Here is a 72,089-nt window from a genome sequence, read left to right on the forward strand (position 1 = left end):
AAACATGAGGATTGTTGGTTTTATTGAGTTTTCTTTCAATTTTCGAAAGTGACAAATTTAAGAAAAAAAAATGAAGCCTTAAGCTGGAGCAAAATTGAAACTAGCCAATGAGGTAATTCATTATAGTATTTAGATGCATGAATTAGTATTTTTATTTAAATGGATGCTGAAATTTTGATAAAAGATTGTTTGCAAAACATTATTACCATTTTAATTTCCTCCAATATCATATATATCCTGGTAAATTGATATTTGCAGCAGTGTTTTAGAATCATATATAATTGTTATTTCATATGCATAAGATGATGTATATATATACACACACAATGATAAGTGCATCCCATAAATATGATCAGTAGTTTAGTCACAAAAAACAAACGACCTTGCAATCTATGATGAGGAATTCATGACAATTATTTTTAGTGCCAAAAGGTGCCAACATTTCTTATTGTAAGAGCAGCAAAATTAAAAAAACTAGATGTGCTTTTTATAGTAATTCCGTAGCTAAGATTTTGATTTCATTTTAGTCCGAAATTTTTAAAATACCATAATAAAAAAAAACTTGGTATAATAATTGCAAAACTTACCTAATCAGTAATAAGATATGCATATTTTTGCATTTTTATAAATCAAACGACAATTTCTGACCTAGACTATAATATAAGCAAAGAGGTGCCTTGAGAGATAATGGATAGACATGTTTATTAGATGAGATGTTATCATTTTGCGTGAAACATGAAATCAACATATCCAACATGGAGGATAATTTTGTTCTTCAAGGTAAATCAGCCCGTAAGACTCCTCATGTTACTCATCTTCATCGGTCCGAGTAGATATATTTTGTGCCATTATAGATACACAACTAAAAGAGCTTAATAATATATTTGACGAGATAAATTCAAAACTTCTTTGTGTGGCTTGTTTGAATCCTAGAGATTCATTTCGGGCTTTTGACAACAAAAAATTGGTACTGAAGTTAGCCTCATTCTATTCTAGAGAATTTTCCAATATGGGTCTTCTAGCTCTTTCCAGTCAGCTAGAGAACTTCATTGTTGATGTGTGCATAATGGATAAATTCTCAAATTTGAATGTGTTAAGTGACTAGCTAGTGTTATGGTACAAACCAACAAGCATAGAGCACATCCTCAAGTTTTTTTTTTTTTTTTGCTAAAGTTGGCTTTGATTTTACCGGTAGCTATAGTTGTGTAGATAGTATTTTTCACAATGAAATTTATTAAAGACAAATTGTGGAATAAAATGTGTGATGAATGGATGAATAATTGCTTAATAACTTCTGTTGAGAAAGGGTTGAAGCTCATGTTGAGATTTTTTTTTTTTTTTTTTTTGAGATGGGACATTTTTGGATTATTAAAGCTTTTTTTGTCAAGTATATAAATATTAAAATTGTTAATCGTGTTTGGTTGATAAAATTATATCAGAGGTGAAGGGTACAGGAGATGAAAGGTTTAACATTTTATAATTATAATTTATAAAATCGGTTTCCCTCCCAATTGGGGTGTAACGGATGGAAAAAAAAATTCATTACAAATATTTTTAGAAAAAATGATACAAATACCTAACCATATATCTTACATACATAATTCTCATACAAGATTTTTTTTCTCAAACCTACAATAGTCACCGAATTTCTCATTAACCTCCTAAATTTTAATTAACCAAATAAGAAATAAGACGGAAAAGAAAGTTAAATTTATTTTCTCTCATTAATTATCCAAATACGAAGTGGTTAAATATGTTAATCTTTCTTTCTGTTCCATTCCATTCTCTTCTATTCTTTACTTCCCATTCCTTCCTCTACTCTCCATCCAAACAGGGTGTAAGTCTTTTTTTTCGCTGTTAGAGAAAGACCTTTTCAATTTTATTCATATATTCAAGAAGGATAATTAATTACTTAATTTACCTCGTTTAAACGATGTATTTCTAACAAGGCAATTGTAGTGGGTTTGTGTTAGATACAAATATCCTTTATTAATTTCTTCTGCTAAGAGATTGGTAATACTAATAATAGGAATTTAATTGGATAACTGACATATGCCGTGCTGCAAGAAATATATAACAATTCAGGTTTCGCATTTTCCAACTTTTTTCTAGAAAGATATAGAATTATTATAGCTTTAGAAGACTTTAAACTGTTCAAAAATAATAATTTTTTATCTATCTAAAAAATAATAATTTTTTTTTTCAAAACATATAAAATTTGAACGAAGGCTTCTTTGATCATCCTCAACAGTTCATGGTTTCTGAGGCAGTAGAAATGACATCACAAGAAATATAATAATTGAAGACAATTGCGGCCAGCACAGCATTCCGGCCGGCATCCAACGGCCAACGCCAGTGTCAAGATCCTCGCAATGGTGCTCGAGCTGACAGCTCTCAGGGAACGACCGAGAACCTGAAACCCAAATGAAATTGTTATTAATTACAATCTCATACAAAATGTTAATTGTTAGTTTATCCGGTATATACCATATATAACCAGGTTTTATTGAGCTTTCTTTCAACTTTTCGGAAGTGACAAATTTAAGGAAAAAAAAATGAAGCCTTAATTAAGCTGGAGCAAAATTGAAATTAGCCAATGAGGTTCATTATAGTATTTAGTGTTTTTATTTAAATGGATGCATGAATTTTTGATAAAGGATTGTTAATTTGCAAAACATTATTACGTACCATTTTAATTTCCTCCAATATCATATCCTGGTAAATTTTATATTTGAAGCAGTGTTTTAGAATCATATATAATTGTTATTTCATATGAATAAGATGGTATATATATATATATATATATATAGACACAATGATAAGTGCATCCCATAAATGTGATCAGTAGTTTAGTCACAAAAAAACAAACGACCATGCAATTTATGATGAGGGATTCATGACAATTATTTTTAGTGCCAAAAGATGCCAACATTAATTTATGATTTTTATTTAGAAGTAGTAAATTTAAATTATTAGATGTGATTTATAGTAATTTCATAGCTATTCATGTAGATTTTGATTTCATTTTAATAGACAGCAGGAGACGAAAAGAAAATTGACACATTTTCGTCCATTCATTCCGTTAACATGATATATATATTTTTTTTTGTAAAATAAAAAATCACTTTTTGATCCAGTGACAAAGATAATACTTATTGTATAAGAGGTCACAGGTTTAAAATTCATATGAGAGAATACTTTATGAATATTAAATAATTAAATGGCTTGAACTCCAATTTTTATTAAATAAAACTTATAAAATAAGATAATTGATGTAGAATCAATTTTATGGCATGCCTCTTTATCTAAAATAAAACTATTTTTTAACAACAAAATCTCTTCTAGCCGTATGACATGGAAATATTCAATAGTATTATTATTATTTTCGTTAAAAATAATGCAGAATTTAAAGTTCACTGGATAAACTAACATTAGCCAACTCGTGTAGTAAGATATGGGATAAACAATTACATGAAAAATGTTCCAAAATTTTAACCTCACTTAATGCAATATGTGGCCGTTCAAATTTAAGAATAGTACATTTAAGTCAAGCTTCAAATAAATTGTTGACTCGAAACTTATCTGATTTTGATAACATTGTTCAGACCACATCATTAAATTTTGTTTGTTGCTGGCTTAGGATTGATAAAAAAGCTCGTAGCTTGTGGATCGATTGAAACTTACATATGACTCGTTCCTTAAGAGCTCATTTGTTACTTGCCTAAGCTATTAATGAGTTAGCTCGCCACTAGTTCGGTTCAAAATTAACGAGTTTGAGCAGAACCTAACTCGCTCGTGATGTAGATTATTACAATACAAGTAATAAATCCTAATTTACGCTCAATTCGGTTGCAAGTGTACAACCTTGTCGAGTAGTACTTAGGGATCGTCTCCACAGGAACAAGTTGGAATATCAAATATAACCTAACAATTTAATTTAGTAAAAGAAAGTAAAAAGGTTTTTGTTTGTTCAAAGGTTGGTTTGGTTTTGATTAAAATGAATTAAACTAAAGTCTTAAAGCAAAATCTGAATTTTTAACAAGTATGAGAAATTATGGTTTCTTAGGGTTCCTATCCACTAGTGTTATGACTAATTGGTTTATTAAATTTGTTCTTTTAGTTATGAAGGCACAGTTGGGTGTTGTAGGTACAAAGGGATATCTCTATATTAATACCATATTTAAATTAGAATAAACGTCACCTCTCGGTACTTGGCTACTCTAAGTCAAGCTTCAAATAAATTGTTGACTCGAAACTTATCTGATTTTGATAACATTGTTCAGACCACATCATTAAATTTTGTTTGTTGCTGGCTTAGGATTGATAAAAAAAGCTCGTAGCTTGTGGATCGATCGAAACTTACATATGACTTGTTCCTTAAGAGCTCATTTGTTACTTGCCTAAGCTACTAACGAGTCAGCTCGTCACTAATTCGGTTCAAAATTAACGAGTTTGAGCAGGACCTAGCTCGCTCGTGAGCTAGTGAGCCAATTCGATTCAGGTATGAATTTGTGAGTTTGTATTAATTTGTGTGAATTTTATGCTGTCAGCTCAGTTTAGTTATAAATTTGTATTTTTTTATAAATTTATGTGACTTTTTGTCATCATGTGAAGAATTTAACTTAATTAGTGTGAATTTGTATGTTTAGATATGTAAAGTTTATCTCCATTCTATTATTAAGCACGTTGGGTGTCTGATTCATCAACGGTTATGATTGAAAGATAAAATTTCATATTTAATCTCAGTCCTCCAATCAAATAATTTGTCTTCTTTTGATTAGATATATCTTTTTTTACTTGTAAAAAATCTAAATATAGTTAAAAATATACTCACCACACATATGACCACACAATATGTTACAATTAAAATTAAATACACTACATTTTAGTGACTTGTTATTAGTTTTCTTGTTTTCTTATTTCGCCTTCTTTGTATAAAATCAAACTTTTCTTTTTTCCTTATTTCTCTTTATTTGTTTCTATACAAATCCCTACGGCATAATGGAAAAAATTAAGACCTCCAAAAAACGAATCAACTCTCTTTCATGATATCACTTGGTAAGGAAATTAAGTTATATTACAGGGGGGTCTATGTCCAGCCAAATTGTACGTTTACTATTAGAGTGAGTCTATGGTACTATGCATATCACGGGTTATTACCGTGCTACGGCTCTATATTCGAGTTTTCAAATCCTAACGGTCAATCCGAACCGTTCATCTTGTTCTCCATATAAATATGTGTTTGGAGACCAAATTTTACATTTTTTGAAATTTGTTTACTATTTTTTTAGATATTTAGAAAATCACTTGATCTAAAAATTCTGGACCATCCAAAAACAGTGATTTTCAATAAATGTAAAATTTGGTTCGGATCGACCGTTAGGATTTGAAAACTCGAATATAGAGTCGTAGCACGGTGCCAAATCGTAATATGCATAGTACCATAGACTCACTCTTTACTATTATGTTCAAACTCAATTCATATAGGTTATGACTATAGTTACATATTAGCATCATTTATCAAAACTTATTTACATAAATTTCTAATGCTCATACAAACCTGCTCCTTCGTGATCTTTGCACAAGTCACATAAATCAACATCAACATTTATCATCCATCCGAATATGGTAAATTAAGTGTATTTTTAAAAAATTTCTTGAGACTTATTGTATTTCAAAATTAAAAACATAAAATGTTGAAAACATAAAATCTAAAGCCTAACCAGATTATCAGAACCATACTGGCCAATTGTGGTTCCAACATTCAAAATATCTTGATTGAAAATCTCAAAATGCAACAAAATAATATGAAGAAAGTGATAGAATTTACTATAGTTTCACTCATCTTATTTATTAAGTTAGTTTTATAAATAAATAAGAATATGTTTTTTTACAATTAGTGTTGAATGAAGAAATAAAATAATTATTTGTTCCTTCTTCGAATTTAGTATACATGGATTATTTGTGCTGAAAAATAAATTGTGTATGCTATCTTCTACTGCTATTTATTATTTATATATCTATATGTTCAATTTTGAAGTTCAATCTTATAATATAACTCCGTTGCAACGCACTGGCACGATACTAGTGTTAAATTAATTATTATGTTATATAAAACATTTTTTTTATCTAGATGAGGGATCAAGTTACAACATTTTTTGAGTTACAACAAGTTACAACAAGCATTATTTACATTTTCAAAGTCCAAATCGTCGATCCAAACCGTTAGATGTGATCTTTACAATAAAATGTGATTGGAGACCAAATTTTACATTTTTTGGAATTTTTTTACTATTTATTAAGATGGGTACAAAATTCAATGGTATGAATTTGACTAGTTTTTGTACCCACCTTAATAAATAGTGAAAAAATTCCAAAAAATGTAAAATTTGGTCTCCAAGCACATTTTATTGTAGAGATCACATCTAACGGTTTGGATCAACGATTTGGACTTTGAAAATGTAAATAATGCTTGTTGTAACTTGTTGTAACTAAAAAAATGTTGTAACTTGATCCCTCCTCTTTTATCTATTTGATTATTTGAATTATGTAAATGCTTAATAGACTTCATTATTATTATTTTTAAATTTATATGAAAATAGCTCAATAAAATCTAACGAGCTAACTAGTTAGTTCAATCTAACTCGTAATGATTATAAGTTAGGTCCAACTCACTCGGCTAACTAGATTGTCGTGGTAAACCGATCACGAATTAGACCCAGTTCGTTGTCACCCCTATACTAACTTGCTACAGGAATTCATATCCTTTGCATTAACTCAAAATTGAATCTTTTGAGTTAATGAATCTTGATTATCTGATCTGTTTTAAGATTCGTGCGGACTAGATCCGCACTAATATTAAAGAGTTCCTATATCATAGACACGAATCGAATTGATTCCGTTTAAAATCAGACGGTTGAGATTCATTAACTTAAAAAAAATTTCCTTATTGAGTTAATGCAGAGGATACGCATTCCTTGCTACAGAGCCCACAATCCATGTCATCCGCAATGACAAAAAAAAAAGGGGGAATTTCACGTATACCCCTCAAAAACTTCAAAATTACGTATTTCCCCCTCTAAATTTGAAAATTACGTATTTCCCCCTCTAAAGTTCAAAAACTCACATATTTACCCATTTCATTGTCTTTTATATTAAAACTCATTCTAAATATATAAAATACCTATTTTACCCTTCATTAAAAGTATAAAATGCCCCATCGAACTCAAATTTGAATCTGAAGGGTTTCTCTACCGTCCGATCCGCACGTATTGCAATAAGATTATTGCGTATTTGCTTCAAGATTCGTGCTAATCTAGCCCGCATGAATCTCAAATCAATTTTGATATGTGTGCATCGCATTAAGATCTGTGTAAATTGCATCAATTTCAGTGTTTGTTCACTTCAAGATTCGTGCTGATCTAGCGCGCACGGATCTCAAAGTAATTCAGACGGTAGAGGAACCTTTAGATTCAAATTGGAGTCAGATGGGTGTTTTATGTTTTTTAATAAAAGGGTAAAATAGGTATTTTATAAATTTAGAATGTATTTTAATAGAAAAGACAATAAAATGGATAAATATGTGAGTTTTTGAAGTTTAGAGGGGGAAATATGTAATTTTAAATTTTAGAGGGGGAAATACGTAATTTTGAAGTTTTTGAGGGGTATACGTGAAATTCCCCCAAAAAAAAATTACATGTCAGTAACTCGCCACAAAGATAGCGCCGCCTATGCCGTTGGATTTAGATTCATAGAGAGATTTTGATGACTGAAATCTTGATTCAACACGAATCTTGATCAAAGTTGCCCAAAGTACCTTAAATTTTGCTTTTGGGTATCGACCGTCCGATTTTATTGGCACGAATATTAATACGATCCCGTACATTCACCTCAAACCGGATTGGCCCAGATTCTGATCGAACGGACTGGATCTAATCTCAAAATTTGAGTTACTTCAATGCATTCTGAGTTTCTGACTCGCTGTTCAGGAGCTCAATCAGAGAACTTGTGAAGTGCCAAGCGATCTTAATTCTTCGCTACCATTTGGTATCAATCCGCCATTAATGTCGAGCCCCTTTCTCCGAGCTCTCCTTACACGAGCTCGCAAAACCCTTCTTGTCCCCTTAACCTCATTCAACATCTCTAAAACCCTGTCGACAACCTTGCTTCCTTTAAACCCTCTAAAACCCTCTCCTACTTTTAACCCCTTTAGTTCTCGCGTCCCTTCCTCATGGCACACAGCCTTGTTATCTACTGAAGCTCCTCTTTCTGGGTCTTCTTCTCCTTCTTTGACTGCAGATAAGCCCAAGGGAAAGAAGAAGTCTCTGAAGAAATCGAGGTTTGATTTCACCAAGGTAGATGCAAAGCTTCTTCCCACTATTATACTTGTTGGCAGGCCAAATGTGGGGAAGTCGGCATTATTCAATCGGTGAGGCTTAAACACTCATAATCAGCTCAAAAAAGAAGTTTAACAGTGTGTAGAAGTAGAACCCTCCTTTTTCTTAATTTATTTTGATGATAATCCTGTTGGAAATATAGAAGCCCCTTTCTGTTATGTTTAAGGATTGTTTCAATTAACTATATTGTTCTTGTGCTGATCAACAGTTAGTAGTATCTCATAATATGTTATTGAGGCATTTTCACAAACAGCTTATGGGCTTTTCGCGCCCCTACTATCCGTGATATTCAGCAGTAATTTGTTATATAACATGATATCAGAGGGCCTCACAATGAAAGCTTCAATTTTGCACCTAGTTGTATATGTATATTACAAATTTCAGAACTGACCATTCTTTTATTAAGTGTAGGTTGATAAGGAGGAGGGAGGCGCTTGTGTATAACACACCTGGTGACCATGTGACACGTGACGTAAGAGAAGGAATTGCAAAATTGGGAGATTTGCGGTTTCGGGTTTTGGATTCTGCTGGGCTTGAAACCGCTGCCACATCAGGTACCATCCTTAGTCGGACAGCTGAGATGACAGGAAATGTTCTCTCCAGGTCTCAATTTGCCATTTTCTTGATAGATGTCAGGTTAAGTACTTGTCTATTCTTATAAATTTGATTATTTATTTGTGAAGTGTATTCCGTACTTGCAAACTGTTATGCCAATCCATTGCTTTGCTTTTCAAGTGGCAAAGGTTTCCCATTCTTTATCTCTTATATAAGATGAAGATTGTAGATCAATGGCCAAATTGAACCTCTTGAAGCAAAACTGTGAAGGAAAAATGGTCCTGAGAATTTCCTTTTATTATGTACACAAGAAAAGCTTCTTTTGATGAAAGGAGCCAAAATGACATGTTTAAGTTATGTGTTATTATAGGGATGGATTACAACCTCTTGATCTTGAGGTGGGCCAATGGTTAAGGAAGCATGCACCCGGCATCCGTACTATTGTTGTCATGAACAAATCTGAGTCATTGGATGAACAGGGTCTTCTGTCAGTAGCTGCTGGTGAGGCCCATAAACTAGGCTTTGGTGACCCTGTTGCGATATCGGCTGAGACTGGGCTTGGGATGGCCGAGCTTTATGAGATCCTTCGGCCGATATTGGAGGATTACATGATTCAACTCCCAACTGGTACTTTTTAAGATTTTTTGCTGTTGTTGTTTCTTTCTTACATAGTTCCTCTTTGCACATTATAAACAGTGCGATAGTATATAAGCAAGTTAAACCTGATCGTTAATGTATTGTACAAGTAAACATTTTTTTTTTCCTTGTTAAGTACCTACACATCAGATACAGCAATGAATTGAACTCTGTCCACTGCTGACAATTTGTTTGTGTAATCTGCACAATTTTTCATTTGTAAGCCTAATGTTCAGTAAAGATGAGGTTGGATGAATTTTCCTGTTGGTTTTAAATTTGTAAGATTCAGTTATGTAGCGACAACTAGGTTGGGTAAATATGGATAGGTGGGGCCTGATTCAGCACTTTTGGTGGATATGATTTTTATATTCCACTTTTGGTCATCTGATTTATTTGCAAATAACAGAAAATTGTTAGTGTTTAGTTATAAGATCGGCAATGTTGGTTCTCAAACACAAATATGAAAATTTTAACTTTAGGTTTTTGTGATGCATAATAGAGGAGAAAAATGAAGACGGTGTTGATTGTGAGATGGAGAGTGGAGATGAGAATGTGCCATTGCAACTTGCCATTGTTGGACGTCCCAATGTCGGCAAATCTACCCTATTAAACACTCTTTTGCAAGAGAAAAGGGTTCTGGTGGGCCCTGAGGCTGGCCTGACAAGAGATTCCATTCGGGCCCAGTTTCAGTTTGACAACCGAACCATCTTTTTGGTATCTTATAATCCATTTTGTGAACTTTATAAAAGATTTTTGTTTACTGCTTTGATCCTCAAAGTTTAGAAATCTAATTTTTATATGCAAATATTGTAGCCAATTTTTTTGGCCATAATATGGATGAAATAAAATTAATCAGTTTGATTTGGAGCAAGTTGTGTTTGCTGAAAGTTCTTTTTTTTTTCCTTTCTGACGAAAAATGTGGATCGGTGTTGACTGGGGCTAACTATCATATTTTCACGATAGATGATAATAAAGATAAAAAATTTATGAATATTGAATTTTAGGTGCCAAAACAGAAGTTAGAAACTTAGCGACCAAATAACAAACTGGATAAACAAATCAGGGTTCATGTTAGTATTTTTTTATTTTTTCTAATCCAAAACTTTTCTAATTTCTTCTTTTCTTTAATTTAAGGTGGACACTGCTGGATGGTTGGAACGCTCCGGGAGAGAAAAGGGGCCATCATCACTAAGTATAATACAATCTAGAAAGAATCTTATGAGAGCTCATATAGTTGCTTTAGTGCTTGATGGAGAAGAGGTATACATTCTCAATTATAACCTTAACTTAGTTAATAATATTGAAACAAAACAAAGGTCTTGTAACCATGTGCCTTGCATTTTCAAGAAGCAACCAACATTAGAGGTCTTGAAGAGACTGAACAATACACGCCTGTTTAATATTAATAATTTTGCTCTTACTCCACCAAAGTATAGGTTGAAATAAAACTAAGTAATACCCAAATTATGAATTAGTCTTGAAGAGTTGATGGGTTTAGTTTTTAGTACTTTTGATGCCTTTGATTCCAAATTTTCCTTCAGTTGGCAAAACATTATAATTTAGTATTACCATATTATTTGAAAATACTTACCAATATAAGAATTGTTTGTTGATAAGACATATTTGTAATTATAAGAAATATAGGGTGTATATTGCTGAGATACATAAAACAAAGTGAGGAGGAATGAGTATGTATTGCTTACAATATTATATTTAATTTAACGTAATCTCTTTTGCTGTTTTGTTTGTGATGGGAAGATTGCAAAAAAGAAGAATAGCATGAATCATGCTGAGGTGGTCATAGCTCGACAAGCCATAGAAGAAGGCCGTGGTCTAGTGGTGATAGTCAACAAAATGGATTTATTAAGAGGCAATAAAAATTCCTTGCTTGACAAAGTCTTGGAGGCCGTCCCTCAAGAAATCCAAACTGTTATTCCACAGGTTTGCTTTATTTTGAAGCTAATTACACATATTGTCCCTGGTGCATAATCCACATGCTGTTGGGTGTTAGTTGTGACTTAGGAAGTTGTAATTTTGGTCCATATTTAATCCAATTTATCAATATTTTTGGTTATAAGAGAGAAATTTTTCCTTGTATTTCCATCCATTTTGGAACTGAAAGATAATGGAGCACAACCAGAATGATACATCTAAATATGTGGGACCAAAATGGAGACATTTAAGTTTTCCGCGGACCAAATGGGAAGTGAATGGTAAAACCATTCTGTGTTTTCTTCCTATTTATTAATTTTATTTTCTATGGAGGGACATTTAAAATTAGATTGCCAGATTCCAGTAGTACAACTTGTTCAAACTCAGATAAGATAATTTATTCTTTATGAAATAAATACTTTATAGTGTTTTTCTGAACAATTCTAGTTCTCATTACTGATCTATACTTGGGGTTAAAGTTATACAAGTACTAATTAATACTAATTAATGGATTGAAAATATGACAGGTTACTGGGATACCAGTTGTCTTTATTTCTGCACTGGAAGGAAAGGGACGTGCTGCGGTGATGCATCAGGTTTTAGACACTTATCAGAAATGGTGCCTCCGGTTGCCTACTGCTCGTCTGAACCGTTGGTTACGCAAGGTAAATTTGTTAGGGTTTTTTTGTAAATTTTGCGCATTATCGCTTTCTGAACTGAACTTCACACATTGGGGGTTTTGTGATTCTAAACTTTTAAGATATATATGTTTTTATAAACTCGATGCTGATTCTAATGACATCTCAAGAGTAATTTTGCAAGTAAGATTAAAATTTGTAGTACATTTTTGTGAAATCTTAAACTTCCAACTATTTTCCCTTGAGAAATCTCTCAATACATCTAAATTTTTTTTTTGGTAGCAGAATACGTACAAACAAGAGAAGTCATTAGCTGACTTTGTTGGTTTGCTAATCACTTGTCAGCATTAACAGTGGTGTTAGATTTTATAATATTTTTTCTCCTTAGGTCATGAGTAGGCATTCATGGAAAGATCTAGCAACCCAACCAAAAATTAAGTACTTCACACAAGTAAAAGCCCGGCCCCCGACTTTTGTTGCATTTCTCAGTGGAAAGGCACAACTCTCTGATACAGATCTCAGGTTCTTAACCAAGTCATTGAAAGAAGATTTTGATTTGGGTGGAATCCCAATTCGTATCACTCAGCGGTGTATACAGAGAAAAGCACCAGATGCTAAAACTAGTAAAACTAAATCTAGGAGTTTGCCCAGGATTGGGCTAAGAGGTGGATCTGACAAACGGTCCCACTCATCTGATACGTCTCCTTGTTGAATTGCACTCGTTGATGTAATGAGACATTGATTGATTTTGTTCTTTGTTCTTTGTTCTTTTTTTTTTCTTTTTGATGTATGCATTCAAAAAATATTTACACTAGAAAAGAAAATGTATTGCTGACAAAAAAATATTTACACTATATATCCTCACATGACCTCAAGATAATATATTTTCTTCTTCAAAACACTAATATCATATGTGCTTTAAAACTACATAATTTTGTCACATTGAAAGTACTCTTAAATGACTTGTCATATTTCTACAAAATAAAAAATTAAAGAAAATAAAAGATAAAAAAAAGAAGTTTCTTATAATATTTGAAAACACTGCTTGCATAACATCGGGCAATTTAATTTCCATTTATGACATTAATTATCAGTTTTAATATATTTTTATTAGCTTTTAACTTATAGATTTTATAGCAACTTTGGTGATTATGCTTTGATATTGTATGCATGCAAAATTGTAGTTATTGTAACAATATTTTATTGTGAGACTTCTCTGACTTTTATGAAAGATTTTGATCAATGGTTACATCTGTGAGGTTTCGGATCGGTAAATACACTTTTCACATTTTGTGAAAGATTAGTTTGTTTTTCAAACAAAATAGATTATAGTAATTTTTTTAAGAAAAAAAAAGTGGTAGAGTTTTGTATAGAGTGAAATTGTTTTCAACATATTAGTTTCCTCAAATATCTCATATTTTAATAACATAGGAACACATTCTTTTTTTTATGTGGAGATTTGTGTATTAATTCATTCAAAGGTTATAAAGAGATCTTATTTGCATATATATAGAGTAAGGCTATCGTACATTGCAATGCATAGTTATTTTTGTGCATTTTACTATAAATCACCGGATTCAAAGTTCAAATAACCGATCCAAACTGTTCATCTTGTTCTCCATATTATGTAGTTGGAGACCAAATTTTACATTTTTTTGAAATTTTTTTTACTATTTATTAAGCCACTTTGAAAATCGCTAATCCAACAGTAACAGTAAAATCAAAAAGCACCGTTGGATCAGCAATTTTCAAAGTGGCTTAATAAATAGTAAAAAAATTTCAAAAAATGTAAAATTTGGTCTCCAATCACATATTAATATAGAGAACAAGATAAACGGTTTGGATCGGTCATTTGGACTTTGAATCCGGTAATTATAGTCCAATGCAAAAAATGTCTTTGTATTGCAATGTATGGTAGCCTTACTCATATATATATAATGCATTTACTAATGCAAATAGCCATTTGAATTTTATTTTGGTATAAGGTGATGAACTCTTCTTTTACTTAAAAAAAATTTAACTCTATTAATTATGAATACTTCATTGCGAAAATAACAACATAACACAACACATAAAAGAAATATTTTATTGCAATAATTAAATTAATTTACAGAGAAGATCGAATAGAGATGAATTCACTGGAATACAATAAAATTTCAAAAACTTCAAAATTTTAATCAACAACATAACAAATCTAAGGACAAATTCAAGGACTACTCTTATACTGTGCCAACAAAAAAAGTAACAAAAATAAATAAAACCATTCAGTGTAATTGTCCTCCCATTAATTACTTATTTCGTTTATAATTTGTTTATTTTGTTCACGTGTTGTTCTAATGTTGTCTCCCTCATAATCGTATTGAAATATATGGTGGCACAAAAATACAATTAGTATATTTTACAGTATTTTACAATAACTAAATAGTTATGTGAGTTAGTTTTCTCAAATATCTCACTTTTTAACATGCAACACATATTTGTTTTTCTCCGGGGAAATCTTATTTAGCATATATACGAAAAGCAAAAACATGTAAGAAATACAAACTCTATTATATAATCCACAAATGGATCATTGTTATGTTTATATTTTTATCTGACACAAAAAACACCTATTTGATGATGAGGATCATATAAAACTTGTGCAAGTTTCTTGCATTGTGTTTATCTCAAAAAAGAAAAGATTTTTTTTTATTGTACGTTTTATATCATTCGATCTGGCAAGCTAGTCATGATTTTTCAAGTTGAGATTCACATAGAAGTTACAAAATGCTTGTAGTTAGCATGATGTAATATATATATAGAGAGAGATGGGCTACGGTGAGCAATAGAGTAAAATGAGTTGGTACTCCATAGCACTGTATTTTTATTTTGAAAATTCAAACGACCGATCCGAACTGCTCAACATGATCTCCATATTGAAATGTGCTTGGAGACCAAATTTTATATTTTTTGGAATTTTTTTACTATTTATTAAGCAATTTTGAAAATTGCTGATCCGATGGTTCAGAAATTTTTATTGTTTTTACTGTTCACAGCAAAACAATAATTTTTAAAATTGCTTAATAAATAGTAAAAAATTTTCAAAAAATGTAAAATTTGGTCTCCAAACACATTTCAATATGGAGATCACATCTAACGGTTCGGATCGATCGTTTGGACTTTCAAAATGAAAATACGACGTGGAGTACAAACGCGTTTTACTCCATAATTCACTGTAGCTCATCTCTCTCTCTCTCTCTCTCTCTATATATATATATATATAGATGGGCTACGGTGAGTTGCGAAGTAAAGCGACTATTTTACTTCACGCTCATATTTTGTGATTTTAAAATTCAAAACGCCGATCCGAACCGCTCGACATGATCTCCATATTGAAATGTGCTTGGAGACCAAATTTTATATTTTTTAGAATTTTTTACTATTTATTAAGCCACTTTGAAAATCGCCAATCCGGTGGTCCAGAAATTTGTACTGTTTTTACTGTTTTTACTGTTCAATATGGCTTCATTTTCAGATTTTCAAAGTGGCTTAATAAATAGTATAAAATTTCCAAAAAATGTAAGCACATTTCAATATGGAGATCACATCTAACAGTTCGGATTGACGTTTTGAACTTTGAAAATGAAGATATTGCGTGCAATAGAAACACGTTTTACTTCGCAACTCACTGTAGCCCATCTCTCTCTCTCTATATATATATACACACGGCGCAAAATTAGAGTGTGATTTGCTCATCAATAAAGATTGGTGAGCACAACTTAAAATTTGATTGGATTGTTTTCAAACAATGAATCCATATCAGTGAAATCTATCTATTTTATAAGTCAAAAAAAGGAAATAAAAAAATAAGTAGAAGATAGAAATGATTCAAAATGAATATGATATCTCCATATTATGACTTATTTACAGTCTTAATTTGCACCAATACCTATGTTTTAAAGCCTATAAATGTGGACTTTTTACTTGTATTTCGATGAAATGTGGTACTGCTATGTTTTGTTTGGTATTTTGCAGAAAAAAGGGCAAAAAACTGCATCTGACAACATTTCATACGGCCCGTATGATATTCCATATGGGCCGTACAAGATTAGCCCAACCACACAGAAGGTTTCCACAACAGAGGCATGAAGTCTCCAAGACAAAACACAAGCATACGGCCCGTACGGGGTCCCATACGGCCCGTAGGGCGCTAATTCGAAAAATCCAGCTGGAATCTTAAATGAGCATAATTTAAGGAGGCCGAAAAGGAAGCCCCTGGGGGCGCGATCTGGAGCATTAAATGAGATATTTCCTCACCAAAAAAGGGGGATTCACCACTGGAACTTGGACAAGCTTTCTTGGGAGCAAAAGACAAGAGGAGGAGAAGAGGAAGAGAAGTGAAAAACGCGAGTTTGCAACGGATCTTCGGATTTCTCTACTGTTTTGTCATGAACTCTTTCATCTCTTATTATTTGTGTTATCTTATGAACATGAGTAGCTAATTTACTTTGTTTCTAGGGTTAGGATGTAGTTTCTAGTTTGGTTTTGTTTGCATGCTACTTGGATTTTGTGTTGAATGCTTTGTTTTTACCTTGTTGAGTAGTATTTTGATTGCTTTATTTGTGCTTGCTTGCATCGATTAGTCATCCCGTTAGATGAATGCGCACATCTAAGTGTTAGGAGCCAAGTCTATGACATTTAATCCAACCGAATAAAGTATATGAAGTAGGGTGAAACCAAGGAGTACCCGAAAGGTGAAACTTTCCTTGAGGCGAAAGTCCTTGGATACTTTTAGTAAACCAACAAGTAACTTAGATAAATTAGGCCAAAATGCGAAAGTTGAGGTTTAACGCATCTAAGAGGGAAGTATTTGAGTCCGGTAATCGGGTACTAGGCCAAAATGCAAAAGTTGAGGTTAGGTATCTAGATCTGGTCGATAGAAACCCTAAACATTAGTATCAACACAGAAAACAGTAGCTGCAGCATTAACTCGGGTCCCCTACGGGCCGTACGGGAATCCGTACGGGCCGTATGCCTCGGGGCTGAACAGAAATGAAATCTGAACCCTGGAAACGCCTTTCTATCAATTGAAAACAACTTTAATTCTCCTTTATTGCTTTTTAAACTTGTCATAAATCAGTAGAATTATTAGAATTAAATCAAACCAATTTCTCTCACTTCTAGAATCTCAAGTAATTTTAGAATAAGTCCGGTCATTTTCTTCCGTCCCTGTGGATCGATACCTGAGCATACTCATCGATAGGATAGTGCACTTGCTATCTGATTTGACAGAGTATAACAAAGGTTTAAAAGGTATAGCTTGCTATACTGAAACTTTGTAGCATATATTCTGTGCGAACAGAATAAATTGAAACTCATAATTGAGCAATTTTGTCTTTTTTCATTCTGAATTATTGTATTGATTCTGACCTCAATACTTAAGAAATTGGGTAAACTAAACCCAACCGATAATATGGGATTCTATCCCGTCTGAGTTCTGATAAGAAATCATCTTATATTGTATATTGGAATTCACTTTGTCTTATTTTCTAATAAAAAAAAAGGAGACTTATATGGCACTCATGTGTAATCTAGCGTATGTAGTTGACCAAATCGACGAACGTACATTCCAGGCGCGCTTCTGCGGGACTGATGAGATAGATAGCATACATGTACGTACAAAATATGGAAAGTTTTGAATTCATTTAATACAAAGTCAAGCAGTAAAACAAATGAACCTTTTACAAAATATTTTACAAGTTGTTTTATGTATTTATTTTTTTACCACTTGATCTTGTACTAAATAAATTTGGGACTTTTAAAATTTTATATGTGTATACATCACTCATGAAGTAGATAAATTTTAATAATTTAGATTTATCGTTAAAAATATAATAAAATTTTGAAGTTATACTCACTAACTCCTAGTGACCAGATCACACCTCATATTTGTCACAACTCACAACAAACTAAAAGCTATCATAAGAGATAAGGGAATTAAGCATATATTACTTCACGTGTTTGAACTATAATAAATAGAGATGTTCATATAGTAGAATTAATATCAATGAGTGAGTTATTTTAATGGACAAATATTAGCATATCATGCATGTTATCGATATGCTAACTTCCTTAATCAAGCTTCTCAATAGGATTCTAAAAATTAGAATACACGAATTGTGGCTAGTGAGAATTAAATTCAAAACTCTTTATAATCAATACATAAGCTCTTATCACTAGATTATAAGTGAAAATGTGATAATTTATAAAGGGGTTAGACTATATAAAATGTTTCAAAAAAATAAAAAAAATATTAATATATATAACTAAAATTTTAAAATTATAGAGTTTTGAATGACTTTAGAGGTAATTGGTATATTATCATAGACAAGAAACTAAAAGAAAAGAGATAAGGGAAGCATATATTATTAAATCGCGTTTGAATTATAAATCAAGCATTATATATTTGATTAGTCAATTCAAATCACTAAATAACATGATTATATCAAAAAAAATTATAGAGCTCATTCAACAAGAGTGGAATAGAGTAAAAAATATATTATATTTCCGTCAAACAAGAGAAGAAGCGAGTGAAATTTGAGAATTGAGAATAATGAAATTAGGTTTGAACTTTTGCAATCAAACTTCTATTTTTTGCATTTTGATCCCTTCTCTATTCCTCTGTGAGTCAATTCTCTATTCAATGAGAAAGGTGGAATAGAGTAATTGACTTTCTTTTTCAATAGAAAGATTTAGCTCATTTATCAATGCTCTTCCATTTTTTTAACTATTTCACTCTTCTACTGTTAACCGAATACAACTGAAATAGTGAAGAATTGAAACCTATTACACTTTTCCTCATCTAACCGGGTTTGATTTATAAATCAAGCTTTATATATTCAATTAGTGGATTCAAATTGCTAAATAAAATAATTATATAAAATATAGATTATGTATTATATTTATATATCTGTACCTGCCACATAAACATTTGTAATAATTACTACACCAAAACGGCTCTTTGCAGGATATATACAAGGCAAAAGGTGTCCATCTTGTTTGTGTAAACAAGATACTTTGGTTTCTTGTTTTGAGGGAAGTAACACATAATATTTAAGTTGTACGAGGATACCCAAGAAATTTTGCCAAAAGAAAGAAACTAAAGAAGCTACTTGTCCAATCGACCAAGCAAAGCTTAGCAAATCATGGATTCTCACAACAGCTCTTCTATGGCTATGGCTACGGCGCCTTCTTCCCCCAGTTCGCTAAAGTCGGAACCTCTACTTCTACCTCTACCTCACCTCAATTTCCTTTCTTCTCTCACCTCCACGCTTCTTTCGCGCCTCCCTTTCAGTCCCAAACCCGTACATGCTCCAGTACCAGTTTGTTCTCCTTCAGTCACGGTGCCTTTTCAACTTCCCATATCGGATTTCTTGACTGCGCAGCCTCAGTCGAGGAGCGTTTCACCGGGGGTGAGACTAGACGGTCTCGGCTCGATGAAGGGTGGAGGTGGGCCCGCTTTCGTCGGACAGGTTTATACGATGCTCGATCCGTCTGGTAATGGCCTCATGGCAGTGACCAGACACTTGAACCTTCCATTTCTCACTAAAAGGTTGAGCCTTTTGCTCTCAGTTTTTGATATGTCTGAAAATGTGCCTGTGAGATGTAATTTCATTAATATGCTGGTATAACTGACAGAATATTTTTATTGCGCCTGTTTATATGTTGAGAATGAAGGGAATAAAACATTATACTTGGTTATTTATAGCATGTCCTTTTGTATTAATTTGTCAGAAGATAAAATCTCAATTGCGAAAGTTAATTAATAGTAGAGAAATTTAGATTTATGCCCACCATAAGGTCCATAACTTCTAAATTTAGATATTTCCCCATCAAAACTTTAATATTAGTTATTTCCTCATCTAAACTCACTTAATTTATCAAAATCCCCATTTCTTAAATTAATCACTTAATAATGAATACTTAATATTAATAAAATATTAGGAGGACAATTTTACTCTTCTTCATTATCATAGCCTTTGACAGAAGAATAAAACAATAACCGAGACACAGGCTTCAAACGAAGGCCTTCGGAGTAGTTCTTATTAGGTTTGTTGCATGTCACAATGTTCAAATCCTGAAACAAGAAAGGGTCTTGTATCAGTGCTTCTTAGACATGCACAACGGATTGGGATGCTATCAGTGCTCTTGGGATTAGTTCAGCTTCAATGAAATTTTTGTTGCCCAGCATGAATTTGAACATATTATGTATTTTACAGGGCGCCGCAATGGTTAAAAAAGTTCATAGCGGATGTTACCAATAGCGACACTGATGGACCTGTATTCCGGTTTTTCATGGATCTGAATGATGCAGGTACATCCATTTATAAGTTCCAATTTTCAGTCCGAGGTAAAAAATGATAAGACTTAAGAGCATAAATTAAACTTCTAGGTTGACTCAGCCTAAATTACGCAGCTTCATATGTGAAAGAGCTGAAGATACCCGCTGGGATGGTAGGAGCTTGCCGGCTTGATCTCGCATATGAGAATTTCAGGGTATGCTATCTTATGATTTTATAATCATTTTCAGCTATAGCTGATGTTCTTAACAGATACCTCAAATCCGAAAATTCTAGTCACTTGAGTTGTAAAATTCAACTTTTCATTTATGTTTACGAGTTATCTCTAACTGATTCTTCTTATCATATATTATCATTTCTTCGCACCTCATTTAGTAAGTACCCAAGTGGAAACATCATATGGGTCAATGGGTGGAACTAAAGTTGTAAAATCATTTCTTATTAGAATATCCCTGAGGTTTTGGTGTCCTCTATTTTGCAGGAAAAGCCTCAGATGTTTCAGTTTGTTCCAAATGAAAAGCAGGTATAAAGTAATTCTTTATAGCTAGCAACACATAAATTTTTCTTCTTCGATATAATTTAAGTGATTCTCTTTTACATTCAAACATATGCAGGTAAAGGCAGCTAAAAAGTTGTTGAAAACAGCCCCACAAAGGGGTAGGAGGAGAAAGCTTCATGGTGTACCGGTATTTACTGCTCAGAATTTGAACATTGCTATAGCTACAAACGATGGTATTAGATGGTATGTATTGTATCATCCAATTATTAAGGAGTCTGGCCACGCTCCTAAAATTAGGATTTCAGTGAAAGTCCTAACGGCCCAAAACCTATAGGATAGGCTTCAAACAAAAAATCCAAACCGATCTCCTTCACAAGTGGTTTGTTTACATTTAAAAATTTAAAATTTTCGAATTTATTTAGTATCAAGTCAAGCGGTAAAAAATGATGAAAAATAGAAGGTTTTCAGTTAATTTTAATGCATTCATTTTTCATCATTTTTGACCGCTTGACTTGATACCAAATGAATTCGAAAATTTATAAATTTTGTATTTAAATGCATCACTCGTGAAGTAGATCAGTTTGAACGGTTTGGATCCTTCTTTTGAGGCTTATTCGATAGGTTTTGGAGGCCGTTAGGACTAACGTTGAAATCCTAATATTAGGAGGTGGACTCAGTATTAAGATAATCTGTTTTTGTAGTTGTGTGCCCTACTAAATCTATTTACCTCGTAAAACAAGAGAGAACCCATATAATTTTCTCTTACCTTCTCTATTCATCAAGAAATGTCAAACTGCCTTCTTCTTCCCTTCCCCTCTCTCTCTCTCTCTCTCTCTCTGTGTTACTAAGAAGGGTAGTTCGCACTTTCTTTGAATTGTGAAAAGTCAAAGACAGGCATGTCAGGTGTTTTCCATGAATGTAAAAGTTTCTGTTTTTGTCTCTCTCTACTGTCTGCGATTTTTAAACAAAATAAAAACAAACTGTCTATATTATGTTGTCAGGTATACACCATATTTTTTTGATAAGAGTGTGCTAGACAACATCCTGGAGGCATCAATAGACCAGCATTTCCACTCAATGATTCAAAATCGGCACATACATCGGCGAAATGACTTTGATGATAACCTAACGGCTGAGATCATAGATGAGAGTATTGATAACTTGTTCGAGCCACCTGAGGTAGCCTTCCCCAACTTTTTGTTGTATTGCGGCTGATGCAGGGTTGAGAGCTGAATTTGTATATTATACTTTAATGAGTAGGGTTCAATCCCTCATGTCTTTCATGCCTCAATTGTGCCTCACATCCTTATTTCCGTTTTCAAATTCCAAATAGTCGATCTGAACCGCTCAACATGATCTCCAAATTAAAATGTGCTTGGAAACCAAATGTTATATTTTTTAGAAAGTTTTTACTATATTTTTAGATAGGTACATTTTCAGAAGATTTTGGACCATCCAAAAACAGTGATTTTGTACCTATAAAAGAATAGTAAATATTTTTCAAAATATAAGATTTGGTCTCCAAGCACATTTTAATATAGAGATCATGTTGAGAGGTTCGGATTGATTGTTTGGACTTGGAAAACGAAGATAAAAAGGATAAAAGGCACGATTGAGGCAATTTAACCCTGCTCTACTTTAATTGGCAATTTTTAACCCTGCCTAAATCCTACTGTACTCCAAAATGAGTTGACATCCACTTAGTGAAACACAATGGCGCCAAAACAAAATGGATAAACCAATTGAATGAAGTACAGAGAGAGATTTAGTTTGTAGATGTTAAAAGGGAACTTGGAAGTTGCTGGGGTTTGAGTTGAGTATTATGTAATAAGGGAATGGCTGTTTATGTTTCTATTTTCAGAGGTTGTTGATACTGTTGTAATGACGTCTTATTTGTTTAATGCACAACTTGATAGCCTCTGCCAAGATTTAAAAAAAAAAAAAAAGTAGAGAGAGAGATCTAGTTGACTTTGCAGTGCTAGAGCGGTAAAAAGCATGATATATGTGGTGTCATATGAATGAAATTTGGTGTTTAGATTAAGCTACTGGATGTAAGTAGCAACTGTTTATCAATATTGCAGAAACCATGATCGAGTTATTTGCAAAGCCATATAACTACAATGAGAAGAAAACAGACATAAACAAATGATTTTTCCCAGATGTAAAACATTGGGGGAAACTTTTTTAATAGAAGCAATTATTTAGACAGAATTAGCATTGTTTTGCACATTCGAAATGCATGTGTTTTGCAAATATCAAAGATCACGATTTATCTTATTTTATTTTTAAAAAAAAAATTAGACTTTAGAGGGTTTTTTTTGAAAGGTTTTGTGTTTTTTATCCCCCCACCCCCTCTATTTTTTTTTTTTTTTTATTTCTGATGAATTTGTACATGTAGGTTCAAGAGTTGATGGATGAAATGGGTAATTCAGGTATACCTCTAAGCGTGTTATCGAAAATTGCTGAGATTGACTTTCTTGGTGTGGTTGATAAAGTGCTTCTTGGAAACAAGTGGTTGCGGAAAGCCACTGGCATTCAACCAAAGATTCCTTACGTAGTAGAGTCATTTGAAGAAAGGTATAGTTCATGCCTCAATATATCCAAAGCCAAAGCATGGTATAATAATAAAGTCTTTTAAATGCACTTTCTGTATCACCGACTTGCGGATCCCATTCCGACCATTAGACCAGTAATGGTTTTCTATTTGTCGGGATAAATGTCAAAAGATTATTTTCCTACATCTGATACCAATTGAATTTTTCAGGTTAAAAAGGGAAATTGTGGGTGGGCTTAATCATTGTTGTAAATATCTAAAACACTGCCAGGGTATTCTTTTAAAGATTAGACTGTTGGGTGCTAAACTGCTAATTGTTGATATGGCAATCAACTGGTGCAATTTGCAAAAACATAAATGTGTGAAATCCATTGCAATTGATATGTATGTGATACTGGAGTATCATATTGTGTAATAAGAAACCGCTAGTAATGTAACATTGTTTGTTAAAATATTTAATATTTTAATTACTTTGCAGGAGTGCAGCTTCTTTTAACAGAGTGGTAGCATCAACAAGTGCCAATCCTAGCATCAGTTCAAACTTGTTCAATGATGATGTCGAGTCAAATAAAAAATCTAATAAAGATGAGAACCAATTGGCAAATCATAAAAAATTTGAATTTCCTTTTGGCGACTGGGTTTCAAATCTATGGCAAGATAAGGAGGAAAGAATCAAAATGAACGACCATTCTAGCAAAGGGTTAGTGCCATCTTTACATTATATTCTTGAAAAGCACCTTATATTTACAAAAGAAAAGGCGTCTTAATAGAAACAATGCATGATCTGTAACTTGGTAGCAGAGAAAATTTAAAAGTGACGTATAATGCTAAATTAGATACTAGGGATTCGGTCACCTACATAAACCATATATTTGGATCAACAATAGTGTATCCTTTGTCCATTGCTGTAAATAAAAAAATAAAATAATTTATTTTCCATGTGATTTTATCCTCTCACACTTATCCTTATTAATCACTTGTCAAATGGTAAGACAACTTAGCTAAGAACTATTTTTATTTTTTAGCATTTAGAGTGACAAATTTGTCCAATGATATGTAACTTGAGTTATTCTATTAGATTTACCTTGTCCGTTCAAGAATTGTGGTGCTTTTGTACATTACCAAAGCCGTATGGTGGTGTTGCAAATAACATCCAACATTTTTCTTATTTGGGATTAACACCTAAGTTTAGTTTGTCCATAACTGCAACCAAAATAAGCTAATCAGGAGTAGTCATGCAAAAATAAATCAACTAATTAGATGTCAATCATATAAGGATCACTGGACATGGTGGAAAGCATTAACTACTTATTTTCAACCTTTTCAGCAAATAGAGAAAAAGAAGTTTGCTTAAATGAAATCAAATAGTTTTACCAATTTATGTTTGCTTCCTACCAGTTTTTGTTACACAAATGCCGACCACTACTCCAGTAGTATCTTGGTTTTCCAGCTATAAATGTGGAATCATGATATCTGAAAAGGCCATTTTTGAAATTGAACGAGACTATTTTCATAAACAAGAGTGATTAAATGACCATGCGTAAAGCTCATACCACAAAAACTGTCCCTGAGTGTAACATTTGTTGTTTGCAAATACGACAAAAACTGTGGGCCCATTAGTTGCAAATAGTGAATTATCGGCTGTTGTTTGTAAGTGTAGTAGACTTCAGATATGAAGCAAAGAAAAGGCTATGTATTGTTCTCTTTCAATCCCTGCATTTTTTACTCTCCAATGTATATTCATTCTGATTAATTTTTACGAGTGCCACAGGGAAATGATGCAGAATCCTCTCTTACCAAAAATCACCATGGTCGGTATCTCAGTAGGAGAAGGAAGTACAAAAATGAGCAAGGCCAATATTAAAAAGAAAGTGGACAACCTCACCAAAGAGCTCGAGCAATCAAACCACCAGCTTGAAAAATCAACTGAGGAAAAAGACCCCTTATTTGTAGCTAATGTCGGCGATTATTCACCTATTACAAGGTTTAGCTCCCCTTAGTTGAGCACTAGTTTTTTGGAGGGTTCAGTTTTGATTTGGGCTCTCAAAAATGCGATGATACAGAAAGTTTCATGAAATTTGGGTTTTCAATAAGTGCCTGATATTTGTCGAAATGGCTATTGACATGTAATTAGAAAATAATCAGCAATTTATGTAATTGTAGCATGTATTGTAATCATGCAATAAGCTATATTACTAATGGTAAATGGATTTGTTTCTTCTGTTATTCTCAACTTGGAAAGTAGGATCGTATATTTTTTCTGTCTGTGGTTTGATCTAAATTGGACCGACAGGATTTGACATTAAAAAGGCCTCTTACTAGGTTTAGCTCCCCTTAGTTTAGCTCTAGTATTTTAGGGGATACAGTTTTGTTTTGGGCTCTCAAAAATGAGATGACACAAACTTTCATAAATTTTGGTTTTCACAAGTGCCTGAAATTTGTTGAAAATGGTGATGGATTAGGGTTTAGATGTAGGTAAATCAAATGAAACAATAATTCAACAAAGACCAAACGTACTTCTAAATTGTTGGATCAAATAGCAACTGGTCAACCTAGTTAATGAAATATTTGCATGACTAGAGTGAGATGTGGGTGGGTTTTACCAGACCTGGCAGTGTTAAATTGAATTTCTAAGTCCCTATTAGCTGCAATATGATGCATTAGGTGCGATACTGTTGGTAAAATCATATAAACCATAATATATATAGTAAATTTAATTCAAAAATGTGCAAGGTACCAGGAGTTCCCTTGATTTATTATTCAACTCCAGATATGGTTAAGAAATAATTGTGGAAGCTTTGTGATTCTGACATGGTTAATTATCATGTCAATTATTCATTAATGTTGAAATTTTGAAATAAATTAAATCAAATGACACTCAAATCTTGATAATTTCTTATCAAAGCTCCAGTTCTATTCTAGCCTTTAGGTCAATTTGAGATTTTCAACGCACCCTCCAAAGAAACCTAGGGAAGCTGGTATAACAAAAAGTATGGCTCAAGTTATTTTGGCGCCTTGGATTCATAGAAATCTGATTTGTACACATGCAAATTATAGACTTATAGTCATATTCTTGTATACCAAGTCGGCTATCAGTAAAGATAGTTAATCTCTGTTTTTAACACTTGTTATAGCTAGAGGATATTGAAACTATTAATTTTTGGTTTCGACTTAATCACATGTATGTTCCAAACTAATTAGTACCAGTTGCATCACAGTACTAATCATGTGATGGGAAAGATAGTTTTCTTGTATTTGATTCTGTTTGAATGAAATGGTCAAACGGAAATGGGTTTCCCTTTGTTATAAGAAACTTTCAAATAAAAAGAGAAACTTTATCAATAATTTTAGTTAGTTGTGGGTGCGCAGGCTTCGACAAGTCAGCATCAGCAGATGAACTTTGTTAGGTTCTCAGTCGTAAATTTCATTCGCCGAATGATCCAACTTTTAGACTCTAATTTTACAAGGTGTAGGTTTGTTCAGTGTCCTTTCCTTGATCCTTATTTGTAGAAATCTATGCTTGTCTCTAAAATTATATTAGGGGTCCCAAAATAACCCTTTATATATAACAGCTAGCTCCACTAAGCTACCACAAACTTTTACTTTTCTAACACGCAATCATTCGAATTCTGATTTTTTTTATCGATATTGTTACGCTGCTTTCATGCCAGCATGGAATTTGGATTGTGAGAAACATTTTGATTTGAGATGAGATTATGGGTACACACAGAACATGCATGAGTGGGGGTAAAAGGGGGTTCTTCTCAAATTTTGTTGGAGACAGTGGAGGGTGGGCGCCTTATACACACACACACTTGCTGGTGCTACTGTTATTACTGCTCTTTTGGGACCATATCTGTTCTTCCTTTTTAGCAAAATCTTACTGGAAAGCAGTTTGCACTTTTGGTGGATGTTAGTGTGTGAAAGTGCTGATCCAGCCATGCAAATAGTGTAACAGAATACCAGGTATATCCCGCCGCTGTGTCGATTTAAACCACATATTTTTCGAATTTGTTTGTTTTTCCTGCATTATTCAACAAAAAGAATCTTGTAACAGAGGTTTAAATTCAGATCCAGTGCAATACCTGACCGTGTAGAATGAGATCTGAGTCATCCGTTTTCATCTGGCACGAATCTCAAAGCAGTTCCCCCTATATCCTAAATGACTGCAAAGTAGGTCCAATGGGCTCTAGGACTGTCTGATATGCTTTAAGATACCATGCACTTGCTTTAATATTCATACTTGCTCGTGCCAATTTTTGTGTGCATGTATTTTAAAGCGGATTTAACGTTTTTGGAGCCCATCGGACGCAAAAGTAGATCCGATGTCTACTCCGTTCTCTTCCTAATTAGGCACCATGGTCTGGCTATGAGTATTGTACATGGTCAGGTACCTTAGGAGATATTCAAGAGGTTTTATCTTCAAGTTATAGTGAGACATCTAGAATTGTTAATTTAAGTTATAAAGTTAGTGGATAAGTTCTATTTAGTATAGGATCAGACACAAGTCATAATGTAAACCATTATTTAAAAAGTAAATGGGTTGGTAAACCTTTTTAAAAAAAATTTAATATCCTTTTGAATGGTGATTGCAACAACCCCACTAATTAAGATAATATCGTCTCAAAATAATTTAATTAATTGCCAAATTCAATGACATTGTACTTCCATTTGTGATGTCATGTACTATAATAATTCCAAATATAACTAAATTAAATGAAAAAAGGCAGCCCAAAATACAATCTGGACCACAAAATAAATACAAACTGGACCATATCATAAACTCAAATAGGCTATTGGTGCCTAATAAGTGCCTTTAGATCATGTCAAATGTTTGACTGAAGAGATAGATGCTGTGTGAACTATAACCATTCAAAGTTTTATAAAAGGTAAAAAAAAACGGCTATCAAATCTATGTATGAGAATTGAGAAATGATTCCTTGCACAACATTGTGTCTCCATGGTGACTTACAGATTAGACTTCAATTTTAAACCAGGAAGCTATTTTGATGGAAGAATATATTCATGTGACAACAGAATAATTTTACAGAAATTAGGTTGTATATGTAAAATAGGATTTTCCTTAAAAAAAAATTAAATTAAATTATGGGAATTGTTGTATTTGTTTGTAGAATTTTAAATAATTTTGAAGATGGTAAAAAAAATCCCACAAAAAGTACAATTTTTTTCATATGAAAAGTAGTATGTAGATGAGATTTAAATATAATTTTATTAAAAAAATTTCCGGCAAATCACATTTTAATAGGTAACATAGAAGTTCATTTCAATGCTTTATTAACCAAATGCAACATGAAAAATAAAATATGTTTTTTTTTCTGAAGAGGAAGGGAAATAAAATAAAATATTCATTGATCTACTCTTTTTGTACAACTCTAATAAATTGGATTAACTTTCGAATTAAATTACAATCACTTGATGAAATCAATATAAATTCTCCAATATTTTATTAGTGTACTAGAAAAACGCTTTAATTTTATTTATAACTATTGTAAATGTTATTAAAAATTTTGTCAATAAATCCTAATTAGAGACTAACGTTTGGTTTCTTTTCTTTCTTTTTTTTTTCTTTTTCTTTTTTTGCAATGAGATACTAAATTTTATTAAAAGCGTATAAACAATAATGTAATCATTAGCTTATCACTAAATTATAAATCTTTCCACTTAGATATATATGCATTTGATTTGTACCATATATAATTTATCAATTAAAAAAATAAACTAAATCTTTAGTCAATACTGAGTACTGAAATAACATGAATCATGCTGAACATATAATGTATTCCTGCCAAAATTCATTTTAATTTTTTTTATTTTATTTACTTCTTCTTTTTTGCAAAGATTGCTCATCAGGAGCTTATACAAACAAAATGGAATTCTATGTCTTTAAGAGGCATATGAAATATATATCTCATGTTTTTGTTACTCATAAGTTGGATACATATCCAAATGTATCATAGAGTATGTTTTCAATAAATTGATGATATAATTTAAGTTGGATACATATCCAAATATATCATGAGTATGTTTTCAATTAATGATATAATTTATTTTTTATTAAAGAACTAGTCTTTGATACAGTGACAAAGACATATGATCTTTATATTAAAGATCATAGATTCAAAATTTAAATAAGAAAAATTCTTTGTTATAATACAATAAACACTAAATAGTTAGATGGCTTGATTTTTATTTTTTATTAAATTAAGACACATAATTTCTTTGTGAAAAATCATAAATTAAAAATCTGAATGAAAAAAAATTCTTTATTATAATAATCAGAGTATTAAATAATTAGATGACTTGATTTCTAATATGTACTAAAAAATTATTTTTTTATTAGAAAACCGATTATTTATGTCATGTCATACATTAATCTGAGACAAATAATAAAGTCGCACTTCCATAATTGTCCGTACTAGTTGGAATATGTACTGTACTGTTATACTGTCGTTTAGTTTAACAAGTTGCAATGCATAATTAAAGAAGAAACTGTATTGTCAAACCGTAGCGGTGGTAAAATCTGACTCGATTTAATTTCAATGTCTCGGCTCACTTTGACTTTTGGTTTTTTTGAAAAGTCAAACTGATTCAATCTCCACTCGATCCGATATGAAATCCAAACTTGACATGAAGCATAGTTACAAAATTCGAGATCCGATAACCCAAAAATACTTCAAATTTTATTAAACCCGACCCGATTCGGATAAGATCTTATTTAACATGGTGAACTGGCTCGATTGAGGAGTGGCAACGAACTGGCTCATCATGAGTTGGATCCAACTAGAACTCTTTATGAGTTGACTCGTCTGAGTCACGAGCGAGCTAACTTTAGAGGTCCGAACTGAAATTTCAGCTTGAAATCGTCACGAGATGAATTGAGTTAGTTTGCGAGCTAGCTCATGGGTCTGACTAGATCTTATTTTAAGAAGAAAATATATTATACAAACTTTTTTGACAGAGCTGAACCGAGCTAGATCGAGCTGGACAGTATAAAATGCACACTAATTCATACAAATTCACAAATTGATATTTAGCCAAGTTAGCTCGCAATATAGACTTCAGTTTGAACTCGTTAATTCTAGACTGATTTAGTAACAAGCTAACTCGTTAACAGCTCGATCCAGTAACGAACGAGTCATGTACAAGTCACGGTCGAGCTAAGAACTAGGAGCTTTATTTTGCTACCCCTACTCGATCCAACCTATTTCGATTTTTCTTTAAAAGTCAACCTAATTCGAATCCAATTAACCGTATTGGATCCAACTTGATCCATGATCCGACAATTCTCAAAAGACAAACTATGTCTGCAGTCTGCACTGATTGAGAACCTTTGTTTTTTTATTTTATTTTGCCTTGTCCGATTACGGTAATGTTTTGCCATTTATATGACAATCTGCGTAATTAGCTAGGTATTGATTCTTGTATCAGAATCAAACCACAATAATAAAATGAATGCATAATATATATATATATATATAGATGGGCTATGGTGCATTGCAATGCATAGGCCATGGTGTGCATTGGACCATAAATCACCGATTCAAAGTCCAAATAACCGATCCAAACCGTTCATCTTGTTCTCCATATTAATATGTGCTTGGAGACCAAATTTTACATTTTTTGGAATTTTTTTACTATTTATTAAGCCACTTTGAAAATCGCTGATCCAACGGTGGATTCTGATTTTACTGTTCCAAACAGTCACCGTTGGATCATCGATTTTCAAAGTGGCTTAATAAATAGTAAAAAAATTCCAAAAAATGTAAAATTTGGTCTCCAAGCACATATTAATATGGAGAACAAGATGAACGGTTTGGATCGGTCATTTGGACTTTGAATCGGTGATTTATGATCCAATGCACACGACCTATGCATTGCAATGCACCATAGCCCATCTCTCTCTCTCTATATATATAGATATTTTGAACAATACAAAATATTTTGGAAAAAATATATATATTGAGTTAGATAATATATCTAGAAAATAATGGGCCAATAATATGCATCTTTGAACTTGTGAATCACAAAATTAAGTCAAACAATGATCTCAACAAGTCGACTTGTTACAAAATATTTGAATTAATTTAATATAAAATCAAACGGTGATAAAATATACTTCAAAGTAATATATAAACTTATCTTTATTTTTAATCATTTGACTTCATATTAAATTAAATTAAAATTTATGATTTTTTCATGTAAAAACATTACTCGTAAAATAAACTAATTTTAACAATTTGAATATGTAATTTGAAGTCAAACTAATTTCTGATAATTTAAATGTGTGTAATAGTCCTCCCCTTCAAAACATATATGATCAATGTTCCGTTACTGATGTTTTCATTTATTTATTTATTTTTAAAACAAAAAATATAGGGATCTAGCTTTATAAATTTCAATTAATATACATAAAAAATCTTTATCCGGATTTATAACCATCAAAGTGTTATTTCTTAATATTCTTTATTGACTTAATTTTTCAATCAACATAAATATCGAATCATCTAGGAATTTTGTTATCCGTAAAAATTATTAAAATCATACGTACGTAAATAGAAAGAGTGCATTGTGTCTAATAAATATAGAAAGATCTGACTCATAGAGTTCGATCTGATCCATATATTATGGATCAGACTCAATGATTCAGATCTATAATTTTTTTTAGTTTGGATCCGGATCGTCCGATTAGAAGAAAATCAAGCTCTGGTCCACAGATGATCCTAAAAAACATAATATTTGGATCTGGACTATTGAGTCAGATCCATATATTTTAGATCAGACTCAATTAGTCAGATCTTTCTATATTTGTTGATAACGAGACACTCTTTTTATTTTCGTATGTATGTCTGAATTTAATAATTTCTATGAATAAAAAATTTCCAATCATCTAGGTATTCATTTCCGGGTGTCTAAGAGCATAAAACTTTTAAATTTTGCATTTGAGATATGAACCAATTGTAGTGAGACAATTTAAAGATAGAGATAGTGACCATAACATTTATTCTTGTTTTATATATTAAAGAAAAAAAAAAAGGCAAAGAAGTTCAATGTTTTGGTTCTTGTTTTTGTCATTAGACTTTTTTAACCATTCTTGTTTTATATTTATTTTAAACCGTTATCCTCTTGAATAAAATTAAATTAAATTACAGACAGTTGACCAATTAAAACAAATGTCAAAATCATGTATTGATGATTTTATTAATTTATATCACAAGCACACTTATGACGAGATTAAAAAGAAATGATGTAAGATAACACGAGTGAATTAAAAAATAAAGGAATTATTTATTGTTGACTTGTTGCTGGATGAATAATTTGTTTTGCATCTATTAATTAGTTCCCCTTATTTTCAAAATAAGAGCATATATACAATGACACGGCCCCGGGTTGCAAACGAATCGAACCGAATCGAACTTAATCCAGTTCGAATTCGAGTTCAAACTAATTTTGAACCAAATTAGATCAAAATTGAAGTAAGGTTTCGAATTGAAAAGAAGAGTTCGAATTTGATTCGGTGTGATTCGAATCAGTTTTGAACCGAACTGGTTCGAAATTGAAGCATGATTTTGAATTAAAAAAAAGAGTTTCGAACCGAGTCAGACTCAGTTTGAGTTCGATTTGAACCAATTTCGAACCAAACTGGATTTGATTCATTTCAGAACCAAACTGGTTTGATTCGTTTGGAACCGATTTTTTTTTTTTTGAATTGAACTCAATAGAATCACAAACTACAAATTATTTTTTGTGCACCCTAGATCACACGAGAAATAAACAAATAATATCAAATAACTACAAACACTAACATACAATTACTAATACTAACTAACTTTAATTATCTAGAATTACTGTAGTAATAATTAACAGTGATAACTGATAATAATAACAACAACATCTACAACAATAAATAGGATAGAAATATTGATATAAAAAATTATAATTGAACATAAAAATATGAATAAACTTTGGGACACGTGTCCTGATTTCTGAGATAATTATGCAATTTTAGTATGAAATAAAAATATTGTTATATTCATTATATAAAGCGAACTTGATAGAATTTTTTTATATATTATAGAAAGAAACTTCCTGTGGGCAAAATAGAAGCTTTATATATAATTTTAAATTCCTGATTTTTTTTTTAAATAATGAGAAGTCCTCTGCAAAAATAAAAATTTGCTGTTGACACGCCACTTTTTTGGTGGTCTGTGACGCCACAAAAAGTTGTAACAAGACAAATTTTCATATGAAACCTGATGATATATTTATTTGGGAAACCCCATTAATTTATTATCCTGTTGCTGTGCCTGTTTGGACGACAAATCATAGAAAAAGACAACCAACAAGAATTTTATATATAGAGAGACTAATGTGCATTCGAATGTATATATGGGCCGAAATACATACGGTTCAAATTCGACTTTTCAAAATTCAAACGGTCGATCCGAACCGTTCATCTTGTTCTCCATATTAATATGTGCTTGGAGACCAAATTTTATATTTTTCTGAATTTTTTTACTATCTATTAAGTATTTTACAAAATTATTGATCTAACGGTGGCTTAACAACAAAACAGTAAAATTAGAAGCCACCGTTGGATCAGTGATTTTCAAAGTGGCTTAATAAATAGTAAAAAAAATTCAGAAAAATGTAAAATTTGGTCTGCAAGCACATTTCAATATAGAGATCACATATAACGGTTCATATTGACTTTTTGGATTTTGAAAACAAAAAAATGAGTTATAAGTATATACCATCATATGTTTATGTAAGTAGAGTAGCCAACCTCTCTATCTATCTATATATATATATGAGGAAGGTTTCAAATGCCTCCATTTTTTGTGCCTCCATCATGCCTCCATTTTTAAAAACTTTAATAACTAAAAATTTGGAACTTAAAAGTCAAAATAAAACCGTTGGATATGATCTACATCATTTTATCTATGCACATGTAAAATATTATGACATTTCAACTTTGTTTTGGTTGTCATCAAGAGATTGTAAAAAAATGTACTAATGTGAATAATTTCTAGACGTTGATTTTCCAACTTATTAATTCACATAAAAACAAAATTGAAATGTGATAATATTTTATGAGCATATAGAGAAAATAACATAGATCACATCTAACGGTTTTATTTTGACATTTATAATTTAAATTTTGAGTTATTTATTTTTTTTAAAATGGAGGCATGATGGAGGCACAAAAAATGGAGGCATTTGAACCCTCCTCCTCTCTCTCTCTCTCTTTATATATATATAGAGTAAGGCTACGCTACTTCGCGAATTAAACGGGCTGTTTTAATTCACGCTCATATCTCTAGTTTCGAAGTTCAAATAGCCGATCCAAACCGTTAGATATTTAATCTATATTAAAATATGCTTGGAGACCAAATTTTATATTTTTTGGAATTTTTTTACTATTTATTAAGATGGTTTGAAAATCGCTGTTTTTTAATGGTGCAGAATTTTAATAAAAATAGCGATTTTCAAACCATCTTAATAAATAGTAAAAAAATTTCAAAAAATATAAAATTTGGTCTCCAAGCACATTTCAATATGGAGATCACATCTAACGGTTCGGATCGGTCGTTTGTACTTTCAAAATGAAAATACGGCGTGGAGTACAAACGAATTAAAACATCTAATGGTTTGAATTGGCTATTTGAACTTTGAAACTAGAGATATAAGCGTGAATTAAAACAGCCCGTTTAATTCGCAAAGTAGCGTAGCCTTACTATATATATATATATATATATATATATATTTTAAAGTTGTTGATTCACAGAATTGAAACAGATGTCAGCGATGCTACGTACATTGAAGTTAGGAAAAGCATTCTCTATTATTTTTTTTTTGTTCCAATGTTGCATTATAGTGCCGAAATTTTTATTTATACCATATTTAAAAAAAAAAAATTCCATATTTTTTGGAAAATTTTATCCAGACCGCCAGTTTAACCTACGGCTCCATTCTTGAAGGGTCGCTAATTGAATTAGAGACTCCTCCTAAAAACCCAACAATACACTGTAATATACTGACATTTAAGTTTTTGGAGATATCTAATTCAATCTAAGGCCGCAGATTAAATTGGCAGCCTAGGTATTTTTGGAATTCTCCAATTTCATGAGTGCTTTAGTTTATTTTTTTCTTCTGAAATGGTATTTATAAAAATTTCGAATCATAGTGTGCTTGCTTAAGAAAACAAATGATAACATGATGTTTTTTTTTTTTCCCCTTTAGTTTATATAACTATTTTGTCGGCAAAAGAAATCAATTTTGTGGAGATAACTTCTAAATGCATTAATTTTCATACACGTGTCATATAGCGGCATTAAAGTGTATCCGTTCTAAAATATTGACTCTGGTGCTATGTAATATCTTTATTTAAAAAATAATTAATAATTAAAGTTCTATTATTCCAAGAGGAGGGTTAAAATGCACCATTGGTTTTGTGCCCCAACCATACCCCATTTCTATATCTCCGTTTACAAAGTTCAAACAGTCGATCCGAACCGTTCATCTTGTTCTACATATTAAAATGTGCTTAGAGACCAAATTTTATATTTTTTGGAATTTTTTTACTATTTTTTTAGATAGGTACAAAAGCACTACATCTGGACCATCCAAAAACGGTGATTTTGTACCTATCTAAAAAATAGTAAAAAAATTCCAAAAAATATAAAATTTGGTCTCTAAGCACATTTTAATATGTAGAACAAGATGAACGGTTCGGATCGACTGTTTGAACTTTGTAAACGGAGATATAGACATGGGGTATGGTTGGGGCACAAACCAATGGTGCATTTTAACCCTCCTCATTATTCCAATAACAAAAACATGCATGCTTGGAAATTTTTGTAGTATTTTATTCTTATTGTGATAGGGAGCATAATCTCTAAGTGCATGAGAAATCAACATTCATTCATCCACATTGTTTGATATTTATATTTTTTATGCTTATTAAAATAAAGACAAAATGAGCAAAAAAAAGTTTTTAAATTTGACATGATGTTCAAAAAATTACACTGTACATAAAAAAAATAATATTGTGTTTCATTTCAAATAGAACAACAGGTTTAATGCAGTGGTACAAGTATGTCTCTCTGCGGAGAGATGTAAGTTCAATTCTCGCGAAATGCATTTAAAAGATGCTGAAATGTATCAAGCCCTTTAATAAAAAAAATTGTTTCATTTGCGTTAAAAAATTATTTATTGTTAAGGAACTAAAAACAGAGACATGATAAAAAGTATAAAAATAAAGATACTTGAACTCTCCTCTCACACACATATATATTAAAATTGATAATTAATTATCTCGAGACTAAATAAAAATAGCATAATTTTATAAATAATCAATGTACTTAAGAAACTTTTACGCATTTAACTTATTGTAATACTTAACTAAATTTAGATTGACAAAACAGAAAATCTAATTCATAACTAATTTACTGATAAATTCAGGATTTAAATCCAGTAATATGATATGATATGAGATATGAATTGCACAGTTGGGTGTATGTTTAGAAAATATTTTTTTCAGATTGACAGGTAGCATTAGCATATCTCTATTTTATATGCTTAGAAGGAACCCAAGACTCTGGATAATAAATTAATAACCAAGGAAAAATTAATAAAAAATAGTTGACTTAGATAATTTATTATTTTATATTGCCACATGGCCAACGATGCACGTTATTGACCTTAGGTACTTTTATGCATCTCCAAATGTGGGACACAATTAAACAGACATGTGATATGAAGAGAGAGGTATTTAATTAATTAATTAATTTACAGGTAAAAGTGGGACATGACTACATGAGTCACATGACTTCCTTCCTGTGATATATTTTTAAAATGCATGTTAATTGTGTTTTGGCTTACAAAAAATGGTTTTGCATGGTTTAGCAAAGAAAAAAAAAATGAAAAATTTTATATATTAGTTAAATAAATAATCCAATTAGTCTAAATAATATATACCATTACATTTGCATATGTTATATAACTAGCAGTTCGGTATTAATAGTCTAAATGGGGTTGTAAATGGGCTAAGTCGAGAAGAGTTACATAATATTTGAACTCGACTCATGTCAGAATAAATAGAATCAAGACGAGTCAATCGTGAGCCAATCTGAACTAGTTTGTTAACAACTCGTTCGTGAAATACATCGATAAAAAGTGATGGAGAATTTTTTTTTTTTTATCTTCTTTGTACAACGAGGTTCATTTTCTTTGTACATTTTTTTTTTTTTTTGGCAATGAACTGAAGAATGAATCAAATTAGTATAAATCGAGTTGAATCAAACTTAAACTTACTTTTGACAAGTGGAATCATAATCAATCAAACAAATTACATTTCTTTTCTAATTGATTTCGACGTACAAATTTTTTAACAACACTAAGCCTAGAGGAGGGATCCACTTACACCGTTTTTTAGTGACAACATATTACACGCTACATTTTCAAAGTCCAAATAATCGATTGAAAACATGATTGATATAAAGTGTGTTTGCAAATCAAATTTTACATTCTTTTTTAATTCTTTTACTATTTATTAAGATGGTACAAAATTCAATGGTCTGAAAACAACAATTTTGTAAAATACTTAATAAAAAGTAAAAGAATTTTAAAAAATGTAAAATTTGATCTGTAAACACATTTTTATATATCTATTATATTTGAACAATTTGAATCGACTATTCGTACTTTAAAAACTTTAAAAATGTAAAGTGTAATCGGGTGTTACCAAAATCAGTGTAATTGGATCCCTCCTGCTAAGCCTAAATGATATGTTATTTTTCAAACATGGTTAGCTTAGCAATTTTTTAATTCCACACGAATGCCAATCTAGTAACACTGGTATGAATACTGTTTTATTAAATTTAATTTGCACGATGCACCGACACCAAAAAGGAAATAAATGCATAACAAATCTGAGAAAACAATGAACTCTGCCACCCCCCATCATTTCTTGGTTTGCGCAAACTTCTGGCGATTTCTGAACACCAATAAAAATACAAAAAAAAAATGTAATTCACCAAAAAAAATATTATATATTTATTAAAAACGCGTACAGACAGCATTTAATTATATTATGGCTCAATCAACGAGAACATTAGGAAAATAGTTATATAAAATATTAACTATAAAAAATATATATATTTCATGTTTATAATTATTATGTGGCTGAAAAAAGAGTATAATCATTGGATGATTCGCATGCACCATTTGAAATATTGTCAGCTGATTCTGTTGCATAAACTTGATAATAATAAATCATTATTAAGATTTGGAGATTGGTTAATTAATTAATTAATTAATTAAATTATAAACAACAATAAAATCATTCCATTGGTGCCATTTCATATGCTTCAACAGTGATATTCTATTGCCAGTTCATGAGCTAGTAGCCTAGTAGGAGCACAACTGGAGAGCACAACTGGAGATAATGGGTGATTAGAAAATGGATTGAAGAGTGGCCAGTGACCACTCATGCAGTTCCAATTGGTGCCTCTGTTTTTTATTTTTATTTTTATTTTTATTTTTTTGGTGTGGCTCAATGAGGCTATGTGCCTAGTGGTCCTTTATCTTGCTTATAGGAAAAGATAGTGTATGAAGGTAGGTAGTTTGTCAATCACATGAGCCTTTTCATTTTCTAGATAAGATTACAAAACATTACATCAATTAATTTTGGGGTCCAAAATTTAAATTGGAGGAATTGGATAGTTTAATTTATATAAGAAATAGGAAATTAATTACCCTATTATCCTCCATTTCAGAGTTAATTAGTTGCAACAGATATTTAATTAGTTTTGTTAGTTTTTATATTTTTGTAATTTATAAGTTCATAGTACGTAATTTCGAAAGCAACATAAATTTTCTAATTGGACTAAATTTTGCAATAAAAATAATTACCTGTGTAACATATTGAACATATCTCATTTTAATTCGGTTCGGTCCGATTAATATTGACAAATTACAAAATCTAAAAATTCAAAAATAAATTAATACAGTATTTACAATGTCACTAAATCTATAAGTCTCAACATAAATTAGTACATAGGAGCCAAATATATTAAATTGTCTAGCAACACAAGTTACTACAAAGAAAGCGCAACAGAAAATCATAATAGCAGCAGATGCTCTCGGCCGGCAGGACCAAATCTTTCCAACTAAAAAACACCCAAATCGCAAAGCCGCCCCCGAACAATTTCCATGGGACCCACATACCAGTGACATGATACATCACATTCCGGGTCTATCTCACATCTTTTCGAAAAGAGCAACTCTTTCTCGTGCAGTGCATCTGGCAGACAGTAGACAGCAGCTATACACAAAACGCGTGGATAACCGTACCACTGCTAAATCGTAGACAGGAAAAGATATTAACAGAGTGGTTTTATCTTCATGCAGAGCAAGTACTGTAGAATCAAAACAGCGCTTCATATGCTCTATGCGCTGCAAGAAGCCAAAACTAATCTGTTAAAATCTTTACTCATCGTAGAATGCACCAGAAAAATAATAAACCCTTTTCTTTTGCTTTTTGTTTTTTAATTTTTGCTTACATTTCTTTTTCCTCTCATCTCACTCATTTGACATCTCTCTTTCTTCCCATTTGACATTTATTCAAAGTCAAACTCAAACTCAACCCATTTAAACCACAAGGAGACGACCTGATTTCTCTTTCTTCTAAGCCTCCCCTTTTCTCACCTCTTCAAACCAAACCCATTTTCTCTCTCTCTCTCTCTCTTCAATCTCCCACTTGTGCAATCGAAGTTAATTACTTGTTTCCTTTGGGTTGTCTTTCTCTTCTCTCCATGGAAGAGAACAATTGGGATTTACAAGCTGTGGTGAGGAGCTGTTGTTTCTCTGAGCAAACCGCTTCTACGGCTCCCGAACTCTTCCCTCCATTTGAGACGCCACCATTGCAGCCTCCATTACCATCAATTAAAGAAGAGAAAGCTCTGGAAGTTGGCGGTGGGGGTGCAGCTGAGGGGTTTCTCTTTCACCGATTACTGGAAGCTCCAAATGGTAGCAAAGCTCAAGATTTGAGTGATTTGTACATCTCTTTTCTACCTCAAATTGTGCCAGATAAGAGCGAGAAAGTTACACCAGTACTGCCGATGCCACTGTTGGTACCGTCTCAAGCAAATTTGATATCTCCGGTACCGCACTTCGGTCGGCAACCGAGCCGGCCGTCTTCCCAAACACCCCGGTCCAAAAGAAGGTACCTGTTTTAGTTTTATCATCATATATAAATTGATGATTTGTTGCTAGAAATTAGCTACCAACAATTAATAACTCAGTAAATTAAGAAGGCTTTGTTAATTAAATTTTGGAGATATTCCTTTCAGATCAGCTAACAAGGATTTGTTTCAATTTTATTATAGGAAGAATCAACAGAAGAAAACAGTGTGTCAAGTTCCGGCAGATCGCGCCGCCTCGGCCGACATGTGGGCGTGGCGTAAATACGGCCAAAAGCCGATCAAAGGCTCTCCTTATCCAAGGTTCTTCGTAAAATCCATCACTTTTGTTCTTTCGTGTAGATAAACCTTATCTCATGACATGCATGCACATGTATCATCCCCACAAAACATAAATATATATCCTTATATATTCTTCATATAATATAAACTTCATCACTTTGAATGGTTTTATATCTTCTTTCCTGGTGTATTTAAATTTGATTCTTTGAATCAATTTGCTTACATGCATGTAATTAATAGGTTGCAATTGCATCCCTTTCAGAAATAGTAAGAAGGAGAATTAATGACTTGTATTAATTATGTGGCATGTAAAACAGGGGATACTACAAGTGTAGCAGTTCAAAGGGCTGTCCAGCCCGAAAACAAGTCGAGAGAAGCCGCACCGACCCGAGCATGCTAATCATAACCTACACGGCCGAACACAACCACCCCGCACCAACCCACCGAAATTCACTTGCGGGTACCACCCGCCACGTGAGCTCCTCCCACCAGCCACCATGCCAGACCTCTCCCGATGGGAAGTCCGAGGAAAAACTATGCGACGAAATGCTTGCAGATCCGGAAGCATCGGTAGAAGACGGAGATGACGAAGAGGAATCTGAAGAAGGCATGATAAAAGTAGAGGACATGGAGTTGATATGCGAAGACGACGTGTTGTTCATGGATAACACTAGCAATATTTTCGAAGGGAGCGGTGCGAGTGCGAACAACAAGGGTTTGTTTGATGAGAACGATAATGTTTTCGGAGACCGACCGTGGATGGTAAAAGGTGAGAGCAACGCAGCGGCGACGGCCGGAGGTTGCTAGCATACGCATTCAGCACGGCTTAATCCGTTGCGCTTTCGATAATTTTTTAGGATTAATTTGCCAAATTGTAACTGAATTAACATGTAACACATTTGTGAGTAACTCAACAAAGTGACAATATATAACAGCAACAAATTAACAGATCAAAATCCAACCCATTTGTGCTTGGACTTCATTATGTAAATTATGAAAAAGTATGAGGTGGAAGTGTGAAAAATGATATTAACATGTTAGGATGCATGCATGATTATTGGTTGGATTTGGATCTGACGGTACAGAATCAAGGTTTGACATTGTTGGAGCATGGCACGTTGACATTTTCAATTGTCTGTACTTTGGCCGACAAGGGGCTGAGGGGAAGAGATAGGAGAGAGAAGGAATCGGATTTCATTGGTTAATTTAATTATGTCATGAGATCAGATCTTTTGAGGACTAACTTTTAATTTAAGGTGGGTTTTGCTTTTGATTTGTTCAATTATTATGTACATAAGAGAGATAGATAATGGTTGCAAAACAATTTTTCCCAGCATTTATATATTATTTGTTAATTTTCAGGACACCTCCGCCTAGGGCTGGCAAAAAAATTCGAGGTTCGTGATTCGATTTGGGTTTGATTCGGGTTTGATTCGAGTTTAATTCGATTCGAAATGGATTCGAATTGAAACGAACCAAACCAGGTTCGGTTCGGAATTAATTCAAACCAAACTCAAACCTAGCCTGATTCGATCGAAATAGGTTCGTGATTTTTTTGTGGTTCGAATCTCATAAAATCACCAGCCATCTATTTACCTGATGAAATTAAAATCCAAGATAGAGAGTCATAATTTAACTTAGCCGACACTTCCTCGCTCTCAAATCTCAATAATCTAGTTCTCTCTCCACCTCTCCCTAACTCACTCTCCCTCTAGCTCTAAAATCTAGCCGACGCTCTCGGCGACTGGCTGTCTCTCCGGCTGTCACTCCTCTCTCCGGCCTAGATGACTGTCTCTCCTCTCTCTTCGGTCGTCTCTCATAGTTCATACCAGGAAAGCCGTCTCTGATGTATTTTTTTTCATGAACAATCTTTCAACTTAAAAACACTTATTTCATAGTTCATACCGGTAAAAGGAAGCCATGTGTCACAACCCAAATCCCGGGTCTGACAGCCTGCCGCGTATATTTTTTTAAGTGTCACATATACACGCAAGGCAGTGGATCTTTTATATGCATTACCAATATCCTCATCTGCTGTATTCGTGTAATAAACCTGAAAATAACCCAAAGGGTGGGGGTGAGAATAAATTCTCAGTGCGAAATTTGCCACAGTTTAGATTATTGGACTTGCAATCAAACTCCATATTCAAAAATGAAACCATACAACAATAGCAATTCAAATCAATTCATATTCATAATAAAAAGGAATGCATATGCTCGACAACAATTAATCAGATGAATCACAGTTAACGGAATTTTCAAGATGAATTTCAAACACAACAGATATTTTGGCTTAACTCAATTCATTAGGGCTTGTAGCAATTACAGATGTTCTTTCGAGCTGGACCCTTTATCAAACCCACATCTGTAGGGTTACTGACACCTACAGATGGCCAACCGAGCTGGACCCTTTATCTGACACCCATCTGTAATCTCTTGGCTTAACAATTATTATGGTCTGGTTCAAGTCACATAAAGAAAATCCTCTTTAGAATCGTTTCCAATATTCGTAATATTCAATCGACCGTCCAAATGCATTAACACGTAGGAAAATGCCACCGAGCCATAGACGTTACACACTAGTCACCCACGATTCCAATTCACACGTCATAACATAATCACCCTCCCTCGTCCCAACCGGTACTGGGAAACATTGAGGGCCGTTCACCTAAGGCCATTTAGGATCCTGGGAATCAAAGTCAGCATACAGCCCGACTTTGCAAATTAATTGGATTCAAGTGCTCAACTTCGTAAATTCATTCACATACATAGCAAATCGTGGTGACTTTCAATCAAATCAGATCATAATAGATCGACACAACCTACAACCATACCAGCATGCAAATCACTCAAGTCACATCAATTCGAGTTTAATTTGATTGGGCTATGCAAATGCTATACACAATTCAATGATGCAATCAATGATATTCAACATGACAAACGAATAACAGTTTAATTCCTCAAAATAAAGTATCAAACAAGTCCAAGAATCCCGCACCTGATTACGATGAGCGTACCGCTTAAATTATGGTTCAGGCGTCACGAAATGCCTCGCAACGTCTTGCTCGACCGATCCTACACCTATATTACACATATACTAGGTTTAACATTGGTTCACGATCGAGAGGTTTACTCGAGTTACTTCTAGGGCTTATACCTTCTTTAATCAATTCCTATGCTTTTGGTATTAATTCGTTCGGTTCATTATTTCTTACCAAAATCCTCTAAAACCTCACACAATCTCATCTAGGTCCTCGGGACCATACAAGCTCTCAATTGGGTAACCATTCACTTACTAGTTCACCAATTTGGTTCTCGTAATAGTTCGATTTACCGTTTGGTTAAACCCTAATTTGGTCAAATCTCAAATCAGTCGTTAAATGTTCTAGAAATTCAAGATTAGGAGGCAACCCTACCGATTACAAGTCTAATTGGTTGGGTTAAGCAAATCAATTCACGATTATGCCCAATTTCAGTTTTGGCACGAAACCCTAGAAATCCAAAATCCACAAATCGGAAGAAATCGGGAAAAAGATTGACAAATAAACAAGCAAGGAGTGTAGAGGAACTAATCCTTGAGCAATTCGAACACAAATATCGAGTTTAAAACGAGAATCTGAGAAATCGAGAAAATTCGAGGTTTAGAAAGAGAAAAGGAGAGAAAAGAATACCGAATCAGGGAGTTAGGAGAGATTCACGGGCGCTTACTCGGTTCCAGTTTTGATTTCTCGCAACAATCGGGGGTTTGAGAGGAACGGAAAACTCTCTCGCTCTTTTTCTCTCTCTCGGGTGAAAACCACTTGAAAATGGGGAAAGGAAATGAAGTGGGAGAGAGAGAGAAGATTGGATTTGAGTTTTAGGGTTAAATCACCCTGAGTGCGGACGTACCCATCCGCAGTGCAGGTGGCTTCACCCGCAATCGGCACTTAGTCGGTTTTCAGAAAATGAACTTTAACACAGAAATCATCCGCACTCGGAACTTGGTAAATTTTCGACAGAATTTCAGGAAAAGTCCGAGCCTAATGCGGATGCATTCCACCCGCAGTGCGGGTCAATCCATCCGCACTGAGGACTTAGAAGAATTTCAGAAAAGGTCAGGTCAACACAGAAATTCATGAGTGCGGATGCACCCACCCGCAATGCGGGTCAACCCATCCGCACTCAGCACTTAGGAAATCTCAGACCAACACAGAATTGCATGAGTGCGGACGCACCCACCCGCAGTGCGGGTCAACCCATCCGCACTCAGCCTATAAAGTTTCAAAATCTCAAAATTTCAACGTGGTTTCGATTCACACTTAACTTACTTACTTAGTTGAACCTTAATTAAGGTTTTAAACTCCTATTTTTTTTTTAAACTCTAAAATTTTATGCACGTAATTTCTTAATTCGTTTATATCTCGAAATTTTGATCGATTCAGCGATTTAATCATGTTTTAGAATTTCGGAATGTAACACCATGTTAATTTTGTCTCGCGAGAAAAAATTAATGTATAAACTACCGGTATAACTAGGGCTGCTAAAAAATAATTTAGTTCGTGATTCGATTCAGGTTCGATTCGAAAAATATGTATTTTGCAATTAATTCGATTCGAAATGGGTTCGGTTCGAAATGAATCAAACCAGGTTCAGTTCGAAATTAATTCAAACCAAACTCAAAGCTAAGGTAAGTTCGGTTCGTTGCCACCCCTACCTCCGCCGCCCCTCCCCGAGTTTTTTATTTTTTGTAAAATATTTTTTGAGCAAGCTAATATAATTGTTTCATTTTAAAATTACTATGTTCAGGGCGGACTCATATGATCTCGGAGGGCAACTGTCTCTCTGGATTTTAAATTTTAGTAGAGATCTATCGGCTACGATTGACTTTGCCCCCTCAAAATTTTTTTGTCTCCCTCTGGATATTTTATTTGTAATTCGGGTTAAAATTGAAATAATTTGTTGGATTTTAATTGTTTATTAGAATTATAACTCAAAGCATCATAAATTATAAGTTAAAGCATTAGAAAGTATAAGTTAAAACTGTTTTTTATGGAGTATCCAATTAGTTAATAAATTTAAACTCATTTAACTATTTAAATCTGATTCAATAATTTTTTGCTCCCTTGTGATGAAAATCTTATATCTGCCCCTGAGTTTATGGTTCTTTCGAAACATAAAAAAATTGTAGCAGTGTTAAAGATAAAAACAAGCACCTCAGGTTCCTCAATATAACCTTTTGAACGAGATCGAATCCTCTGCCCCCAGAGTCACTGTTAGTGAGCCCCAAGTTCAAAAATTAACAATGACTGACCCCCTTTAAGAGTGACCGGCCCCAGCTGCAGGGACTGAGGGGGCAGAATTTTCCTGCACCCGGGGGGACAGGTGATCTGCTTCCCTTTTGAATTGCAAAAAATTAAGGAAATGTTCCTTCTTAGTGGTGTGAATGAAATTCTTTTGAGGTGACTTTGGATGTAATTGTAAGAATAGCAAGAATAGTACTAATTTGAAGTTAGTCCTATTTTATCGTTTGGATGGGTTAGCAAGAACAGCATTAATCTCAGGAATAGCTAGAATAGTCAAATCAAAAATAGTTATTATTTGTCTTATTAGAATAATCAAATCTCAAAACCCTTATCGATAGCCTATTCTAATAAGACAAAAAGTTTGGATTTCTCATTCTAGCTATTCTAACACAACCAAACACCGAATAGGCTATTCTGAATAGCCTAACTATAATAATAGCTTATTCTCAATCTAACCAAACATACTCTTAGAGTGATCCAAACGTAGAATAGTGGAGAAGAATAGTCACTAACTCAAGAACAGTGCTAACCCCATGCTATTCATATATGTATACACAGTAAGACGAGTATGGATACTAACTTTTTTTTCATTAATTTAACAAGTAGGGTTACGGATAAGAAAATTATTTTCTAACTTATTAGATAAGAGTATGCGTAAGTGTATTTTCGTACCCGTTGTCCTCATAATTGATAAATACAAATTATCTATAATAATTTTCTATTCGTAGTTGTAATTATATAATTTCTTTTATTATTATTATTATTACACTCATTTATATGATATTTTATATATATTTTTAGTAATTTTTGATAAATTTATTTATCCAGCATTTTATATAGTTTCATAATTAGTAATTCATGGAAAAAAATTATTTAGAATTTTTTTTATTGTTTTATTTAATTGATCATTTATATTTTAAAAAAAATTGGATAATTATAATTTTTATGTTTTATATGTGTTTAATATCTTTATTTTCTTATTATAATTGTGGTTTAAATAATATATGATACTACTTATTCGAGAATTATTCATTATTTATTCGTCATCCGTTAAATTTAATGAGCAAGAATATAATAAAGATAAAGTTAATATTTAATGAATAAAAGTAGAATGAGAATAAAGCTAATTTTTAGCTTGATACGGTATGGAAATGTTTTTATACAGGACCTATTATTAATTTATTATAGCCCCTTCTCCGTGGTCTCGTTCTTCGATATTTTTATTAATACCATTTTAAAAAAAAACCCTTAAAATTGGAGAATTTAAAAATATCAAAGCCGTCAATTCAATCTGCGATCTCATTTTTGAAGGGCTCAGATTGAATTGGAGGCTCTCAAAAACTTAAATATCAGTATATTACAGTATATATTTGAATTTTTTTTTATCTCTAAAATGAAACTGCAGATTGAATTAGTGGTCCAAATATTTTTGAAATTCTCCAAATGTGGTTGTGTGCATGTGTGAATGGAGTTATGGTTTAGATTATCTAAGCTTCATTAATTATTTAATGCCTTGGAATAATAAATTGGCCACTAGTTTGACTTTTCTAATTTTTTATTGGACCAATTCAAAGGGATTCCTACCAAATATCTCGTCTCATCCATTCCACCTGTCAATTGGAATTTGGAACCAATTGGAAAGAATTCAATTTCATATTGTTTCAGTTTAACCCTACATAAATTGTTATAATATAATTATTAGAAACACAAGTACAATTTTTTTTAACTGTACTTATTGCCTTTAAAATATTATATAGTTAGAAAATTAATATTATATAGTAGGGACTAATTTTATCATGACTCTGTAATATTTATTAAATAAAATAAATTCTTACATTCAGTTAAATTTTAAAATCAATGAAAATATAAAAATGATGTTACTTGCCTTTTGATTTTCAGTCTTTAATATGAAATAAAAAAGCTAAAATATAACTTGCTACTTAAAAAAAATACCCAGACAGGGATGTCTTTCTAAAAAAAAAAATCTAATTTCTAAAATTACAAACTTATTTCGTGCTGTGTTTCTAAAAATTTAAATTGAAAAAAATGAGACGTCTTCATTAACATAAAGAACTGAAATTCATTCATAATAAATTAATAATCAACCCGGTCCATAAATTTGTTGTATATCAAAATCTAACAAAATTTGAGCATCATTAATATTTCACAAAAAATATTAACTATAGATTGTTGAATTTTTTAAAAATTGTTCGAAAAACAATAAAGTTACCATCAATTTTCTCCTTTCTAACATACATGATATAAATAGTTAGATGACTTGACTTTCTAACCTTTACTTAAAAAACATACATGATATAGATAGAGAAATATCACGTTTCAAATGTCGGATTTCATAGAAATTATTTTGGCAATTATCAAAATGGCTAAGTTTATTTGTTTTCCGTATGCTCTGATTCTAATAAATAAGGTATAAACAAAACAAACATTAGAAAATTAAAATATATTATATAAATAATATGATGAAAACATCTCTCTCTCTATATATATAGAGGTTGGCTAAATTGGTTTTCCAATTTTTAAAGTTCAAACGGTCAATCCAAATTATTAGATGTGGTTTTTCAATTTTTTTATCATTTATTAAGTCAGTTTTAAAATCGCTAATTTTAATAAACAATGAAAATTTTCTGAATCATTGAAAAAAATAATTTTAAAACTAACTTAATAAATAGTAAAAAAAATTCAAAAAAAATATAAAATTTGGTCTCCAAACACATTTTAATATAGATTGAACGTTGAACATTTATGATCGATTATTTAGACTTTGAAAATATAAAAACCAAAAGCGTTTGTTTCACAGCGTAGGAACAAACGTTTTGATATAAGCCAATCTTCTTATTATATTCCAATGCCAAAAACGCAAAAAGAAAATTAAGAATAAACTAACGGCCGCACTTTCAATGGTGCCTTCCTTTTGTTTTACAAGGTGGTAAACAAAATAATGTCAGCTCCTTCTATATCATCTAAATGTGAGCTCTAAACCTGAAGCTAGCTAGGAATCACTTTTTTTTTTTTTTTTTTTAAAAGAAAAAAAAAAAGGAGAACAAAAATAGTTGTTTTTTTGGATGCTCACGGAGTCCAAGCGAGCTAAATATAAAATTCAAAAAACAATGTTGAGTCAACACGGTTTTGTGTGTGTGGCCGAAAAAGCTCATAGCTTGATTCTTCCAGAGGCTAATCTTTCATTACATCTGTAATTGAGACATTAATTAAATTGCACGACATAATCAAATCGCTCTCAATCCCGTTTTAACAAAGAGGGTTGTTATTGGTCTCAAAAAAATGTGCACAAGTTAATATTTAAATTAAATATGGGGCAAAATGAATATATGCACGTCAAGATTATAAAACTAATTTTGTATGTGGTTGTCAGATGAGCATTTTTTTTCGTTGGAAAAAAATAATATAATGAACAGAATAAATTTGTATCTGGTTTTCTGATTAATTTATTTGCACTAAAAAAAAATAGTTTATCAGTTTTAATATGTACCGAAATTTTTATTAATACCATTTTGAAAAATAAAATAAATGAAAACACCACTGAAATTGGAGAATTCAAAAAATACCAAGGCCTCCGATTCAATATGTAGCTCCATTTTTGGAGGCTGCAGATTGAATTGGAGGCCCCTCAAAAACCTTAATATCAGTATATTACAGTGCATTTTGGGTTTTTGGGGTCCTCCAATTTAATATGCTATTTTTCAAATTTCCCATAAATATTTTTTTGACAGTGGTATTAATAAAAATTTCGGCAATATGTATACGGCACATAAATTAAATTGACTTTGGACTTGTGATAAAGAATTTTCTCAGAATAATGCTGTTTTCAAATAATAACTAAGAAAGTTGGTGAGTCAAAGCAACCAATTGTATTTAACGAGGCAGGTAGTTGCAAATTCCTCTTATTTAAATTTGACAAAAGATCAATTCATGCATATTGTCAACATATGTCAGCGTGTGAAGCAAGTGATAGCAATTTGACAAAAGAAATTATTGGAATTTTAGATTAATAATTCCTTGTCCGTGAGCACCAAATTGGGCCAGATTTCAAATTGTTTTTTTTGTTTTTTTTTCTCCAGAAATAAGGGAAGGCCTCATAAGAAAGGTAATGACACTGAAACTGAAACTGAAACTGAAGGGGATCATGATTCATGACAAATGATGATAAATTTAATAAAAATAATAAATATTAAGTACATGTTTTCCATAGTTTAGAGAGTATATCTCTTCTAGATGGAATTGGAAAGAAATGAATTTGATTTTAAATTTTTAAACGAACAGGCCCCTTGAATATTAAGTAAAACCCTCCATACGTTGTTGCAAGCAAAAGTTGCTACTTTGCAATGTAATTACAATTATACATTGCAAGTTTTAAGCACAATACTTTTAAGAGTAGAACTAGAGTGTTTTCAAGTTCATCAAGTTCTTTTATGAACTCAAACCTATCAGATTAGTTTCAAATGACAAATCTGAATTGTTCAAATCCATATACTTAACGAGTGATACATCTATACATGAAAATTTTAAAATTTCAAATTAATTGTAGTCTTAAGTGATAAAAAGCCATTAAAAAAACAAATGCATTAAAATTAATTTATAAATTTTTTAATGTTGACTGCTTGATTTTATTATTATTTAGTTCAAAATTTTAAATTTTTAGTATATACACACATCACTCGTAAGTTAGATAAATTCAACGGTTTAGATTCGTCATTTGAAATCAATATGACTGAATTTAGAATTGAGTTGACAAAAAGAGAACACCTTAGTTTTACTCTAATTTTAATATATTTTATTATGGAAATTCCTTTGCTCACCCACCACTGCCACATGTTCCAAGCATCTAATCATACAATTGGTCCCTCTCCTCACTTCATTTATTGCACCATTTACAAAAATAAAGATTTTAGCGGGTCACTAATACCACATTAATGACTCGACTCAAACTTCTGCCAAAACCATGGCGCCATTCTACAATCTTCGGTCTATTAAGCAATATTCAATAACAGTGTTCTATATAAGATGATAAAATTGAAGATAACCCATAAAATAGAGAGGACCACTCATGCAGGCTACAGAAAACTAGTCAATTTTATGGATTTCATTGACCCACAGATCATGGCCATCCATTTCAGATCAGACGGGCCACTTCTAGTGACATGTCGGTCTCTATCGGCACTATCCAATCTAAAATAGTAAAATGAATGGTCCAAATCTGTCAACAGAGGTCAATCAAAATCCTTACTGGAGAGGTGCTGATGCCCAAAAACAAGTCTGGAATTGCCAGGAGTAACCGGTTTTCAGAATTGGAATTATACAAAACTGGCTACTATTACCAGTTTCAGAAACTTCTTTGGAGTACTAGAATAAATGATAAGGTTCTCAAGTCTCAATCTTTTCCTTTAGAAGAACAACATAAGAATTTTAAACCATAGTTGGTTTTGGGGCTCAATTGCTAATAACCTACGGCTATTAAACACTTTTTTTTTCCTACTATACTGCAGACTAACTCAGCATAACATGGTACACTAGAAGAAAAAACCTCAATGCATTCTCCCGGAAAAGAAATTTCAAACAAACAAAGAGAATTACAAGTAGGTTCTCATTTTCAAGAGAATTTTTTTTATTGCCAGTCGGGTACCGTTGTTATTATTCTCTATAATTTATTACCAACCTTTTTCTAAAACGTTGTTTCATATCATAGTTAGCTGCTTTTTGTAGATTGTTTGCCGGCAATTTCTATATTTTCAGCAGCTGCTGCAGCTGCAGTTGCAGCATCACTCAACCCCAATCTCTGCAACTCTTTGAGAAAACCATCAACATCTTTTGCGTTTATTTTATATGGTGTGTGGCTGGGACCCGGGAAAGTTTTGCTCTCGACTTCTTGTTTGTATTCTGAGAGCGCTTTGTTTATCACATCACCTACCCTCGCATATTGTTTGCAGAACTTTGGTGTCACCTATATATATATTAACAAAAAAAATGATAATTTCTATGCTGGTATAATGTTACAAAACTCACCCACAAATTAATAATTTATCACACCACCTACCCTGCAAGAGTGTTGTCATATTTTATTTCTTTACATTAATAATTTAAAATAAAAAGTTTGAGTAATGCAAGTACCTTGGCATGATGAGGATGTTGTAGCATTCCTAACAAATCATGGTACACTAAAACCTGCAATAAGTTGTATGATGAACATCATTTTTAAAGCATCTACACAACAAATACAATTTTAAGTAGAATAACCTGGCCACTGCAGAAGGGGCCACCTCCGATCCCAATGGTTGGAATTTGTAGTGCTGATGTCACAGCAGCGGCAACTGGTGCAGGCACACACTCCAACACAACTGAAAAACACCCTGCCTCTTGCAAGGCTAGTGCCGTCTCCACAACCTAGTAAAAGAACTCTCTCAGAAGCATTTCATTGAACACATGGCGAAATAAATCTTGACATTATAAACTTTAAAGAGCAGGGTTCAAATGCCTCCATTGTGTCTCACATGGTTATTTCTGTTTCCAAAGTCCAAACAATCAATTTGAACCGCTCAACATGATCTCCATATTAAAATGTGCTTGGAGAATAAATTTTATATTTTTTTAAAACTTTTTACTATTTTTTCAGATGGGTACAAAATCACAGTTTTTGGATGGTCTAGAATCTTCTTACAAACAGTGAGATTTTGTACCCATCTAAAAAAATAGTAAAAAATTTCCAAAAAATATAAAATTTGGTCTCCAAGCACATTTTAATATGGAGATCATGTTGAGCGGTTCGAATTGACTATCTGGAGTTTGAAAACAGAGATAAGTATGTGAGGCACGATTGAGACATGAAAGACACAAGGCATTTGAACCCTACTCATAAACAGGAACAAAGAGAGGAATTGCCTTGTTCAACATATAATTTAATTTCAGAAACTTCATAAGCACACAAACACACCTACACAGGACACATACAGCCGCATGCACACAAATACACACTGATGAAAAGAAGTATTTTTACCTCATTGTTCCATAAATTGAGATAATTCAGTCGAAACAAGAAGAATAAAGCATATTATTGCCTTATTCCTCCATTTCAACTGAACAGAATGTAGGCCTTCGCCGTAATACACCCAAATTAGCAATAAAAAAATTCTATCAGAATGTAAGCAAGCCCTTACCTTGACTGCACTTGAAACACTCTTTCCTTGAGGCCGAAACCCACCAAGCACGCTAATAGCCTGAGGGGTGAGCCCCACGTGGCCCATCACCGCAATGCCGGCCTCCACAATCGCTCCTGCGGCCGAGATCCTTGATGGGGCCCCGCCTTCCAGTTTTATTGCATCCATCCCCCCTTCCTTCAGCACCCTCACTGCACTATCAACTGCCTGTCTTGTCCCATAAGGCCATAACCATTTTTAAAAGACCATAAAAATGTTAAAATTGGCAAATTTTGAAAGTGAAGTTTGAATTGCAAGAACTGAAGGACTTTGTAATTCAGTCATTTGAACATTCAAAATGTGAATTTTGTGCATTTGAAGTCTAAATGATGATATGTCCAAGAGAAAAAATGTCAGCTTCAAATTTCAAAGATTTTAGTTTTTTTTTTTTGTGATCAATCAAAAGTGTGGCTCAACACAATAAATGATATGAATTTATTAGATGGGTGATTTGTGGTAGTTATGCATTAACTAGAGAATCAGTGAGGATGCTCCATCCATTGATCATCCTATAAATCAAGTGTTTGATGAAAATCCACTTGTATTGAACCTTTGTAAAGCGAACCTCAGAGAAAATGCATATGCAAAATATACCTGATTAGAAGAGGACTCGTAGGAGCCGAAGGGAAGATCCCCTACAAGCAAAGGGCGTGTGGCCCCGCGTGCAACGGCCTGACAGTGGGCCAACATCAGCTCCAGCGTGACGGGCAGAGTCGTGTCGTGGCCATGCACAACCATGGCAGCGGAGTCGCCTACAAGGCAAATGTCGATCCCGGCCTGGTCCACGTGGACCGCCGAGGGATAGTCGTACGCCGTGACCATGGTAATCGGCTCCCCTCTCGCGTACTTCTGCCTGAGGTTCGCCAGCGTGACCCTCTGAGAGGGTGTCTGGGTCTTTGGTCCACCGTACACCGTGTTCTCAGGAACATTGCTCAGGAGGCGGCGCGTCAATTGCCTCAGTCCCCTCATTGTTTTTGAATTGTTTGCTTCTGCTTCATACTTCCTCCTTTCCTTTTTTTAGTCTCCTTTTTTTGGGTATTGCGACACGAGTGCGTATCGTCTGAGATATCTCATATTTTGCGTGACCGACGTGTCCGGTGCCTATTCGGGTGTGACATAGGGGGCGAGTATTATTTGAGCTTTGAGATTGACGTAGAACATATTGCAACGGTTGAGATTTTCCAAAAAGTCATACAAAATATGAGATATCTCAGAGGATGCTAATTCATTGCGACACCTGGGCCTGGAATAGAATATGCGGCTTCTTCTATGGTAGAAATGATGTAGTGACTCGCCTAGCAATTTTAACTTACTCGCTAGTCGCTTCTTATTTAATAATTGAAAATCTTTGTCAGTGACTCGGCATAGATGTTACACGCCCGTTTAAAAATCATATGATCGTTTTCTTTGACCAATGGGAGGCGGCGGTGGTGAAGTTTGTCTGGTAGCTCATAAAGGTTCCGAGTCAGGATCCCCTGAAGTAACTTAAATTTTAAGTTTCTGATCCTATCTAAGGCGTAAGGCTATGATGCTATGGTTTGCAAAGAGGGCTACGGTGCTACGGCTTAATATTTGAGTTTTGAATTTTCAAAATTTTAATAGTTGATCCGAATTGTTCATCTTGTTCTTCATATTAATGTGTTTGGATATTAAATTTTATATTTTTTGAAAAAATTTTACTATTTTTTTTAGATAGATAGAAAATCAAATGTTTGAATCGTGCAGAATTTTTTAGATCGAGTGATTTTATACCGGTGAAAATCCAACAATAATTTTTTATTTCTTTATTCCTTTTAATATTTTATTTATATTAAAAATTCTTGTTAGAATGGATTAGTGTTTTGCAAACGGCCCGGTTAGGTCTAAAATCCTCGGTCCACAGGTCTTTCCGGTTCAAGAGTCCACACAGTTCGGATTAGACGGTTCAAATTTTTTTGGAAAAATAGGCAAAAGCCCGTCCATTATAAGAAAAAGTCATACAGAGTCTTGAGTAAAAAACCAGAAAAATATAAAACTACCCCTAAAAACCCAAAGCAATAGTAGCACTAAACCTTGTGCCAAAACAGAGAAAATAGATGCTGTGCCAACAAACAAAATGCAACATCAGCTTTGAAATCATGGGAGCATCCCATGTTATGACAACATAACAGTTCAAACAGTCTAACAAGAGGAACAAAATAGGGGTTTAAAGCAAGCCATGATAAATGAGCAAAATTTGAACCCTAATTAGCAAGGGGACCAGTTGCATACTAGTACCACCATCAATCTCAATAGCATCAAAAGGCAGGGGAGAGTGTTTGAATGGGCACCATATCCATATCTTCAGGGATCCAAAGATGCGTAAAAGTGCCCACATGTCTCTTTTTGTTACCTAGCCAATAATCCAACAATGAACAAATTAGTACAATCATTTGCCTTATGGAGGGAATGCATTTATTATCAAAGCAAATTGAATTTCTAGTGGTCCATATGCTCCAGCAGATGGCACTAACCACCATGAGCATATCTTGTCTTTGTTGGAGAGGTAAAGTCATGGCAAAATGTTGTATCTCTTCTAAAGATTGTCACCCACAATAAATTTGTTGGAAATTACCCATCCAAAACCAAATCTGAGCTAAGTAAGGGCATTTAAGAAAAAGGTGTAAGGCTGTTTCGTCTTCCCCAGTATGAGAGCAAAAATGACACCTAACATCACCTTGCCACTGTTTTTGTTTCAACACAGATTTTGAAGAGGATGACTCAAACTTGTGCCAAGGACCATGGTCCAGACTCACACAGGTCAGTCCGGTCTATGGTTCGGTTCGGTTGGTCTGTTTCTATGAGAAATAACATGGTTTTGACCACAGATAAGCACGGTTAAACAACAGGTTATCACAGTTTTACACGGTTTAGCACAGTTTTGCACAGTTTAGTATGATTTTGATGACGGGTTATAACGGTTTAGTATGGTCGCAGTGACTCGGCATAGATGTTACACGCCCGTTTAAAAATCAAATGATCGTTTTCTTTGACAAATGGGAGGCGGCGGTGGTAAAGTTTGTCTGGTAGCTCATAAAGGGTTCCAGTAAGGATGCTCTAAAGTAACTTAAATTTGAGTTTCTAATCCTGTGGAAGATGGAATGCGCAAATCTCTTTAATATTCGTGGCAGAATTGGTCTAACGGTCTAGATCTAAAATCTAAATTCAAGTTACTTTAGGCAATATGAATTCGAACAAAAATTTTACCGATCCAAATATAAAAAGATTATTGGTCATATTTAGCTGTGGAGTGTGGAGTAAGTGGTGGAGTAAATCATCTACTTTATCTTTAAGGAGTCAAATGAAGAGTAAATTTGAAAAAGTAAGATGGAATAACATTTGAGTTAATTCAAATTAAGTTACTCTACCTCTCTAGATGGAGTAACTTACTTCACCTGTTGGTCCCACAGTTAGAGTTTATAATTTTTTCTCTTTTTGTGAGCTTACTCTATCAAATTCTAACCAAATATAATTATTTTAATCTACCTTAACTCAGAATAATAAATTTAATTCTGATTAACTTTACTCTACAATCAAACATGACCATTATTCATACTTATCATCAAATATAAAAGCTGATTCTTTAACATATATTATTGAGTTAGGCTAATATGACATTGGTGTTATTTGAAACTAAATAACACCAAATCTTAAACTCTTAGATCTGCTTTAAGATTCGTACAAAATAAAGTGCTTGAACAGTAAAAGCGGATATTACGAATCTTAAAGCAGATCTAAGAGTTTAAGATTTGGTGTTATTTAGTTTCAAATAACACCAATGTCATATTAGCCTAACTCTATATTATTATAACAAAATCATATCCGAATCATTCGTTCATTTCTCACTGCTACTGCTACGAATTCGTATCCACAGTAATATTAAAGGCCCCCTACATCATAAACAGCGGCTGGATTGACTCCGTTTAAAATCAGACGGTTGAGATTTATTAACTCAAAAGATTCATTTTTGAGTTAATGCAGAGGATACGCATTCGCTACTACTGCCACTGCCTACCTACTACAGTACTACGCTACTAATACTTGCTGACTTGTTGTTCTCCTAAAAGAAATTAGTCAAACGTACTGTGATACTACCCCGACCCATGTCCGACCACTGCCCTCCTATCCGGCCGCAGATAGACCCAAAGAGCGGCTTCTGCGCCGAGACCAAAACCTTCCACGGCCTCCTCCCCACAATCCCCCTTCCTTCTCCTTCTCTCCCTTTCTCTTTCACCTCCTTTGCTTTCTCCTTCCTCCCCTCCTCCCCCTCCTCCCACCCTGCCTACATCGACGCCTCCACCGGCCACGCTCTCTCCTTCCCACACCTCCTCTCTCAGGTCCACTCTCTCTCCACACATCTCCTTTCTCGCATCTCTAAGGGGGATGTTGTGCTGGTTCTCTCCCCGCCTAGTGTCGACATCCCGGTTCTGTATTTTGCTCTGTTATCTCTAGGAGCAGTTGTTTCTCCAGCAAACCCTGTTTCTACAAGTCATGAGATTTCTCATTTCATCTCCATTTGCAAACCTTCACTTGCTTTCACCACCTCATCCATTTCACACAAGCTCCCTCCTGAGCTCCCCTTAATTCTTCTCAACTCCCCTGATTTCAGATCTTTACTAGAACCCTTGCAAAATGATATTGTCGATGAACATAACATGAATGCAAACCGAGTGGTTCAGCAATCAGATGCAGCGGCAATTTTATATTCATCTGGTACTACTGGCCAGGTAAAGGGTGTGGTGCTGACTCACCGCAATCTCATTGCCAGTTTAGCGCCTTTTGTTGCGGCGGCTAGAACTCGCACTACACCGGCAGTGCTGATGCTGACAGTCCCGCTCTTCCATGTCTACGGCTTTTGTTTTGTTTTGAAGACAGTGGCCACGAGAGAGACAGCTGTGGTACAAACAGAACGGTTCGATGCAAGACGGACATTGAGAGCAGTCGAACAGTTTCGGGTGACTAACTTACCTTTGGCTCCGCCGGCGCTTCTTGCATTGGTGAGAATTGCAGAGGAAGGAAGTTTGGAGTGGGACCTGAGCTCACTTCAGGGGGTGTCTTGTGGCGGAGCACCAATCGGCAATGAATTGATACATCGATTCTTACGAGTTTTCCCCAACGTGTTGTTTGGCCAGGTACATCACATTCACATGCCATTTTTGACATTTTTGTCAGATCATGCTTGGTACCTGATTGTTAACCTGGAACAGCTGTTTTGACTAACTTTAAAGTTTCCAAAAATCCACTATAATTTTTTTTAATTGTCTTTTCTATAGTTCTATGGTATAGTTGTTCCTTTGTTCAATCATTGTACAATTTGAACTGACTAAAGAACAATAATAGCTGTTAGAAAATGGTGTAAACAATACAATATTTTAGGGGGATTTCAGTAATTGGTGAATTTGCATCCGTGAGATATCTCAAATTTTGAGTTGAAATGTGGACAATCCGGACCGTTTAAATCCTTTCTGCACGAATCTCAAAGCACGATAATAATGGCTCCTGCATTCCAAATAGGTACCAAACCAAATTTGGGGCTTTAGATAAACTGCAAATTTGAGATATCTCGGAGAATATGGACTCGTAATTGGCAGCCCATAGCTTTGATTCTCAATAATCAATACTAACACTTTACCATAACCAATGTTTTGAAATTGTTGCTTAAAATTTCCTTAATGTCTGTTTTAATTACCTTAAAATCATAATTTCGCATGGGTGACTGTGAAGGGATATGGATTGACAGAGACAACAAGTGGCTGTTTCCGAACAGATAGTCAAGACAGAAAAAATTACATTGGATCGGTAGGTCATCTGGTAGCGGGTTCTGAAGCAAAGATTGTAGACCTGGTAACAGGTGTGGTTCTGCCTCCCAACTCTCAAGGGGAGATATGGATCAAAGGGGAACAAATAATGAGGGGTAATTTATCTTTTTTCAAATTTAGTGGAGTATATATTAAGTTATCAGCACCAGTTTCTTCACATGTGGCAGCATGAAGTAATTGAATTTTTGTGAATAAAAAATAGAGTTGCATGTGACCAGTATTTTTTTCCCCTAACAGTACAGTTCACTGTTTTTTTTTTTTTGTGAAATAATATTGTTGCTAATTGTACTGGTACTTATCTTAGCTGAGACTACAACATCAATTACTTGTTTTCTACACTTCACACCTCTTAGCAACTCTTTTTTCCCCTCTTTTTTCTCTGAGATAGAAATACTCCAAAAAATGCAATCCTGATTTTTTATTCTTATAATTTGTGTGATCAACATCTATATTTTCGGTTAGGTTATGCTGGTGATGACATATCAACCTGTGAAATCATTGACCATCAAGGTTGGTTGAAAACTGGAGACATTGGTTTCTTTAATGGTGATGGTTTCCTCTTTGTGGTTGATAGATTGAAAGAATTGATCAAGTGCAGAGGATACCAGGTAATACTTTAGTTGTTGTGTTTTTAACACAAATAGCTCCTAACAATTGTATCGAAAATAACCGCTTTTGCAAGCACCCTTGAAAGAGAGACAAGTTTGATTCTATAACATCATTAATTAGGATGACTTGAAATTTCGACAAAAACAGAAAAAAAAATTCAGAAATGCGAATTTTATTTTCTAGATTTCTTTGATCTGCTTTCCTTCTTCTTTTTGACATCCCGACCCATAAAATACTCGGCGCCTTTCCCCTCGTCACTATCTGATTTTACTTTTGATCAGCAATTACACAACAATCCTTCTGTGTTCTCTAATTTTGAACTTCTGTTTCTCAGCTTTTCAATTTACTTTAGTTTTTTTTATCTACACTTTGTTTCTTTGTACAGGTACCTCCTGCTGAATTAGAAGATTTGTTGCAGACGCATGGGGATATCATCGAGGCTGCTGTTGTTCCGTGAGTAAATTAATAGTTCAAATCTTATTACTTGTACTCTTTGTGCGTGTGTGTGTGCGTGCGTGTGTGTGGATATGATATTTTATTTATAAAAACTGACAGTAATTTATTTCATTTTTATGAAAAGATACCCAAATGAGGAAGCTGGTGAAGTACCTATAGCCTTTATTGTTAGGAGGCCTGGAAGAGACTTGAATGAGAACCAAATAAAAGAATTTATATCAGAGAAGGTAATCTACAATTAACTGAAAGGATATTATGATTAAAACATTTATATCACTTTAATTTAGTTTCTGTCTGACATGTTTTAGGTTGCACCATACAAACGGATTCATCATGTTTTTTTCATTGATTCAATACCAAAAAACCAAGGTGGTAAGATTTTAAGAAGGAAATTGAGAGAGCTTGCTTCATTACATATGGCATCAAGACTGTAACACAAGCAAAATACAATATTTTATATCCAAAAAAACAGAGTGCTGATTCAAAAAAAAAAAAAAAAATCCTCAGTAGTGGTCTGATGTTGGGAGTAATATCGGCTTAAATGCCAACCAATTGTGTAAATGTTTTCTATTTTATACAGTGCTTCACCTTAATCATTACAAGGTTGTTGATCATATGAAAAAATGAAACACAACTCCATCTGTTACCTAAGACTTCACATTTCAAATTGAAGCAATGTAAAGCTGTCTATTCTCTATTTAATTTGTCTGGTAAATTCCCGTCAGATCCGAATAGATTTATCAGTCCAGTTTTGGTTAAACTCAAGCTTTACATTAGTGTTGAGGATACAGAATTCAACAGTTTAGAGGTAACCAATTAAGGGGATAAGGACTGGTTACCTGAAACTTCTTCATATTTTGTGGGCACTTCTGTATCTGGTAAAGAACTCGTTGCTTCCCAAACCCCAATAGGCAAAAATTAGATTGAGATAAATTCTTTCAAGTCTCAAGATGCGCTGCAATGCGCTGACTGGCAGGCATACACTAGCAATTTTGGCTTGCACAGCTCAATTTTCATATATTGGTTTTATGTTTCTACTGTTCTCACATGTATGTGATTCTCAGCAACTGTGTTTTTTATTCTTTTATGTTTGGCTGTCTTCTTTTCAGTTGCTGCTTCTGGCATGTACTGTAACATTTGCTTAATGATGAATGCAATGAATCCGTATCACCCGAGTTCAGATCCAGTGAAGTAACCCAATCTTTGGGTTTTAAATCTGGACCGTCCGATTCGAATCCATGATAATCTATCCGAAGTGGAGCGCACACATCTCGAAAGATGAATACGAATTGCAAAGCAATCTTGAGCGACGGATTCGAATCGGACGGTCTCGATCCAAAATTCAAAGATTGGGTTACTTTAGGAGATCCTGACCCGTATCACCCCAGGTACTTGAGGTGCAAGTACTAAATTCAGACCATTTTTTTTATTTGGCACAAATCTTTAAGTAGATCCCTTACAATCTCCAAAGGTAACTGATTGAGTTTGGCCTAACTGAAATTAATGTAAGCCGTCGATTTCTTTAGATTGTACCTCAGGTACCTGGGGGGACAGAGACTTGAATGCAATGCCTACGGGCTTCCAACAAAAAAAAAAATAGATGGAGGATTAAAAAGTACAAATTGATACAAAACTAGGTACCTAGTTCAACAAATCAGTGAACTATGACAAAAGCTCGTTCGTCCCAATCAATGTGCAGGAGGTTGAAAGAGTTAGATTAATTCTCGGATGAGAAAATAGAGCAAAAGTTACAGGGTTGGCAAGGGAAATTCCTGTCAAGGGCTGGTCGGCTTATATTAATCAATTCGGTGCTGTCTTCCATACCGATATATTTTATGGCATGTTTTTTGCTGCCAAAATGGGCAATTAATCGAATTGATAAAATTAGACGGAGGTTTTTATGGGGAAAAATGGATGGAGATACGAATGGAATATCATTGATAAACTGGAACTCTGTATGTCTCCCTAGAGAGTGGGGAGGTTTAGGAGCACCTGATATTGAATTAAGAAACATTTCTCTTTTGTTGAGATGGTGGTGGCAACTATACACAGATGCTAACGGGTTATGGAAGACTGCTATCATAGTGCTAAAGGGAAGAGGCAGTGTAGTACAGGGACCTAAATTCTGGATCAAGAGAGGATCATTTTTTTTGGAAACAAATGTAGAGGCTCAAAAACACTTTTGACAGATGCTGCTCATGGAGAATTGGAGATGGACGGAGAATCTCTTTCTGGTACAATAACTGGACTGACACTCCGATTCTAGAAGCATTTACTGACATAGCCCGGTCTCCAAGAGGAAATATCTCGCTGATACCTATGCTGGAAAACGTGGCTCCCCAAGTATATCAGTCATTATCTTGTCAGTTCAGTAGTTCCAGAGATGAGCTATGCTGGCAATTGGGAAATATGACTGAGTACTCTTCAATTTCGGTTTACAACACCATGATCAGTGCCAGAAAGATTGAATGGCGGTACATGGCAATATGGAAATGCAAGGCACCTGAAAATGCCAAGGTGTTTGCTTACCTGTTGCTCAAAGACAAAAACCTCACCCATGAAGTAATGATTCGCAGAGGTTTCACGGTAGAGCCACAGTGCCACACATCCATAAGAGACTATCTACAAACGCTGTTACACCTATTCTTTAGATGCCAATATGCACAGGAAGTTTGGTCCTTTGTTTCGAATAGATTGGGGCATGTTCTCATGGTTGACAAAAATTCCATCACAGAGATATGGGAAGCATCTGTCAAAGAGGCAAGAAGTTTAAATGGTTTGAAGGAGATGGAATGGACAACCCGTTTCATCTGTGTCTGTTGACATATCTGGAAGCAGAGAAATGCTCGCATATTCAGAGGAGAACAATTACCAGCATGGATACTGGCGGGAAGAATTATTGAAGAAATTGCATTATGGATGAAGTTCTGTTAAGAATTTATATATATATAAATATAATGTAGATGCCTGTAGTGGATGTAGGGGTGGCAACGAATCGAACCGAACCGAACTTACCCTAGGTTTGAGTTTGTTTTGAATTAATTTCGAACCGAACTTGGTTTGATTCGTTTCGAATTGAACCCATTTCAAATCGAATTAATTGCGAACTACACATTTTTCGAATGGAACCCGAATCGAATCACGAACTAAATTATTTTTTAGCAGCTCTAGTTATACCGGTAGTTTATACATTAATTTTTTCTCGCGGGACAAAATTCATATGGTTTCCTTTTACCGGTATGAATTATGAAATGAGTGTTTTTAAGTTGAAAAATTATTCATGAAAAAATACACCAGAGACGGTTTTCCTGGTATGAACTATGAGAGACGACCGAAGAGAGAGAAGAGACAGTCATCTAGGCCGGAGAGAGGAGTGACAGCCAGAGAGACAGCCAGTCGCCGAGAGCGTCGGCTAGATTTTAGAGCTAGAGGAAGAGTGAGTTAGGGAGAGGTAGAGAGAGAACTAGGTTATTGAGATTTGAGAGCGAGGGAGTGTTGACTAATGATATCACCTTTTTAGACCTATTATTTCGACTTGTTTCCATACAAAAATATATGTTTTGAACCAACAAATAGTGCATTTTACATTGAATATCCATAGAATGTGGTACTGCTATGTTTTGGTTCTTACTTTGCAGGAATCAGGCGAAATTGGGCAAAATCAGGCAAATGACAGACTCCAGGAAGATGATGCGACCCTCACTCCTCACTTGAAGACCAGATGATGCGAGTCGCATCCACCTGAAGCGAGTCGCATTACGAGTTGCCGCCCAATTCAAATTGAACCCGATAAGCCCCAAGTCAGATCCGTTGCCTATAAAAGAAGGTCCTGTGCCAGAATTTAGGGAGCTTTTTCCCCTCTCACATTCCAGATCACTTAGAGAGCAGAGATCAAGAGAGAAGAGAGAGATTGGAGATCGCTTGGAGAAGAAGAGAAGATTGCAAGATCCTCTCCAATCCACCTTGGATCTTCGAGCTTCATCATGATCTGCCTATTCTCTCCCTCTTTTATGCTTTCTTTTACCATGTTTGAGTAGATCTTTAGTTCTTAGGGTTAGGATGTAGTCTCTAAACTTTGTCTTTGAATTGCATGTTGTTTTGATCTAAGTTTGAACTTGTGTGATTCTTTGTTTGAGTATTCATTTGATTGCTTGATTTTGATTCCTTGATTGATTCTTGATTGTCTACTGTTAGATGTCTATAGCATCTCTTCTAGTAATTTGACCTTGATGTTTCTTGCAATTGTGATTGAGTATTTGAGGTAGATTTAAGATCAATAGTAACCGAGAGGTGAACTTTCCATTATCGAAAGGTTGTGTATACCTCTAGCAGACCAGACAATCAATTTAGATTAGACACCAGTAGGTGAGAGCTACAGGTTGAAGCCTCGCACAAGAAATCAACTTAGATACGAACACATGTCAGCTCAGCTCGAGGGCCAAGCGACCCGCATCAGAGAAGATGCGAGTCGCGTCATACGGGTCGCATCAGAGATGATGCGAGTCGCATGACAGGTCTAGAGAAGGCAAAGTTTGGGATGAAACCTGAAACCCTGGGAACGCCTTTTATCATTGTTCAAAACCAAAACCTTTAATTGCTTTCATTTACTGTTAATTGAATCGTCACTTGAAATTAGGAAATATAAACAAACCAAACCCAACCTTTTACACTTCTAGTACCTAACTAAGTCGAGTAAGAGTTTAGAAAAGAACCGTCCCTGTGGATCGATATCTGATTTTACTATACGAACAGGGCTGTGCACTTGCAGTCTTAATCGAGAGTAACTCAAGGTTTTAAAAGGTACAATTAATCATTGTACTGAAACTCTGTGTATACCTTTCGGGTTGAACAACTAAGTTAAATTATGACTCTCTATCTTGGATTTTAATTTCATCATGTAAATGGATGGTCGGTGTTATTATGAGATTCGAACCATAAAAGTAACCGAACCCATTTCGATCGAACCAGGCTAGGTTGGAGTTTGGTTTGAATTAATTTCGAACCGAACCTGATTTGGTTCGTTTCAATTCGAACTCATTTCGAATCAAATTAAACTCGAATCAAACCCGAATCGAATCACGAACTACGAATTTTTTTGCCAGCCCTAAGTGGATGTATCAAAACTCTTTATTCTAATATATCCTTGGCTGCATCAGTCAAGTTCTCAAAAAAAAAAAACCCAAATCGGTGAACATAAAAAAAATTGATATGACATAAATCAACATTATAGTACAAAGTTGACAAAATTCAATCAATTGCTAAAAGCAAAAAAAAATTAAAGTAATTATATTTAATTATGAGAATAATGAATGTTAAATTAACATCAATATTAGTTCAAATAAAAAACATAGACCAACCCTGACAGCTACATATCATATACCTCACCAGATTGTACCCATGACATAACGACAAGTTTTATTAAGGTTCAAGCAATCTGAAGTCAACACCAATCATCCTTAGTTCAACGTTTTTTTTTCATCATTTATGTTGATGGAAGACCTGCAATTATTGAAAAATATATATATATATATAATAAAATAGAAGCGTGCAATATAATACGTTCCAGCTATATAAGGTTGCATAGCTATTAATATATCATTTTGATTAGCAGAAATAATTTTTTCTGTCAATATTTGATAACAGATGGAGAATATCTGAGAATACCTATTTTCTTATTTTTATTTTTAGTTGAGGTTTGTCAATTTCTAACTTGATCAAAAACATCATTAGGTGCGTGCTATACTGCTAGTTGTTATAAATGCATTATCAAGAGAATAAGTTTTCTATGAATATTTATAAGGAATAGAGGATTTGAAATTGGCAAGAAAACTGATAATTTGAACGAATAAAATTATACATAATAAGTTCTATTGATATTACAACTTGACATAAGTTCTGTTTATGGTTGTACATGTAGGCCCAGAGCATTATAACTTTGGGCTTCATTAAAACATAAAGTTGTTCAAGATTAGTTCAAAGAATCATGAATTTAATTCATGGCCCCAGTATTATACCCAAAATTAATAGCAAAGCAAGTTTAAAAAATTGTTCAAATTCCGTAAGTAGGGTTGCCACTTGCCACCACAGAAAAGAGGCCTAAGAATTTGAAAGATAAGTTCCCGCACAATCTTCTTTGAACCACTTGCGAGAAAACCAATTAATTTGGAACCAAGGACCATGTTTAAAGAGCTATTTAATTGCTTAATTTCCACCAGAATAATTATATATTTGAAGATCATTTGACCAAGTGAGGGAATGCATAGTTCTCAACAATATTTACTATCTTGCAAGTCTCTAATACCACTTTTTTCAATATGATGTAACTTATTTTAGAGATACTCTTCTCAAATAATCTATAGTTAAGTTTCTTTAATGTTCAATGATCTTGATACAATTTATTAATGTTTTAGCTCTCCTTTTTTTCTCACTCATATTTTGGGAAATAAATCTGATGTTATTCCCGAGGAATAACAGGAACCTGTTATTCCAATCCCAAACGTTCATATTTTTCAATGTGTGAATCTCAACGAAAAAACTTTTTCATGCACCAATCTCAATCAATATCAACGGTTGGGATTTGAATAACAACAGATTTATTTCCCATGTTTTGGTACTCTTTCCACTCTAACTTCTCCAGTAAATGATTACATCAATAAAGCAGCTATCTAGCCAAGGAGGTTAGTCAATGGAAGTTAGTCAATGGAAGAATTGAACAGTAGTTAGAGCAGCTATCTAGCCAAGGAGGTTTCATTAAAAGCATTACTTTGGTTGAGACAGATCCATTAAGAGTTCTCTAATATATTTTTTTTTTCATGTGCCACTAGAGTACTGCAGCCCATGAATTGTTGGATTTGAATTTACTTGAATTTTCCCTTCCTCGTGATAGGTTGCATAAACATCTTATTAGCTAGTCTTTGTGTTGATAATAGAAATTAGATATAGAATTAGAATGACACTGACGTGCACAAATCACAACATATCACACTGATTACATCAATAAATTAAGCAATGCATGGTTTACATACAACAGAAAGTTGAAATATACATCTACTTTTAGTAATTGTCACCCCTGATTCTTTTAACCTAATTAAGAACTTCTCAGGCGGACGAACCTCCCATATCTAGCACCATGATTATAGTTATGGCGGTGGATTTGAACAATGTGGCTCACCAAAGCCACGAGAAGGAGGACATCCTCGAAGCAATCTTTTGTTCACTGCAAATTAAATCAAAGACAATTATTCAGTTCTTAGCGTCAAAATGTTTGGGATTTTGAAGGGGAAAATATATTCTACCATTGTTTCTAGTTTCTGTAATTTTCTCTTTCTCTTTTTTGTCTTCTATGTTTCAAAGATTGAAGCATGATTGCTTTTTTGAATTATGTCTAACGTTTTTCACCCACTTGGGCAATCTTGCCTTCGGTATGATTTTAATTTTGAATCACTTAATGAACTCACCACAATTGAGAATTTGCTATAATTATGCTATTATATATATATGCTAAGTGATTATGTAACTCACCAGGTTGCGCAGAATTGCTAACGCCGGGCCTAGCAGCCACCACAGAGGGTATGAAAGCGGCTCCAACAATGGTTAAAATTAGCAGGAGGATAGAGAGGAGATGGAAGCTCTTGAGTGCCATGCTATCTTTTTGCATTCCACTACAGCAGTTATTAATCGATGTAGTGATGACTATGTATGTCCTATGTATTTATAGAGGCGGATAGTACTACTCTTCTTGTTAGGGTTTCAAAGGAGAGGCCAATATTAAATGAGAAACAAGAGACAAATTTATGAGGAACTTTAATTGTATCATTGATCTCATCATTACATAGATTACAAATAAGATATATATATTTATAGCAACATAAATCTCTAAAAAAGAAACTTATAAATGACACTTACGTACTAAATACTAAATTCTTGCTCCTTAACACACTAGTGGAAAAACAGGAATCAGGATCGGCTTATCTGGATCGGGTGTACGAACCAACCGATACTAATACCTATCTGGATCGGTTCTATTACTAAAACCGATACTAAAAGCTAATGAAAGCACATCACATGCACTATCAGGATCGGTTCTAAGCTTAGAACCGATGCAGATACTATCAGGATCGGTTCTAAGCTAAGAACCGATCCTAATTGTAAAGTATCAGGATCGGTTCCTAGCTAAGAACCGATCCTAATACTTGATAATTAGGATCGGTGCCTAGCTAAGAACCGATCCTGATACTATTTTTTTTTTCAAAGATGGTTCTGCAAAAAAAAAAAAAAAAAAAAGTATCAGGATCGGTTGTTTATAAACAACCGATCCTGATACTATTTTTTTTTTTTCAAATTTGGTTCTGCAACAAAAAAAAAAAAAAAATAGTATCAGGAACGGTTGTTTATAAACAACCGATCCTGATACTATTTTTTTTTTTTTCAAATTTGGTTCTGCAAAAAATAAAAAATAAAAAATGGTATCAGGATCGGTTGTTTATAAACAACCGATCCTGATACTATTTTTTTTTTTTTTTCAAATTTGGTTCTGCAAAAAAAAAAAAAAAAAAAAAAAAAAATGGTATCAGCATCGGTTGTTTATAAACAACCGATGCTGATACCATTTTTTTTTTTTTTTTTTTTTTTTTTTGCAGAACCAAATTTGAAAAAAAAAAAAAAATAGTATCAGGATCGGTTGTTTATAAACAACCGATCCTGATACCATTTTTATTTTATTTATTTTATTTTTTTTTGCAGAACCAAATTTGAAAAAAAAAAAATAGTATCAGGATCGGTTGTTTATAAACAACCGATCCTGATGATAACTCCCTATATAACCTGCTTAGGGTTCTTCTTATTTTCATTTCGCGCCTCTCATTTTCAACTTAGCGTCTCTCTCGGTCTCCGTATCTCCCTCTCAAATCCTCTCATTTTCAACCTATGTTGGGGAGTTGTTTGTTTTTCAACTTAGCGTCTCTCTCGGTCTCCGTATCTCCCTCTCAAATCCCTCTCGTATCTCCCTAGAAAAAAGGTTAGTTGTTTGTTTTTCTTTACTGTTTTGCATTGTCTTTATTGTGAATTAATGTATCATCAATGTTCTTAGATTGTTTAATTGACAAAACACAAATACAAGATAGATCTGGTCCAATCTAATTTTTCGAGGTAATTATTTGGAGTTTTTGGAGGGAGGAAAGGGTGTTTTCTGGTTTTTTTTTTTTTTTTGGTTTTGCATAGCAATGTGTTTTCTGGTAAGTGGTAACAGTATTTTAATTTATATACGTGACAGTGGGAATTCACGCAATAATTGAGTTGTACTGCTGGTTTTATGAAATATAATTATTATCAGGAGTCTTAATTCTCTGTTATCTAATTTGTGAAAAAAAAAAAAAAAATGGTATCAGCATCGGTTGTTTATAAACAACCGATCCTGATACTATTTTTTTTTTTTCAAATTTGGTTCTGCAAAAAAAAAAAAAAATGGTATCAGCATCGGTTGTTTATAAAAAACCGATGCTGATACTATTTTTTTTTTTTTTTCAAATTTGGTTCTGCAAAAAAAAAAAAAAAATGGTATCAGCATCGGTTGTTTATAAACAATTTTGTAAAACCAGCATTGGTGGCTCCTGATTTTACTGTTTTGTTAAGCCACCGTTGGATCAACAATTTTGTAAAATACTTAATAAATAGTAAAAAAATTCAGAAAAATGTAAAATTTGGTCTCCAAGCACATATTAATATGTAGAACAAGATGAACGGTTTGGATCGGCCATTTGCATTTTGAATTTTAGATTTATGGTCCAATGCATAAACCCCTCCATGCATATATATATATATAAATGTATATGTATATATGTATAGATATATATATAAACGTATATATACATATATATATAAATGTATATATACATATATATATAAACGTATATGTACGTATAGATACATATATAGGGAGGGATCTGATTACCACAATTTTGAGTTACCATAACTATTTTCTACATTTTCAAAGTCCAAATCGTCGATCCAAACTGTTCAACATGATCTTCATAATAAAATATGCTTGCAGATCAAATTTTACATTTTTTTGAATTTTTTTACTATATATTAAGTATTTTACAAAAACTAGTCAAATTCAAACCATTGAATTTTGTAGCCATCTTAATAAATAGTAAAAAAAATTCAAAAAAAAATGTAAAATTTGATCTGCAAGCACATTTTATTGTGGAGATCACATTGAACGGTTTGGATCGACGAATTGGAATTTGAAAATGTAGAAAATAGTTATGATAACTCAAAATTGTGGTAATCGGATCCCTCATCTATATATATATATATAGAGAGAGAGAGAGAGATGGGCTATGGTCCATTGCAATGCATGGAGGGGTTTGTGCATTGGACTATAAATCTAAAATTCAAAATTCAAATGACAGATCCAAACCGTTCATCTTGTTCTCCATATTAATATGTGCCTGGAGACCAAATTTTACATTTTTCTGAATTTTTTTACTATTTATTAAGTATTTTACAAAATTGTTGATTCAACGGTGGCTGCTGATTTTACTGTTTTGTTAAGCCACCGTTGGATCAACAATTTTGTAAAATACTTAATAAATAGTAAAAAAAAATTCAGAAAAATGTAAAATTTGGTCTCCAAGCACATATTAATATGGAGAACAAGATGAACGGTTTGGATCGGCCATTTGGATTTTGAATTTTAGATTTATGGTCCAATGCACAAATCTCTCCATGCATTGCAATGCACCATAGCCCATCTCTCTCTCTCTCTCTCTCTCTCTCTATATATATATATATATAGAGCTGGGCTACGGTGAGTTGCGAAGTAAAGCGACTATTTTACTTCACGCTCATATTTTGTGATTTTAAAGTTCAAAACGTAGATCCGAACCGTTCATCTTGTTCTCCATATTGAAATGTGCTTGGAGACCAAATTTTACATTTTTTGGAATTTTTTTACTATTTATTAAGCAATTTTGAATGCCGCTGATCTGAGGGTTCACAAAATTTTACTGTTTTTTACTGTTCACAGCAAAAACAGCAGTTTTCAAAAATGCTTAATAAATAGTAAAAAAATTCCAAAAAATGTAAAATTTGGTCTCCAAGCACATTTCAATATGGATTAAATATCTAACGGTTCGGATCGGTCGTTTGGGCATTCAAAATAAAAATACGGCGTGAAGTAGAAACGCATTTTACTTCGCAACTCACCGTAGCCTATCTCTATATATATATACATATATATATTTATATAGAGAATGACTAATATCAAAACGTTTGCACCACGCCTCCCGTGCAACCGATTCATTTTCTGATTTTTAAAGTCCAAATGATAAATCTAAACCGTTAGATGTGTTCTCCATATTAAATGTGCTTGGAGACCAAATTTTACATTTTTTGAAATTTTTTTACTATTTATTAAGCCACTTTGAAAATCGTTGATCCAACGGTGGCTGTTTGGAACAGTAAAATCAGAAGCCACCGTTGGATCAGTGATTTTCAAAGTGGCTTAATAAATAGTAAAAAAATTCTAAAAAATGTAAAATTTGGTCTCCAAGCACATTTTAATATGGAGAACACATCTAACGGTTTAGATTTATCATTTGGACTTTAAAAATTAGAAAATGAA

General features: G+C 33.4%; 6 protein-coding genes across 9 annotated transcripts; 5 read left to right on the plus strand and 1 right to left on the minus strand.

Moving 5' to 3' along the window:
- The first annotated feature begins 7,982 nt into the window (after window positions 1-7,982).
- Window positions 7,983-12,941, plus strand: LOC144568807 (GTP-binding protein). Its single transcript, XM_078319200.1, has 8 exons — window positions 7,983-8,428; window positions 8,808-9,032; window positions 9,322-9,578; window positions 10,087-10,301; window positions 10,722-10,847; window positions 11,346-11,528; window positions 12,047-12,184; window positions 12,546-12,941. The coding sequence occupies exons 1-8, from the start codon at window positions 8,064-8,066 to the stop codon at window positions 12,867-12,869; spliced, it is 1,833 nt and encodes a 610-aa protein (XP_078175326.1). The 5' UTR covers window positions 7,983-8,063; the 3' UTR covers window positions 12,870-12,941.
- Window positions 12,942-19,294: 6,353 nt separating this feature from the next.
- Window positions 19,295-48,722, plus strand: LOC144568290 (Tic22-like family protein). Of its 4 annotated transcripts, XR_013515621.1 has the most exons (11): window positions 19,295-19,748; window positions 20,416-20,510; window positions 20,613-20,692; window positions 20,978-21,019; window positions 21,111-21,238; window positions 21,997-22,174; window positions 23,394-23,611; window positions 24,028-24,249; window positions 25,321-25,642; window positions 25,978-25,990; window positions 48,711-48,722. XR_013515621.1 is itself a non-coding variant. In XM_078318587.1 (9 exons), exons 1-9 carry the CDS (start codon window positions 19,342-19,344, stop codon window positions 25,547-25,549), a joined length of 1,599 nt encoding a protein of 532 aa, XP_078174713.1. In that variant the 5' UTR covers window positions 19,295-19,341; the 3' UTR covers window positions 25,550-25,775. The 4 variants fall into 4 exon arrangements, 2 of the variants coding, with proteins under 2 accessions (XP_078174713.1, XP_078174714.1); XR_013515620.1 differs by lacking the exon at window positions 48,711-48,722 and having other exon boundaries at window positions 25,978-25,999; XM_078318587.1 differs by lacking the exons at window positions 25,978-25,990; window positions 48,711-48,722 and having other exon boundaries at window positions 25,321-25,775.
- LOC144568566 (WRKY transcription factor 22-like) lies at window positions 40,337-42,289 on the plus strand. The gene is made up of 3 exons (XM_078318933.1): window positions 40,337-40,794; window positions 40,958-41,074; window positions 41,371-42,289. The coding sequence occupies exons 1-3, from the start codon at window positions 40,385-40,387 to the stop codon at window positions 41,858-41,860; spliced, it is 1,017 nt and encodes a 338-aa protein (XP_078175059.1). The 5' UTR covers window positions 40,337-40,384; the 3' UTR covers window positions 41,861-42,289.
- Window positions 48,723-51,882: 3,160 nt separating the features above from the next.
- On the minus strand, window positions 51,883-54,568 carry LOC144568239 (3-methyl-2-oxobutanoate hydroxymethyltransferase 1, mitochondrial-like). The gene is made up of 5 exons (XM_078318518.1): window positions 54,156-54,568; window positions 53,523-53,729; window positions 52,606-52,752; window positions 52,480-52,533; window positions 51,883-52,312 (listed from the first exon to the last, which is right to left on the minus strand). Exons 1-5 carry the CDS (start codon window positions 54,528-54,530, stop codon window positions 52,058-52,060), a joined length of 1,038 nt encoding a protein of 345 aa, XP_078174644.1. The 5' UTR covers window positions 54,531-54,568; the 3' UTR covers window positions 51,883-52,057.
- A 3,010-nt stretch (window positions 54,569-57,578) lies between these two features.
- Window positions 57,579-61,051, plus strand: LOC144568238 (4-coumarate--CoA ligase-like 5). Its single transcript, XM_078318517.1, has 6 exons — window positions 57,579-58,711; window positions 59,304-59,493; window positions 59,861-60,006; window positions 60,393-60,460; window positions 60,588-60,690; window positions 60,772-61,051. Exons 1-6 carry the CDS (start codon window positions 57,683-57,685, stop codon window positions 60,895-60,897), a joined length of 1,662 nt encoding a protein of 553 aa, XP_078174643.1. The 5' UTR covers window positions 57,579-57,682; the 3' UTR covers window positions 60,898-61,051.
- Window positions 61,052-62,373: 1,322 nt separating this feature from the next.
- LOC144568664 (uncharacterized) lies at window positions 62,374-63,286 on the plus strand. Its single transcript, XM_078319036.1, has 2 exons — window positions 62,374-62,571; window positions 62,630-63,286. The coding sequence occupies exons 1-2, from the start codon at window positions 62,374-62,376 to the stop codon at window positions 63,284-63,286; spliced, it is 855 nt and encodes a 284-aa protein (XP_078175162.1).
- The last annotated feature ends 8,803 nt before the right edge of the window (window positions 63,287-72,089 follow it).

Source organism: Carex rostrata, chromosome 17 (genome assembly GCF_964058835.1).
Source record: "Carex rostrata chromosome 17, lpCarRost1.2, whole genome shotgun sequence".
In the NCBI taxonomy this organism is placed as follows: Eukaryota; Viridiplantae; Streptophyta; class Magnoliopsida; order Poales; family Cyperaceae; genus Carex; species Carex rostrata.

Excerpts from the sequence above, each read along its gene's own strand:
- LOC144568238 (XM_078318517.1), top strand. The coding sequence starts at position 57,683 with ATGTCCGACCACTGCCCTCCTATCCGGCCGCAGATAGACCCAAAGAGC. Across the intron at positions 59,494-59,860 it reads AGGGGAACAAATAATGAGGG|GTTATGCTGGTGATGACATA; the intron begins GTAATTTATCTT and ends ATTTTCGGTTAG. Across the intron at positions 60,461-60,587 it reads ATCGAGGCTGCTGTTGTTCC|ATACCCAAATGAGGAAGCTG; the intron begins GTGAGTAAATTA and ends TTTTATGAAAAG.
- LOC144568290 (XM_078318587.1), top strand. The coding sequence starts at position 19,342 with ATGGATTCTCACAACAGCTCTTCTATGGCTATGGCTACGGCGCCTTCT. Across the intron at positions 23,612-24,027 it reads ATATCCAAAGCCAAAGCATG|GAGTGCAGCTTCTTTTAACA; the intron begins GTATAATAATAA and ends ATTACTTTGCAG. Across the intron at positions 24,250-25,320 it reads AACGACCATTCTAGCAAAGG|GGAAATGATGCAGAATCCTC; the intron begins GTTAGTGCCATC and ends CGAGTGCCACAG.
- LOC144568807 (XM_078319200.1), top strand. The coding sequence starts at position 8,064 with ATGTCGAGCCCCTTTCTCCGAGCTCTCCTTACACGAGCTCGCAAAACC. Across the intron at positions 9,579-10,086 it reads CATGATTCAACTCCCAACTG|AGGAGAAAAATGAAGACGGT; the intron begins GTACTTTTTAAG and ends GATGCATAATAG. Across the intron at positions 11,529-12,046 it reads TCCAAACTGTTATTCCACAG|GTTACTGGGATACCAGTTGT; the intron begins GTTTGCTTTATT and ends AAAATATGACAG.
- LOC144568239 (XM_078318518.1), bottom strand. The coding sequence starts at position 54,530 with ATGAGGGGACTGAGGCAATTGACGCGCCGCCTCCTGAGCAATGTTCCT. Across the intron at positions 52,753-53,522 it reads GTGTTTCAAGTGCAGTCAAG|GTTGTGGAGACGGCACTAGC; the intron begins GTAAGGGCTTGC and ends TTCTTTTACTAG. Across the intron at positions 52,534-52,605 it reads GCCCCTTCTGCAGTGGCCAG|GTTTTAGTGTACCATGATTT; the intron begins GTTATTCTACTT and ends AACTTATTGCAG.
- LOC144568566 (XM_078318933.1), top strand. The coding sequence starts at position 40,385 with ATGGAAGAGAACAATTGGGATTTACAAGCTGTGGTGAGGAGCTGTTGT. Across the intron at positions 40,795-40,957 it reads ACACCCCGGTCCAAAAGAAG|GAAGAATCAACAGAAGAAAA; the intron begins GTACCTGTTTTA and ends ATTTTATTATAG. Across the intron at positions 41,075-41,370 it reads AAAGGCTCTCCTTATCCAAG|GGGATACTACAAGTGTAGCA; the intron begins GTTCTTCGTAAA and ends CATGTAAAACAG.
- LOC144568664 (XM_078319036.1), top strand. The coding sequence starts at position 62,374 with ATGGATGGAGATACGAATGGAATATCATTGATAAACTGGAACTCTGTA. Across the intron at positions 62,572-62,629 it reads TAAAGGGAAGAGGCAGTGTA|AGGCTCAAAAACACTTTTGA; the intron begins GTACAGGGACCT and ends AAACAAATGTAG.